The sequence below is a fragment of the Aegilops tauschii genome, chromosome 4 (assembly GCF_002575655.3).
Source record: "Aegilops tauschii subsp. strangulata cultivar AL8/78 chromosome 4, Aet v6.0, whole genome shotgun sequence".
Lineage (NCBI taxonomy): Eukaryota > Viridiplantae > Streptophyta > Magnoliopsida > Poales > Poaceae > Aegilops > Aegilops tauschii.
Genome location: NC_053038.3, coordinates 29182741 through 29253400, shown reverse-complemented (window position 1 = coordinate 29253400; position 70660 = coordinate 29182741). Strand labels below are relative to the sequence as shown.

The 70660-nt window shown below is 46.1% G+C and overlaps 7 protein-coding genes across 8 annotated transcripts; 4 read left to right on the top strand and 3 right to left on the bottom strand.

The window, feature by feature from the left end:
- Positions 1-14023: 14023 nt before the first annotated feature.
- On the bottom strand, positions 14024-14605 carry LOC109780015 (uncharacterized). Its single transcript, XM_020338606.1, has one exon. The coding sequence runs from the start codon at positions 14603-14605 to the stop codon at positions 14024-14026; it is 582 nt and encodes a 193-aa protein (XP_020194195.1).
- Positions 14606-17486: 2881 nt separating this feature from the next.
- Positions 17487-21701, top strand: LOC109780017 (binding partner of ACD11 1). 2 transcript variants are annotated; one of them, XM_073496145.1, is made up of 6 exons: positions 17487-17761; positions 20148-20251; positions 20335-20410; positions 20505-20588; positions 20700-21275; positions 21385-21701. In XM_073496145.1, the coding sequence occupies exons 1-6, from the start codon at positions 17756-17758 to the stop codon at positions 21391-21393; spliced, it is 855 nt and encodes a 284-aa protein (XP_073352246.1). In that variant the 5' UTR covers positions 17487-17755; the 3' UTR covers positions 21394-21701. The 2 variants fall into 2 exon arrangements, with proteins under 2 accessions (XP_073352246.1, XP_040242435.1); XM_040386501.2 differs by having other exon boundaries at positions 20700-21701.
- A 12169-nt stretch (positions 21702-33870) lies between these two features.
- Positions 33871-35313, top strand: LOC109780014 (mitogen-activated protein kinase kinase 9-like). The gene has a single exon (XM_020338605.4). It carries the CDS (start codon positions 34056-34058, stop codon positions 35070-35072), a length of 1017 nt encoding a protein of 338 aa, XP_020194194.1. The 5' UTR covers positions 33871-34055; the 3' UTR covers positions 35073-35313.
- Positions 35314-37221: 1908 nt separating this feature from the next.
- Positions 37222-46488, top strand: LOC123493611 (protein FAR1-RELATED SEQUENCE 5-like). The gene is made up of 5 exons (XM_073497476.1): positions 37222-37299; positions 44157-44279; positions 44507-44599; positions 44679-46323; positions 46454-46488. The coding sequence occupies exons 1-5, from the start codon at positions 37222-37224 to the stop codon at positions 46486-46488; spliced, it is 1974 nt and encodes a 657-aa protein (XP_073353577.1).
- A 2617-nt stretch (positions 46489-49105) lies between these two features.
- Positions 49106-51590, bottom strand: LOC141021630 (uncharacterized). The gene is made up of 8 exons (XM_073497475.1): positions 51411-51590; positions 51128-51193; positions 50887-51042; positions 50586-50807; positions 50022-50514; positions 49744-49937; positions 49267-49404; positions 49106-49174 (listed from the first exon to the last, which is right to left on the bottom strand). The coding sequence occupies exons 1-8, from the start codon at positions 51588-51590 to the stop codon at positions 49106-49108; spliced, it is 1518 nt and encodes a 505-aa protein (XP_073353576.1).
- A 6751-nt stretch (positions 51591-58341) lies between these two features.
- Positions 58342-60408, top strand: LOC123497567 (protein FAR1-RELATED SEQUENCE 5-like). The gene is made up of 4 exons (XM_073497474.1): positions 58342-58350; positions 58427-58519; positions 58599-60243; positions 60374-60408. Exons 1-4 carry the CDS (start codon positions 58342-58344, stop codon positions 60406-60408), a joined length of 1782 nt encoding a protein of 593 aa, XP_073353575.1.
- A 2552-nt stretch (positions 60409-62960) lies between these two features.
- LOC109780000 (uncharacterized) lies at positions 62961-65493 on the bottom strand. The gene is made up of 8 exons (XM_045227497.1): positions 65314-65493; positions 65031-65096; positions 64790-64945; positions 64489-64710; positions 63925-64417; positions 63647-63840; positions 63170-63307; positions 62961-63077 (listed from the first exon to the last, which is right to left on the bottom strand). The coding sequence occupies exons 1-8, from the start codon at positions 65491-65493 to the stop codon at positions 62961-62963; spliced, it is 1566 nt and encodes a 521-aa protein (XP_045083432.1).
- Positions 65494-70660: the final 5167 nt, after the last annotated feature.

Below are 70660 nucleotides of genomic sequence, written 5' to 3'. Positions count from 1 at the left end.
ACCAACAATATGCATATGCAGAAAGGTTAATCATACTACCCTGCCACCGGCTCGTCTCCAATAGCACTTGGATGAGAACAAAACTTCATTTCCAGATAGCAAGGACACAACCTTGGGCCAAATCCAGACCATTTCTAAATATATGTCTTTAATCTATGTAATGTATTACATGTGATGGCTAATCTTCTGTGCAGAGTACTTGGATTTTTGTCAAACACCTTGTGGGCATACATGAAACCGGATCAGCAGTAAGAAAATTATGATGAGGATTAGAGAGAAAGAGAGAGAGAGAGAGGACGAACACGAGGATGACGGTCCGGAGTGCAGCGGTGGACCGGAGGAAGAAGGGACACCACGGCGGCAGAGCTCTCTTTAACGCCACCACGCCTCTCCCTGCCAGAGGGGGTGGGTGATGGTCAAGGACGGGGCAGCCGCGGGCGCCAGCACAGGCGCGTGGGCACCACCGCCGTGGCTCACCTCACCACAAAGTCCTGGTTCCTCTCAGATGCGGCCTAGGAGGACGCTCTCTCGCGTAGTGCGGCGGCTGCTCGTGCTGCCTCTGCCGAGCACCGCGGAGGAGAGGTCACCACGAAAGAGAAGGAGGAGGTCGAGGCGGCGGCCAGCTGGGCGAAGGAGATGGCGGCGGCGTGGGATTGGCTCTCGTCGATCTCGCAGAAGACGGGACGACGGCGCGTCAGCCTCGTCGCCCGCAACCCCCATCTCCTTCTCTCTAGATGAGCGGCCTGAGCTCGAGGATGGGTGCCCGGGCGAGCGGCGGCGGCGGCGGCCGTCGGCGGGGAAGGGAGGCGGGCGCGGGCCTAGGGTTTAGAGGGGGAGAGAGAGGCGAGGCGGGGGGAAGAGGAGAGGGGGTGGCGAGTGGGAGAGGAGGGGGCGAGTGCGGGAGGAGGAAGGCAGCGGCTAGGTCGTCTCCACAGGAGCGGCTGGCTTTTCACTAGTAGAAAACGAAGCTTTATCACCGGTTCGTAAGGGCCTTTAGTGCCGGTTCTGCAACCGGCACTAAAGAGTGGAGACTAAAGGCCCACCACGTGGCGTGAGCTCGTGCTGTGGTATGGGGGACCTTTAGTACCGGTTGGTGTTACCAACCGGTACTAAAGGTTTTTTTAAAAAAAATCTGAAAATTTTGGAAAAAAAATTGCTTGGAGTTCTAGTATGGGTCGTCGGCCCTTTCTCCTCCTCAGTAGGTGCAAACCCTGGTTCTCTTGCTCCAAGACCACCCTCTAGCCCTCATGTAAAATAGATGACAGAATTTTTTTCGATTTTCAGTTTTCTGAATTATTTGATGATTTAGTCCCTAATCACCCCTCTTAACTACTCAAGTGAGGATCACTCATTTCAAATCGTCTAACTTTCCGGCCGGTCACCCATCCTCTCACTCCCGCAGCCTGAGCACGCTTAGTCTGCACTTGTTGTTTTCCTGACAAATGTAAGCTGACAATCCTATTAACCCTCAGCAGTTTAGCTTGAGCATTAGGTCACACGTTTCACCGTTTGAGTTTGAAACTATTATTCTAAAAAACAGTAATTATTTAGTAACACAAATATTTTTTGAATAAGTTTGACCACAGTTTGACCATAGTTTGACCACAGTTTGACCAGATTTGACCAAAATTCAAAAAATTGAAATAATTATTTAGTAACAGTAATATTCTTGAATAATTATGTAGTAACATTAATACTTCTTGAATAAGTAGTTTGACCATAGTTTGACCAGATTTAACCCAAAAAACTGAAATTTGAGCATATCTTTTTTTCCTTTTGGAATTTGAGGATTCTAAAAAATTGCAAACAGGCCGTAGGCGGTCAAAATCGTATGCGGATTTTCATGCTGAATTTTTTGATATATTATACTTTTTTTCTGACATCGTATGCAAAAGTTATAGCCGTTTTACATTTTTTCCTATACTTTTTGCAAAACATGTCCAAATTGAAGTTTTCAAATTCTCCTAACTAGTAGATGTAGTAATATAACTACCTCTCGAAGGATTTTATTTTTTGAAGCTTTTATCAATTTCTTTTGATTTTTTCAAAACTGAAATGGCGATAAGGGGTATAGTTTGAAAATTGCCCCATAGTCCCGGTTTGTGTCTCCAACCGGGACTATAGGTCAGACCCCTTTAGTCCCGGTTCATGGCACGAACCAGTACTAAAGGTTAGCCCTTTAGTACCGGTTTGTGCCACGAACCGGTACTAAAGGTGATCGTGGGGCCCCGGCCTGACGCCAGCCTGCCATCACCCCTTTAGTACCGGTTCGTGGCACGAACCGGTACTAAAGGTTCAACACGAACCGGCATTAATGCATAGCCGTTTGAACCGGTACTAATGGTACTATTAGTACCGGGCCAAAATCAAACCGGGACTAATGTGTCTCATATTAGGTCCTTTTTCTACTAGTGTTTATATCGCTGTGAGTGAAATGATGAAAATGCCCCCGGCGGGGCTGGCTATTTACGCGCGGTGGCATGAACAAGACGGTAAATATTCATTATAGCAGTAACTTTTTTCGATCCAACGGCCAAGGTCTTTCACGAGCGAGATCCGACAGTCCTAAACGCATCAAGAAAACGATCCGACGGCCGACATTCGCTAAGCTCTGAGAACGTTCATGTTCTCCCTATATACTTATTCCTGGATTGGTAAACTGAGGTCGCATGTCGGGCACGCCCATGTTTGACTATGTGCACCCGCACGCTACCACAAAGTATGAGTATAGTACAACTACATGTCATCACAGCTAACGGAGCACCGAGTAGTCAGTACCTGCCAAAATGCACGGCTAGCTGGTATATTCTCGGAAACTGGTGTAGCGTGTGGCTGGAGCAGAGACCGATCGAGAGAGCATCTATCTATAGATGTCTACTCTGTCCTTGCCGCCCAACACGCCGTGCGCTAAAAATTACTTTAGCGCGTGCCCTTCGCCTGGTTTTGCGCGACCGGCAGCGCTGGCTCCAACAGCCGCGCTAAAATGCAGCGCGCGCCGCTCCAGCAGCGCATAAAAAATGCAGCGCACGCGACTCACCGTGGCATTGCATATATTGCATTTTGGACATAAATGGATTTCAAACATTCAAAATGCAATGAACATGACATATAAATTTCACACAAACAAGTTGATGAATAAAAGTTCATGCCCACAAGTTCATCCAACCAAGTTCAAAATGCAACCAAGTTCATGACACAAACGAAAGACACATCAAGCCTCGTTCTCGTCCTCGTCTTCGTCCTCGTCTTCGAAAGATGATTCTTCCTCCTCCGAAGATGATTCTTCCTCCTCCTCATCATCATTGTCGCGCACCGCATCACGTGAAGCTCCGACGGTGTTGGCAAGATCTTCAACGGCATCTTCATGGGAAGGTGTGTGAGGAGGCACACCGGAAGACATTCCGCCCATGGCGGCCGGAGGTGCACCCATGCCTCCCATGAGAGAAGGAAAACTCATGCCTCCCATGGCGGCCATAGCGTCGGGTGGTGCTCCAAAGCCACCCATGCCTCCCATGGTCTCCATGGTAGCTCCAAAGCCACCCATGGCACCTAAGCCGCCCACGGTACCTCCGAAGCCACCTTCCTCTCCTCCAAAGCCACCTTCCTCTCCTCGGCCGCCACCCTCCTCTCCTCGGCCGCCAACCTCCTCTCCTCGGCCGCGGCATCTTGGTTCCTTGCCATTTTTCTCACCTCGTTGGCTTCTTTTCTTGCCTTCACAATAGCTTCCATAGCATTTTTGAGCTCATCATCTCATTTCCTCTTCTTCTTTTCTTTTGCGTCTTTCTTGCACCCATCCGGTCGTTTTGGCTTCGAGTATGAAACCGAGTTCGGTATGGGGCTTCTCTTGCTGTCATCACTTGATGCATCATCCTCCTCCTCATCATCATCATCCAACTCAATTGTTCGCTTGCGTTTGTTGCTCAAATCCAAATCATCCAAATCATCACGCTTCTTTCATTTCTCATCATCCTTCAACACTTCATAGCAATGAGGCAAGGTAAATATCCTTCCTTTCTTGATCTTCCCCTTCTCGGTTCTCTTCTCCTCTCCTTTGAACAAGTTTTGTGCAATGTTGTACTACATGAAAACAAAGCAAGTTAGCACTTCAAACACCAACAACAAGTATGATGAACATGGATGAAATGCCACTTACTCTATCGTCCTCATTGGTGCCACTTGGGTTCAACTTGTCAACCGCCTTTTGTGCGGCCGCCCACTTTTGACAATCCTTATTGATTGTCGACCACCGGGGCCGAAGTGATCTCTCGGAGCGGTCAATTCCACTCATGTTGCGAACATCAAAGTGCTTTTTCATCCGCCCCCAATAAGCATCTCTACTTTGATCACCTCCAACGGATGGATCCCTCGACACTTGCAACCAAGTATTGCATAGTAAGATGTCTTTGGCCTTGGTGTAATTGCCTGCTCTTCCTTTCGGCGCGTCGACAATGCCCTCACCATCCTCGTCCACCTCGAACTCATGGTCTTCGAAATGCATGTCATTGGTTTGAGACCAATGCGAATTGTTGAAGCCAACACCCATAGTTGACATGTATGCATCATCGTTGACACTACAAAATACATAGAACAATGCAAATAAGCTATCTATATGAATGCATTCAAAAAATAACAAGAAAAGAAAAGTTGGAAAGAATTTCTACCTTTGGGGCATATCGTCGAACACGTTGTGCGCGTCGGCCGCCGGCTCAACGAGTGAGCTCGCCGGCGCTTCAGTAGCCGCCGTGCCCGTCGCACGCCCTGCAAGCTTCTTTCTCCTCGCCTTCGAGGTGCCGGAGCCATCCGCCGCCTTGTTCTTCTTCACCGATGTCTTGCCCTTCTTCGGCCGCGCCGCATTGGGGACTTCGAGGGGGGGGGGGGGCGCGACGCCACCCGTCGCCGAGGTCATCCGCGGCGGCATGAAGAGGCCGCGCGCGAGGCCGATGCTCGGAGGAGCTCCGGCGGTGGCGAGGCCAACGCTCCCCGCGCTAGGGTTTCCGGCGGCGGCGGTGGAGGGGTCGCGCCTGTAGGATGGGGTGAGCGGGGTGCCGGCGCGTGCGTCCGTCGAGTCAAGTTTGCCGGCGCCGGCGAGCGCGGGGCGAAGGTGGCGGGGAGGAGAGAGTGCGGCGCGAGCGCTCGTGTGTGCCGCGCGCGGAAGCGGGCACCCCGAATACACAGCGCGAGTTGGCAATTTAGACCGTGCGCCCAACTATATATGCCGCGCGCGGTTATTGCGCGCCCGCTGAAGCTTGTCTACAGGTTGCGCGCATTAAAATGACAAAATTTACGGCGCATCGCTTGTTTAACGCGGCTGTTGGAGATGCTCTTACGCAACCGACCTATGGAAAGGGGGATGCAAAATGGTCAAGATATGCATGCTGAAAGTAGAAGGAAACTACGAGCATGGATGAAAAATGTTATTGTTACGAATGAAGTTAAACTTCAAGGTTACAGACGAACGAAATGTATACGTATACATAGTACGTAATACCTTTCAGAGCAATAATAGGCATGCATGCATGGCGGTGTAACGAGCCCCTCCTGCCGAACGCACGCCGGAAGTGCAAACCGCGGCCGGCCGGTCGCCGCCACCTAGCTGCGTTTTCCACCGGCCATTTGACCCTAAGTGCGCGGAAAATGTCTTCCCTCTTGACTTCCTCCGTATTGTCTTGCCCTGTGTTAGCGCGATCCCTGCGTGCAGTACAGGTCTGCTGGACAAAAGTGAAAAGGGCAGTTATTCTTTTTTTCTCCAAAATGAAACACATATACACAAGAATATTTGCACCGCATAAAACACATTTACTTTCGGGATGGCTAGGGATAAGTCGACTGAAAATTCAATTTGTATTTGTATCAATCGATTCATTTCAGCCGTCCAATGCAAACAAGCGGTTCAGATTGTTTGGTCAACCTCCAGCCTGCAATTGTGTGTTGTGCGGTCGTTGAGATGGGTGTACGTGAGCATTTACGATTGTACTGTGTTGAAAGAAAAAAACTTCAGTTCAGGTATGATGGGATCGAAACCATAGCCTGAAACGTCCTACGAGAGGAAGGACATTTTCGCCCTGTTCACATCCATGCAGGAAGGCACTGGAAATCAAAGACAAGATCAAAGACAGACAGAAGGACATTTAGTCCTCCACGGAGTACTTTCCTAGGCACCATGCCGTCAAACTTGCGGCTCTGTCGGCCGTTTGTTCTTTCAGAATTGCTCCGTGTGTAGGTTTGGACTTTGCCTGGCATGTCCGCCTTCACCTACCCACACGTACGTGTGCGCGCATTCGTGCGACTGGAGTTTTGACTCGGCTGGAGTGGAATTGAAGGTGTGCTGAGATTCATCGCATCACGCCCGCAAGAGGATCGAGCACCTTTGCAAGTTATATATCATCGCTAACGAATGAAGTAGGAGTACATACTAGTATCAGATAACATCACTAACGAAATAAAGGTTCACATTTTTGGAAGAACAAGATCGAAAGAGCTACTGTTAATTTTACAAAGAAGGGACGGAGGAATCAGCTGGAACTAGCTAGCTCCCGGACTACTGCAAGAAGCACCCCGGTCACGGTCAGCGCTGCGCCGGCGGGGCACAGGTGATGTGCGCGTTGTTGGAGTGGCACGACGGCCCGGCCGCCGAGTCCTCCGCCTCCCCTCCCAGGACCCGGCGCGCCAGCTTCGAGCCGAGCGTCCTTCCCAGCGCCTGCTGCAGTACCGGTGCCCCTGAACCCTTCCTCTGCTCCGACGACACAACGCCACCGCCACCCATCGCCAAAGTTGCAAAGGTACCACCGTCATCATCAACAGTGTTTGCTCCAGGATGACCAGTCGGACCCTCCTCCATCGAGAGCCGGACTTCGGTCGTCCCGTCGTCGTGGAGCGGTTCGGCGGCGCTGTGAACCATCGTCGGAGACAGGACCCCGGCCATCTGCGGCTCGCGGGGAGGTGGCCTCGAGCCGTATGAGCTCTGCACAAGGGCACAGCATGCGACAAGAAGCAGCGTGAGCCAAGCGCGCGAGCACCGTGCCATCGGGTCAGGGTTTCAGCGAGGCAGTACGTACGTAGAGTGTGGCTAGGTGAGCTTCCTTTCGAAGATACTGCTGAGTGAGTACCGACTCCTCTCTACCACACGAGTGACAAGACTAGGAATAGAACTGTTACTGCAATGTTTGCAATGCAGAAATGCACAGGCAAACATGACGTGCTTATAGGGGTGTTCGGACGTAGTACGTGGAGAAGGTAGACCGAAATGACTGGTCAATGGCGAGGAAAGGCGCCCCACGCACACAGTTTTCACCGAGCATGTGATGTGATGAGGCCTTGCTAATTACCGTGCGGTGCGCGTGAAGAACACATGAGCGTAGTAGTATCATCTTCTTGAGCATAGAGCAGCAAAGTCTGCCTGGAAACTACGCGCGTCTTGTCCGGCCGGCCGTGTACGTCCGGCATGACAAACATGCATGCACCACCTGTCGGTGCCCGGTTTTGTACGTAGTCTATGCTCGTAACACGTGGACCTTTTTGCGAGGAGTATACAAGTAGTACACTCTACAGTAGTACAGTATAGGAGTATCAAGGATTCGCTGAGCTGCAAAGTAGAGTATATACAATGGGCTGGTGGTCGGGGACTCGGGGGCATTGCATAGGAGCAGAGCATACAAGTTTCTTCAGGTTCACACTGCATGCACGGATGCATGCATGCAGAGTTAATTATACAATCATATGCTAGCTAAACTGAGGTCGCATGTCGCGCACGCCCATGTTTGACTATGCGCATCCGCACGCTACCGCAAACATCGTCACCGCTGACGGAGCCCCGGGTAGTAACTTTCGGGACTGGTAGGATTGTTAGTTTGTTTTTTCATAAGCAGCTACTACTCTGCGTACTACTCCCTCCGTCCGGAAAAAGTTGTCCGGCCGTAGTTCAATTTTATGAGCGCTTCCGGAGCCGGCAAGTCGCGGGCTCTGCAGAAAAGGGGATCCTTCCCTCTAGATCTCCTGGTGCGAACGAAGAGAAGCAGCAAGAGAAGGGGAGGAGGCGGCCGGCGCGTGGCGAGGCGACGCAGCAGGCGCAATGGGCTGTGTGGCTTGTCGGAAGAAAGGGGAGGGGTTTTTCATAAAATGTTGGCGGAGACAACTTTTTCCGGACGAAGGGAGTACTAGCTAGCTGCCAAAATGCACGTCGAGCTGGTATGTTCTCGGAAACTGGTCTGGAGCACAGATCGACCAAGAGAGCATCTGTCTGAATATGCCTGATCGATCCTTTGCACGGAAGCACCTCAGTTAGTGCCGACCTATGAAAAGAGGGACGCAAAATGGTCAAGACATGCATGCTAAAAGTAGAAGGAAACTACGAGCCTGCTAGATGAACGATATATCATTACAGATCAAGTTATACTACAAGGTTACGGCCGAAATGTACGTATACACGCATAACCTTGAGAGCTGTAGAAGAATAATTTGATGCAAGACAAACTTCATAAGGTGCCACAATATAGCACATATAGGGGTAATTTCGTCCATAATTATGACTCCAGTTACAAATTATAGACTTAAAAAACAAACGGAACAACTACAACTAATACACGTACGCCGAGTAATGCTACCCACACGGGCATTTTACGGGGGTTTTACGGGTTAACTAAAAATTAATGGCTGTGATTTAGTAAAGTAGGACAGGCCCCACCATTTAGAATAAGGGAGGCCAATTAAATTAGGCCATGTTCCTCAGTTCGTGAAGTCCGTTGAAACGTCCCCATGAATGTAGTATTATCGCGCGTATGCTCCTCCCCTCTCGAAGCATCGTGCCGGACAATAGTACGGACGAAAAGTAAGTATACATAGTAACTTTCAGAGGAAGAGTACGTAGCCATGGATGCATGGCGGTGCAGCCAGCAAGGAGTGGAGCCCCTCTGAACGCCGGATCAACTGTGGCCGGCCGGTCGCCGCCACCTAGCGTTCAGCATCGTCACAACGCCTGGGATGAGCGATGGAGCGGGCCGGGGGTGCAACGCATCCTCCATGCCATTCCATGATTCCAATTTCTAGTTGATGTCTGATGCATGTCTGTTCGATCGGTGTGAGCTAAGCATTAGATGATTAGGTTTAGTTGCGCATGTGTTTTTGGATTTATTTCACACTTTTCGGTGTTATTACATCGGTAGTATGGCGCGTCCGTCAAGTACGAGGCATCTGTTACGATTTCGTTTATCGCAAGATCCGTGGGCTTGGTCGTTCAAAAATGTGGGTAGGTGTACACGCCTTCATAGGGATGAGTGTGTGTGAACGTATGTGTTAATAATGCATTTGTAGAAGAGGAAAAAACTTAATTTGCTGCCATGAGACGGCACCTAGCTTCGTTTCCACTGCTGATTTGCCCTCGGTTCATGTACGTGGAAAGATTCCTCAGTCTTGACTTCCTTGCCACTACGGTCGGTGCCATCCCTGCGTGCGTGCATGCATTTAAGACAATGCCACGACTCATGAAAGGAGAAAGAAAAAGCACGTGATGTTCGTGGCATTTTCAAGGCCATTTGCGGATTATTATATTAATTACAGCACCAGTGGAGTATATTTACAAGATATATACAGCTGTTTAAACACTTTACAATTCATACACAGTACATGTAGGCATCTATTTTTTGATGAATGATGGCTACTTGGCAAATAACGACCAAACCCTAGCTAGCTAGTTAACTAACCAACATAGTAGGAGCAGTACTCTACTTGTGTTTAGCCACGACGAAGGAAGGTACAGTAGTATCGGCAGAGTGCAGAGTGGCAGGCATATATCTTAGTCTTACGGGGTGCAGCCCTGGCGACCGTTGGAGCCGCACGAATGGCCGGCTCCGTCTACAGCTCCTCCCGGCAGCAACCTGCGAGCCACGGCCGGCTTGGTCTCGGCCGACCAGAGACCGCCAGCAGCATTGCTCGACATGGCAGACGCGGCCGAGCCCGGGCCATGCTGACGATGCCGCGGCGCCGCCGTCCCCAGCGCCGGCGTGCTCCCCGCCATCAGCGTCTGCTCGGCGGCTTCCTCTGGACCCGTCGCTTCCGCGACGGCGAAGCACCCGACTCCATGCAGAAACGGGGAAGCCACCAGCAGGAGGAAGCAGGCCACGAGCACCAGCGTCTTGCCGTTGTTGTTGCCGCAGCCAGAGACCCCCATTTGGACCTAAAGTTATCAACTCTAGTACAGGAGAGGGATACGGTGTAAGCTGGTCTGATTAAAGCTCTGATGAGAGATCAGTTGAGCGAGGTTAGCTGTGTTTTTGCGGTGAGGGAGCAACGGGTTGGAGGCTTGGAGCTGTAGCACCAGAAAGGAGTTATTTTTTATAGGTCGAAGAGGATCCTTCGGACGCAAGAAATCGATCGAGCTGTAATTTCCTTCAAGGGCACACGTACGCGCTTGGAGTACTTGTCTTGGGGAAAAACAAGGTACACATTATAGTTAATTTTATCTTGCCGGAGACGCGTACTACATTAGTTAATTGGCATATTAATTACTTTTTCTGCGTAGAATCGGAAGTTTAGCCTCAGAATATGCGCATCTTATGGACCAAGCTTAGCCGTAAACACTGCACCGCGTCAGTAGGATGGCCAGCCCAGAGGAGCAAGTGCTCAAGTTATCTGCCAAAGGGAATGTGAATGCCGAATCCGTCGGCAATGGGTTAGCAGCACAATAGAAAACTGGCCCCTACGGACAGCACCGCGTCAGTAGGATGCTAGTTCTCGGCCGCAAAGGCAGCCGCCGGCCAGGGCCAGGGCTCCAACTCCAAGCGCGTAGCCCTACGTCCTACGCACCTGCTAGCTACACGACCTGTCTGCCACGCGCCCACGCCTTTTTTCCCGGCCTCCTCAGAGTAAGTATAATAAGATACCGTCGGCAAGCTGTAAGGATTAAAATATTATATGTTTACCAAGTTAGATGAGAGAAGAGGAAAGAGAAGCGGAACGGGCTGTAGATTAAGAGCTGGCTGCAGCACGTGCTCCAAGAAACAATGTGAGATTGTAAAGTGGGTCATCTATTAATGAAGTAGTAGTAGTTTGTAAATTGCTACTATACATGTTGCCTATTAGGTTGGCTATAGATAATGTGGCAACTTCATATAGCCGATTGTTGGCTGAGTGAGGGCTTTTGGTGGGCGACCTCCATGGAGGTGGATATATTAAAAAAAAAATTACATTTTAGAGTTTCAAAAAATTCTGAAAAAAATTCTACACATTCATATGGATGTATTCTACATGTGTATAAAATCTCACAACGAAATACATTATGGTGAGAGCTACACAAAAAAGAGAAAATCGTGCATTTCTAATAGTGAACAGTGTTTGCACTGTTCATCGGTTTGAAAACCGCGAATTGTCTTTTTTGTGTAGCTCTCGTCATAATGTATTTCATCTTCAAAATTTACACATGTGTAGAATACATCCATGTTAACATGTATCTTTTTTTCAGAATTTTTGAAACTTTAAAATATGTTTGTCGATTTTTTCAAAATATCCACCTCCATGGAGGTCGACCGCCGTTGGCATTTTGCGATTGTTGGCTATACTATTAACCATGCTTTCAGCAATCTTCTCTTTTAAGTACTGTTGAACAATGTTCTCTCTTTTCTTTTTGAGATAAATTGCCTCGTAAAAAATGTAGGAAGTGTGTTGTAGCTGGGCCTCTCCGCTCCTGGCCAAGTTACTGCTCTGGCCCATGAAATCGAGGCCTGGTACACCGCACGCATTTACATCAAATCCACACATCGTAGCTAAGCAAGACTTCGTTTTTCTTGTCTGGAGGCGATAAAGCATTGCGGGGCTGTTTGGTTCAGGCCTAGCAATGCCACACATCGTCATACAATGTTGCCAAAGTCGTTCAGGGTTATAGTTTTTGAAAATAAAAGTCATAAATTGGCGCCTAAGGAAATATTGCCATATTTTCTGAGTGTATGTGATGTGAGACCATAGTGTGCCTTGCAAAAAGTGCGGCTTGAACCAAACACCAACCTAAGTTGGTCAAACTTGACCAACCTGAAGGAAATATGCCCTAGAGGCAATAATAAAGTTGTTATTTATATTTCCTTATATCATGATAAATGTTTATTATTCATGCTAGAATTGTATTAACCGAAAACTTAGTACATGTGTGAATACATATACAAACAAAGTGTCACTATTATGCCTCTACTTGACTAGCTTGTTGAATCAAAGATGGTTAAGTTTCCTAACCATAGACATGAGTTGTCATTTGATTAACGGGATCACATCATTAGAGAATGATGTGATTGACGTGACCCCATTCCGTTATCTTAGCACTCGATCGTTTAGTATATTTCTATTGCTTTCTTCATGACTTATACATGTTCCTATGGCTATGAGATTATGCAACTCCCGAATACCGGAGGAACACTTTGTGTGCTACCAAACATCACAACATAACTGGATGATTATAAATGTGCTCTACAGGTGTCTCCGATGCTACTTGTTGAGTTGGCATAGATCAAGATTAGGATTTGTCACTCCGATTGTCGGAGAGGTATCTCTGGGCCCTCTCGGTAATGCACATCACTATAAGCCTTGCAAGCAATGTAACTAATGAGTTAGTTACAGGATGATGCATTACGGAACGAGTAAAGAGACTTGCCGGTAACGAGATTGAACTAGGTATTGAGATACCGACGATCGAATCTCGGGCAAGTAACATACCGATGACAAAGGGAACAACGTATGTTGTTATGCGGTTTGACCGATAAAGATCTTCGTAGAATATGTAGGAACCAATATGAGCATCCAGGTTCCGCTATTGGTTATTGACCGGAGATGAGTCTCGGTCATGTCTACATAGTTCTCGAACCCGTAGGATCCGCACGCTTAACGTTAGGTGATGATCGGTATTATGAGTTTATATGTTTTGATGTACCGAAGGTAGTTCGGAGTCCCGGATATGACCACGTACATGACAAGGAGTCTCGAAATGGTCAAGACATAAAGATCGATATATTGGACGACTATATTTGGACATTGGAATGGTTCCGGGTGAGATCGGGCATATACCGGAGTACCGGAAGGTTACCGGAACCCCCCGGGAGGTATATGGGCCTTATTGGGCCAAAGTGAGAGAGATGAGAAGGGAGCAAAGGAGGGGGCGCCCCCCAAGCCCAATCCGAATTGGAAGGGGGGCCGACCCCCCCCCCTTTCCTTCCTCCTTCCTTCCCCTTCCTTCAACTCTTAGTACAACTAGGGAAGGGGGGAATCCTACTCCCGGTGGGAGTAGGACTCCCCATGGGCGCGCCATAGGAGGGCCGGCCCTCCCCCTCCTCCACTCCTTTATATACAGGGGAGGGGGGCACCCCATAGACACACAAGTTGATCCTTGATCTCTTAGCCGTGTGCGGTGCCCCCCTCCACCATAATTCACCTCGGTCATATTATCGTAGTGCTTAGGCGAAGCCCTGCGCCGGTAGCTTCATCATCACCGTCATCACGCCGTCGTGCTGACGAAGCTCTTCCCCGACACTCTACTGGATCGTGAGTTCGTGGGACGTCACCGAGCCGAACGTGTGCAGATTGCGGAGGTGTCGTACCTTCGGTGCTAGGATCGGTCGACCGTGAAGACGTACGACTACATCAACCGCGTTGTCATAACGCTTCCGCTTACGGTCTACGAGGGTACATAGACAAGACTCTCCCCCTCGTTGCCATGCATCACTATGATCTTGCATGTGTGTAGGAATTTTTTTGAAATTACTACGTTCCCCAACATAACCTTAGAGCATCTCCAATAGCCCCGCAACGTCCCGCGCGCCAAAAGTCAGGATACAGCGCCGGGTGAGCCAGGTTTTGCGCGCGGCGGCGCGCTGGCTCCAGCGGCCGCCGCAAAATAAAGCGCGCCCGAGCCGCTCCAGCAAGCGCGCTATATTTTGTACATAGTTCTCAAGTCTTCTCCTACAATACATAGTCATAGTACATTGTTCTACGATACAACTAAGCGTACATAGTTCTAGTCTTCTCCTACAATACATAGTCTCACATAGAACTACTACTCGTCATTCTCCGACTCGGACTCTGTCTCGGTGATGTCCTCCTCAGACGTTTGAGCATAGGCGTCAAGGAACCGATCGTCGCGGGAGTCCCAGGACGACGCATCTCCTAGCGGCATGTTGTATTTAGCGACCGCCTTCCGCGTTCGCTTGTCCTCGCGATAGGCGGTTCGCTCCTTCCTCTCCGCCCTCCTCTCGGCGAAGAACTGCTCCTCGTTGATGATATCTTGCGGGAAGCGTTGCCTCCACAGCGCCATGGCTTCCTCGTCCATCTCGGCCAGGCTGAGACGGCGCTCCCGCCTCCGGTTTTTGCGCCGATCCTCGTTGGTGATAAGCCGCGGGAAAGGAGCCAACTCCTGTGGCCGCTCTGGCGTCGCCACGTCGGTGAAGTTCATGTCCCAACGGGACCGCCGGAGGCGCCACGCCGCAGCGTCGTACGCGCGGGCGCCGTCCTGGGCGGTGTCGAAGGTTCCGAGGCCGAGGCACACGCCGCCGCCCAACCGGATCGAGGCGGAGTAGGTGCCGGACGGACGCACGCGGACGCCGCGGAAGCCCGAACCTCCCCGGCGGCGAGGCGGCATGGTGGCGCGGTGGTGTCGTGTCGGCGGCGAGGAAAGAATGCGCTAGAGCGAGTGAGAGAGAGCGGCAGAGGCGCTGCAATTTATAGGCGCGCCGGACGCGGTGCGCCAAATCTAGCGCGCGAGCTGCCGCCTTTTCCCGCGCGCGCTAGTTTCCCGCCACCGCTGGAGCGCACGAAAACCTCCCGCGCGCGCTAAAAGCCCAGTTTACCGTGCGCGCGCCTTTTGGCGCGGCTGTTGGAGATGCTCTTAGGTGTGACAACCTTAGACAAACTTAGTCTCAAACCAAACAACCCCACAGTATGTATACACTGTATACGTTACACGGAGGAGGCACCTGACATGTCCGGGAGTGCGGACATGTCCTCAGTTTCTCAAACTTTGTACTTCATTTCGACAAACGCGCAAACAAATTATTAAAATTCATTTAAGATGAGGTTAGAGTTTCTCATCATGTGGCGAGATTTGGTGTCAGGTGTTTCGGATCTATTCAAGGGTTCAACGATTGACACACTGGTACTTAGGGGCGCTTGCACGAAGACTTCCCCGCTGTGATCGACAAGGTCAAGCCGACTCCAGTACAGGACCAACGAGAACAGCACGTCGGTGGCTCGTTCTCGCGACTGTAAATGGTCGTTCGATGGTCTCAAAATTTTAATATAATTTTTATTATATTTGAGGTGCTTTGTACTTTCAGTGAACTTTCGTAATAGACCAAATATCTGATGACTAACCGCTAGAGAGTAGCTCACAGTGATCGTTTCTGATTGGTCGATAGGGGGCAGGCCAGGGCGAACCCCGATTGGCCCAAAAGGCCCACTTAACTCTTTTTATTAAAAAAAAAACGCCATGAACAAAAAACATTCCTTATAAAAATACAAAGAATACCTGAAATTTTGAACTACCATGCTCTGAATTATGAAAAATGCCATACTACTTTATAAATCTGCCATTTCTCTAATTTATAAATTTACAACGAGCATGATAAAAAAGAGTGACTTGTGATCTAGAGAAACTAAATTGCCATGCTAAACTTTAAAACTCGCATCCTCTAGCTAAAAAGTGCCATGAAAAATAATAATATGGAAATTACCATGCTACTTCATAAAACTGTCATTTCTCTAGTTTTGCTATGCTACTTTATAAAACTGTCATTCCTCTAATTTATAAATTTTTCATGATAATAAAACATGTCATGGTAATAATAATATGTCTGCCATCCTCTTAATAATAAAAATACAGTGCTAAAAATATAAATTTATAAATCCCATGCTCTAAAAATACGGAAATTGTCATGATACTTTATAAAACTGACATTTCTCTCGTTTATAAATTTACTATGATAATAAAAAAAATTCCATGCCAATAATAATAAAACTGCCATCTTGTTTATAGTAAAAATGTGATCCTCTTAATAATAAAAGTGTTATGCCAATAATAACAAAAATGCTATGCTCTCAATAAATAAAATTGTCATGCCGTTAATAATAAAACTGCCATCATTTTATTAGTAAAAAGTCATGTTATTAATTATTAAAGTTCACTGCTCTTAATATTTTATTTATAAAAATGCCATGTTATTGATTATTAAAATTCCATTCTCTTAACAATAAATTGTCATATTTCGGAAGAACAAAATATTTCAAGGTTTAAATATGAAAAAGAAATTGCCATGCTACCTATATGTTATAAAAATGCACATGACAAGTTTTGAAAATATCCCCTCTAAAAAAATAGGGATTCTTGTTCTTTCAAAAATTAACTCAAATACATAATGTTGTTTGAGCATCAGTGTTCACAAGCCCCGCTTCGGCCCAAGTGATGAGTGTGCATGGTCCTCGCTTATCCTAAAAAAAAAAGAAAAAAAGAAAGGAAATAAAAAAAGAAACCGTTCGTCACGAGAGCTGAGATAGCGAACCACTCCAGAGAGCTGACACACCCGATTCGCGTGCTAGTACATCGGACGGACGGCGGGAATGGCGTTCGCTAGGACAGGTCCCCTGACGAACGAGCGGTCGTCGGACAGCATCTCCGAAAATGGAACGTGCGTGCAGGTGAGTGCAGCATGGGAATCGCGACCAAAAGATATGCGGCCACGTAACGTGAAGCGCCGTGCCGTGCCACCCGGTCAGTCAGGGCAATCGTCCTGCCGCGATTGCCGCCTGGACCGGAATGGGTCTGGCCCGTTGCCAATCTCTACTACTCCGGCCGGCCACGTAGTACAGTACTAGTACCTTTCTAGCAAAGCAACATTTATTGAAAGCGATTGGTACGAAGAAAAAGGCATGGAATAATGGCGGCCATATTTTTTTTCTATACTACCAGTCGCTGATCAAGGCAACATGTGCATGTACGCTCATTCTAGAAACGATTGGAAGGGCTGCATAAGCCGTGCAAGAACAGGTCGGAGAAACTCTTCGTCTTTTGCGTTTGGCCCCCCCAATGTTTTCTGTCTAGCTCCGCCACCGCATACCTTAAGTTTCTTTAGTACAGAAGAATACAACTTAAGTTGGACCGTAGAATCGTTGTCGCTGCATTTGGGTCCAATTCAGCACGGCACGCGGTAACACTCCAACTCCGTCCAGCCCGTGATTTCCCTGGAAAATGGAGAAAAAAAAATCGATTAGCTTTTCTTTGGACACGTGAGGTTGCGCCAAAAACACAATGTTTGGCAGGACGTCAGATCCAACAACACAAGCATACTACTACGCTACAAACACAACAGATCGGAATAAAACCAAAGGTAAAAAATCCGGTGACAAAGCCCTCACGGATCCACCCGACCCGACCAGATCCCGTCGTGCGTGCGACCGGCCCACCACCACCATCGCCGTGCCGCGCCAGCGCCGACGCGCATCGTTTTTACGTTCTTCTTTTCTTTTTGAACGAACGTAGTAGGAGTAGTACGTTACAACTCGCCACGAAAACCAGAGTTGAAAGCGGCAACCACCCACCCGAGCCCGACTCCTCCTCCCCTCCCGGCCAGAGTCCACCCCTCCTCCCTCCGCTCGCCCGCCGACACACGCGCAACGCGCGGCGCCGAACTCACCACCACCCCTCATCCTCCTCGTCTCCGGCACCCGCCCGCTCTCTCGCCCCGCCAGCCGACAGATTCCCGGCCACGAAGCTCGCTTCCGGCGAGATCCCGCGACAATGGAGGTGCGTCAGCAATCTCTCTCAGACCCCCTAGTCTTATCTTCTTCTTCTTCTTCTTCCTCTCCCCGGAGGTGATGCTCCTCCGTCGTGCTCTGCTCGCGCGGTATGTTGGGTGAATGGGTGGTTGGGCCGGCCGTCTCTCTTGTAGCAAAGCTCCGGGTTGGATGGAGGTCATGGGAGGCGGCCTCTCCGACGATTTTGCTCAGCCCCGCTCCGGGGACGGCGCGGCAATCCACCAACAAGTGCCTCGCCTCGTTGCCGCTTTCTGCCAAGATTCCGCGCGTTCCCCTCCCCCAAAAGGCTAGCGGCCTAGCGCAATGCGGGTCAACGGCTCGACGGTGGGTGCGCCGTCTGCCTGCTCCTCGGTAAGTCCGCCGCAACCGCAATGCTGGCCAACTCTGGATGCAGAGGAAGCCAGGCGATCCAATCGGCGCTTCGTTCCTAATTTCTCGTGCTTGCTGGGCAACCGGTTGGTTTTCCCCCGGATTCTTAGGCTCTGAATCCGAACCGGAGCCTCTGATTTTGTTTCCTAGGAGTACTGACTTTTCAGGGCCGTGGGTTAAAAACTGGTTGGTAGTGGTTCAGATCTTGAAGGAGAGTAGTAGTTTCTTTCAGAGCAACAGATGATTTGGGCTCCTTTTGGTCAATGAATGCACTTTCTTCTTTTTTGCATTTAGGGACATTACCCACTCCTGGTAACAGGGCAGCTGGCATACATTACTTTTGCAGTCCTAATTGTACAACAGCACGATACCATCCCTAATGGCGTGTCGATGACGCTGTCACCATTATCTTATTTATTGTATGGTTCTCATTGATTTACACACTGCTACCTACTGTATTATTTCTGTGTCAGTTACTCCCTCCGTTCCTAAATATAAGCCCTTTTAGAGATTTCAATACGAACTACATATGGATGTATATAGACTTATTTTAGAGTGTAGTAGATTCACTCATTTTACTTCGTATATAGTCCATATTGGAATCTCTAAAAAGACTTATATTTAGGAACGGAGGGAGTATATAAGTACAACCTCATAAACTTCAAATCGTTTAACTGTCCCACACGACCATGATATTGTCAAGTTGAAGCGTATGATACCCTCAGACCTGTGCCTCACGTCATTAATTAATTAACCGACTAACTTGGTTAATGTTTATCACCGGTTCATAATTTCCTACGACTACACATACTAGTACTATATTTTCCACCTGATCTTGGCTGCTACTAATATACACCAATCTGATTGACCTGGTTGAATAAGTTTATCTCTAATATGCCCTAGTATGTGACCTACATACTATTTACTAAAGGTGCAAATGACATCTATTTATATAGTTCCTGGAATCACATTTTTATCTAAAGTTTAGCATGTGCTCTCCTGTTAATAATTGATCATGACACCTCTGGGACTGCATTAGACTGCTCATGTTCATCTATCATACAAAGTTTGTTTAATACTCCCTCCGTTTCTAAATATAAGTCCTTTTAGAGATTCCAATGCCGACTACATACAAAGCAAAATGAGTGAATCTACACTCTAAAATACGTCTATATACATCCCAATGTAGTCCGTATTGAAATCTCTAGAAAGGCTTGTATTTAGAAATTAGAAACGGAGGGAGTATATGCAAATCCAAATAGAAATGTGACTTTTGAGTTAAATTTCTTCTCTGTTAATAATTGATTGTGACACCTGGGAATACATTACACTGCTCATTTTCATTTTATCATACAACGTTTGTTTAGTATATGCCAAATGGAAATGTAACTTTTTTCGAGTTAAATGTCCTCTCTCTTCTGTATAGTTCAAAAAGGATAATTTTATTACCCAGTTGATGTTCCTGGGTCCTGACAGCTATGTTGCTACCTACATTCCCATGTTGGTGTATCTAATCCATTCTGTCTAATGTTGTCCCACAATTCATACTTATGTTGTTGGTTTGAGTAATTTAATTTCTTCAGAATGAGATTGTTCTGTAAATGCTGGAAAGTTTGGGTTTCAGGAATGCTAAAATTTGTCAACTCTTTATCCAAAAATATACAATTACTACAATCGTGCGTCTTATCTCCTCTCCTGTGCTAAAGTAGCACTAGCGTCTCATATACCATTTGTTCATTTTCGGTAGATGCAAAATCACTACAGTCCATCTTATCACCTCCCCTGTGCTAAAGTAGCACTAGCAATTTCCGATTTGTTCATTATCGGTAGATGTAAAATGACTACAGTCCATCTTATCACCTCCCCTGTGCTAAAGTAGCACTAGCAATTTCCGATTTGTTCATTATCGGTAGATGTAAAATGACTACAGTCCATCTTATCACCTCCCCTGTGTTAAAGTAGCACTAGCAATATCCCATTTGATCATCATTGATATTCTGTTGCAGGTGAGGACAGTAAAAGTTGGCAATATTTCGTTGAGTGCCTCAAAAAGGGAGATCACAGAGTTCTTTTCTTTCTCTGGTGATATAGAATATGTTGAAATGCAAAGGTAATTCATCATTTCTTATTGCAGTGTCTGTTTTCATTGGAGCAGAAGAGTGTTTCTTAAATATCTGCTCGTGTTTTCTTCAGCGAAACTGATTGGTCACAACTTGCGTACGTCACATTTAAGGACTCACAAGGAGCAGACACCGCTGTGCTTCTCTCAGTACGTTCGCGCTCCTGAAACTTGTTACCTGGTGATATTTCATCTCACTGCTCTTTGGGGATTTGGCTTATAATCATGGATTGCTAACCTACAGGGAGCAACGATTGTTGATCTTTCTGTCATCATAACTCCAGTTGAGAACTATCAGTTGCCTCCTGAAGCCCGCAAACAATTACCGGTAAGAATGTTTTAATGTTTTAACTGCATGACCATTATTTTAAGTTTTATTAAACAGGAAAGAACTTACTGTAGTCCGTATAATGTTTTGTGCATATCCTTGTGGGTGCAGGGAGAGAATTCTCCCTCTGCTGAATCTGCAGTCAGGAAGGCGGAGGATGTTGTGAGCAGCATGATGGCCAAGGGTTTTGTCCTCAGCAAGGACGCACTCAACATGGCAAGGTCTTTCGACGAGCGTCACAACATCATGTCCACCGCCACCGCCACCGTCGTGTCTCTAGATCACCAGTACGGCCTGAGCGAGAAGATCAGCCTGGGCCGGGCGGTCGTTGGGAGCAAGGTCAAGGAGGTGGACGAGCGGTACCAGGTGTCGGAGCTCACAAGGTCCGCCCTGGCCGCCGCCGAGCAGAAGGCCAGCGTCGCGGGCTCGGCTCTCATGGGCAACCAGTACGTCTCGGCTGGCGCTTCCTGGCTTACCAGTGCGTTTGGCATGGTGAGCAAAGCGGCGGGCGACATGGGCTCCATGGCCAAGGACAAGGTCGACAAGGCCGAGGAGGAGAGGAAGGCGATCATGTGGGAAGAGAGGAACGGGCTGGTGAGCGAGTACGCGAAGATCCATCTTGACGAGCACTCCTCGTGGGAGCCCGCGGTTCTTCCCGTGGAATCTATGGACGAGCAGAAGCTCCAGGCCGTGTGATGAGCTGGTGAGCGAGTACGCGAAGATCCATCTTGACGAGCACTCCTCGTGGGAGCCCGCGGTTCTTCCCGTGGAATCTATGGACGAGCAGAAGCTCCAGGCCGTGTGATGAGCCGGTAGCCGCTACGACTGGTGTGTGTCATTCGTTGATTGTTACTTGTCGGATATATATAGAGATCCTTTTTTTCGCTGGAGCAAAAACAGGTTGTTGTCTGTCTATCGGCGCCTACAGTGTGATGTAAATTTTAGAATGCTGCGCTTGCTTGTGTTCCTGTCAGCTTTGTTATGCTGCTAGAGCCACTGAAAGGGTTTTTTCCTTCTTGTTTTCTGCTACCATAGAATGCAACTCATACTCGTTGGATGTAATTTACCTGATGCTGAGATCAGGTGTGGGAATTGAAGTTACTTTTCTGTTCACCCCTTCTGTAATTTGAGAACATAGTTCCAGTATTAGCTGCTAAAATGCTTGGAAAGGACCGGGACGTGTTGAAGATATGTGTGCTGTGTTAGAGCAACTCTAGCAAAGTCGTCATACACAGAATCACCTTAGCAACTCTAGCAGAGTCGTCATACACAGAATCGCCAAAAGGTTGTCTTCATCTTTTTTTTTTTTGTCATTTCATTCAGTTTCGTAGGGACAATTTAAGCTCAACTTAATCTGACCCTATGCCACCCGCCGCTCGGGGGGCCACCGGATCCATGCGGCCGCCGTCTGTGCCACGAGAAGCGGTGGATCGCCCATGGTCGCCAGATCCGCCGCCACCTGCCGCAACCAGTGTGACGCAAGGGAAGTTCACGCCGGTGTGCGACATCTGAGACAAGAGGTTTCGCTCTGCCGGCAAGTTAAGTCAATCGGGGTTGCATCCTTGCACGGTGGTATTGTCCCGGACGGTGGAGGAAATGGGAGGGGAGAAGGTGGAGGCAACGAATAGGGCTTTGATGATGGGACGCCTCGCCACCAAGCTTTTATAGTTGGGAATGAAGCCGCATGGCCATCCAAACAGCTGCCTTGGGAACCGAAGGCTGCGGTAAAGGCAATTAATGGGAGGATGGTTATTTGCCACCATTGCTTGCCGTGATTATCTATGCATAGTTGTTCGTGTACCTGGCCCGCACAACTTTAAATCTCAACCATGACTTGTGGAGGAAAAAGCTGAAACTTTCCTTCCATGCTAGCGACTGGATGAGCCATTTACGGAGCTACCTGCATACATTATGCCGATTATGAGAGCAGATCCGTAAAAGTGATCAAATCTTGGTATTTACGGTACAACCTGAAAAAAACGCCCGAATAGATCCCGTAAAACAGCATATCCCGCAAAATAAATAAATAAAGCAGACTTCCCTATATTCGAGTCCGCATCCGTTGTATCTTGAGGATTTCACCCGTTTTTGGAGGATCCTGTATCAAGAGGAGCCTGTATCTCGTAAAAAAAAACCTGCCGGAGTAGGGGGCCTCACGATGCCGCGCACAAGCAGCGAGCAGGCGGAGGAGCTTGCCAGCGGCCGGCCGGAGCATCACTAGATCGTCGCCGTAGCAAACAGCAGGCCACATCAAGCGGTAGGCCGGAGGGGCGCCGTTCTGACCGGCTGGAGTTTGAATTCATCCATGCGTGCGTCCCGGAGAAGAAGCGTGAGGAGAAAAAATTGTTTATGGTACAGGTTTACGGCATTTGTTTCGCCGATACCTCGCGGTACCGTAAATTAGTTTTAGGTGAGCCTGTATACTGTTTTTTACAGGTGGTGCTTTACGGCATCTGCTAGAGATACCCGAGTCTTCAAATTTAGAAATTGTGAGCACATTAACGGAGCGACCCGCATACAGTATGCAGATTATGGGCCATATGTCTTATTGTTTACTCCCTCCGTCTTTTAAAGAGTGTACTTCCAAATTTGTTGGATGGTCAAACTATTTTAAAGTTTGACTGAGTTTGTGCAAAAATATATCAATATTTGTAAAACCAAATAAAAGTATAATAAAAATATATTTTATTATTAATCTAATACTACTAATTTGATGACATAAATATTGATGTACCATTATATAAATACAGTCAAACATAAAAAAGTTTGATTTTTCAACAAAGTTGAAAGTACACTTTTTTGAAGACGGAGGGAGTACAACCAAAGTCTGAAACCGTGTGGACGTGGCACCGTGAGAAATACGGGGCGTTGCATTCGAAGCAGCTGTGCTTAGCCGAAGCTTCTGACTTGGTTCCTCTGAAACTTGCTACTGGCTTTCGTTCTTCTTGGATAATGCACGAAGCATAATGTCCTACGTGTGCCGTGGCCTCACGAAGGTACGTACGTCACGTCCCGGCCTTGTGGTTGACGAAGAGAAGGCGTGCCGACATGTATCCGGCTCTCGTAGCACTGGCTGTTCGATGATCATGCAGCAAGAAGATTATGTTGATGTTGCCAATGCCAGTGGCCTATCCTCCTACAGTCCTACTGGCGAGAATGGGATGTGTGGAGGCCGACCATGTGGATTGGCTCAAGGTGAAGATGCCAACCATGTACTGGATTGGCTCAAGGAGAATGCAATCCTGATAAGAACAAAATGTAGCTTGCACAACAAGCTTCACGTGCACACATTGGCATCGTCTATTCCCTCCTTTTTCAAATATAAGTCTTTTTAGAGATTTCAATACAAACTATATACGGATGTATATAGACATATTTTAGAGTGTAGATTTACTCATTTTGCTCCGTATGTCGTCCGCATTGGAATATCTAAAAAGACTTACATTTAAGAACGGAGAGAGTAGAACCTAGGGCCTCTTTGATTCAAAGGATTTTCGAATGTAGGAATAGAAAAACATGGTTGCAATGTCATGTCCATCCGAATCCCACTAAGATTTGGTTGTTTGATTGCCTCACATGTAAAACAAAGAATTATTTCTTAAATGTTTGCGTGGATGCAAAATTTCCTCTGAAATATAGTACAAACAAATCCTTAGGCAAAATTCATATATGATTCAATCATATGAATCAAACGATCGACATAGATTTTTTTTACAAAGTATTGCAATCCTCTAAAACTTCTATGGAAATCCTATAGGTCACAGGGGGCCTAGAGAGTTGTTTTCTTTGTTTCAGTATCAACTATTTCTTCACACAAATTCTTGGATTTTTTTCCGGTGCCACACCGCATATCTGCCACACATTTCTTACTTTTAATTTTGAATGACTCGAAATATCATGGAGACTCTCGAATGAGGAAAATGATTCCTTCGAAAGAATTGACCAAGGAGCCGTATGAGGTGAAAATCTCAGACATGCTAGCAAAAAAAGAATTTTTTTAACATAATACTGTTAGGTTGATCTCTTTTCCGTGTGGGCCCAACGGCCCACCGGGCCCCTGATCCGCGCCCTGATCGGGGGCGCCCAACCGCAATATGGTTGACGGCCCCCTGTCACGCAGCGCTACATAAAGAGGTGGGGGCCGGCGGCACGCAGTACGAGGTTCACCGCGTTGCCAGTCTCCCCACCGAAAACCCCGACCCGATCTAGGTCTAGCGCTGACAGTGACGGGAAGCTCCGCCGCCGCCACTGCCTACACATCGCCGCCACCTCCACCTTGTCCACTCTCCGCCATCGCCGTGCGCCCCAGCACCACGATGGCCTCCAGCTCGAGTTCATCTTCTGCTGCCCAAGGTAGGTGTACCGGAATATCTAGCCTACACGATCCAAGTGGGTCTATCAATGGTATCAGGCCATCTTGGCTAGATGATTTTCGGTAAAAAGATAAAACAGAGAAAGAAAAAGAACTCCCTCCCCCCCAAGAACCCTAGACAGGGCAAAATAAACCACCGGATTTTGGCCTTGGGCCTCACCGGCAAAGAGCGCCGCCGCATCGGCCGCGCCTGTTCCTCTCGATCCCCACACGCATCGGCAAGCTGAGGTGCGGGGACGAAGAACCACCGGAGCTACCAAGCTCGCCGGAAAAGAAAGTCAAAAAGTCAAAAGAAAGGGGGGGGGGGGCAGCACCGCGGCCAAGTCCCTCGACAGCGGCGCGCCCGCCGCAAGGGAGGACGCGCGACCGGCGAGGAGGATGGCAACGGCGCGTCCTGGCCGAGCTTCGCTTCCTCTCGCTGAACCTCTCTATCTCTCTTGTGAAAACGGAAAAGGAAGGGGGAAAGAAAGGGGAGGCACGCCTGGCGCGATGGCTTTCGTCACCGTCGCCGGCGGCCGGAGAGAGCAGGCCGTTGGCTGCGAGAGGAGCCGCCGCCGGCGAAAGAGACGAGAAGAGGCGCGCGGCGCGCGAGAGGAGAAACGCAATGCGCCTAGGGTTCGGGCGGTGAGGCCGGTCGGATCGTTTTGATCCAGCGCAAACGACGCTCCACCGTCGGATCGCGACGGACGGCGGCGATCTAAACCCTAAAGCGGCTGCGGGCCACTGGGCCGAAAGGGAGGCGCGAGCTGGGCCGAGGCCGCCAGCTGCGGGCGCCGCCGCGCGCGCTGGGCCAAGGCCAGCAGCCGCGCGAGCTGGGCCGAGGCCGCCAGCTGCGGGCGCTGCCGCGCGCTGGGCCAAGGCCAGCAGCCGCGCGAGCTGGGCCGAGGCCGGCTGTTTTCCTTTTTTCGTTTTTTAATAGTTCTAGTCCATTTTCTGGGCAGATTTTAAATAGTTTTCCTATGCAATTTTTTCCAACGAAAATTTTGTCTAGAAAATAGAAAAGTGACAGAAAAAGTTTCTGAAAATGCAAATGGAAAATTTTCAGAAAATAAATGTTCATGAATTTTATAAAGAAAATTAAAAAAAGTTCATGATTTCTTATTCGATCAAAGAAAAGTTTCTGTAAAGCTTAAAAAGTTCGTGAATTTTCATTCATGTTTTTCCGCTGTGTAAATAATTAATGCTTTTTTACAAAGAAAATAAAAGTTTACATAGTATTAAGTTTTTAAGAGCATGTTAAAGTGATTATTAAAATGAATATGATTATGTTATTTTTATGACCAACGTTGTTAATAACATGATCATGTTTTATTATTGAAATTTAAAGGTGCATTTATTTCTAATTTTTGCCCAACGGTAATATAGATTTAATTGCATAGACAATTATATGTTTAATTTGACCAACATTAGATTAATACATATGATTGTTATATTGATGTCACTTAAATTGTAATTTCAGGAGGCTTTCACTTGATGAGTTGCCTAAAAGAAGTTCCGACACTCAGAGGTGACAACCACACTGAGTGGAGGAAGAAAGTTGAACTGGCGTTTGTTTGTGCTGATCTTGACTGGGTTGTGGAGAAACCACAGCCGGTCAGACCCACAGAGCCAGTAAGAGAGGCTACTGATCATGATGCTGCATGGGCTAAAAAGAAAGGGGACTATGCTCCTTTGGAGCAGTCCTACCTCATAGATAATAAAAAATGGGTCAATGCAAGCAAAAAATGCATGGCCTTTATAAAGAACACCATTGAGAGCGCCATTGTGGGCTCCATTGCAGAGTGCACTTCCGCAGGGGAGTTGCTCTCAAAGATAAAGAGCCAGTTCATTGGCTCTTCAAAGATATATGCCACCCAGGTGTTAGAGCAACTGGTGACAAAAAAATACACAGGTGGCAGTCATGGCATAAGAGAGCACATCCTCAGGATGAGCAATATGGCAGCAAAGTTCAAACCCATGGATGCGGATCTGGAGATAAAACCAGCGCTCCTGGTCCACCTTGTCATGGCTTCATTGCCGAAGGAGTTTGAGGCTTTTGTTGTGAACTATAATATGTCACCTGGAACATGGGACGTAGAAAAGACAATAGCAATGTGTGTTCAAGAAGAGGAGAGACTAAAAGCCTCACATGGTGGTACACTCAACTATGTGCATGGTCACAAAAGAAAGAATTACAATCTAAACAACAAAAGTTCTCCTTCAAAGCCACAAGGAAAAGTTTCCTATCAGCATCAGCGTCAGCAACAGCCTTTCTCAGTGGACAAAGACACTTGTCTCCACTGTAAGAAGACCGGGCATTACAAGAAAGACTGTCCCGTTTGGCTAAAGTCGATCATGGCAAAAAGAGGGATTCCATTCGACGCGGACTAAGCTAAGAAGCGAAAGACGCATTGAAGTGGCGAACGGAGTTGAAGCAGAAGTTGAAGCTGTCGGTGATATCTCCTTGGAGTTAGCTGATGGATTCAATCTTCCACTTAGAGATGTTTTATTTGTTCCATCATGTAATAGAAACTTAATAAGTGTTTCTTGCTTGGACAAAGATAATTATGAGTGTTATTTTGGACATGGCAAGTGTGCCGTTTGGTTAAATAATGCTTATGTGGGTGATGCTTTACTACATGATGAGCTTTATTTGTTATCACTTCATGAAAAAGTTTATTCCGTTTGCAATGTGAAAGAACATGTTTCTGCGTCGAATAAAGAACAAAAGAAAAGGAAAAGAACATTTGACTCATCGAAATTATGGCACTGTCGCTTGGGCCATATTTCGAAGGGGAGAATAGAAAGATTAGTCAAAAGTGAAATTCTTCCTCCGTTAGAATTTTCAGACTTAGAACAATGCATAGATTGCATTAAAGGAAAGTACGTAAAACAAATCAGAAAAGGTGCAATCCATAGCACAGGCACACTAGAAATCATTCACACTGATATTTGTGGACCATTTCCGGTGAAAAGTGTGGATGGATATGACTCGTTCATAACATTCACAGATGATTACTCTCGCTATGGTTATATTTATCCAATCAAAGAAAGATCGGAAGCGTTGGATAAATTTAAAATATTCAAAGCTGAAGTTGAAAATCAGCACGATAAAAGAATAAAGATAGTAAGGTTCGACCATGGGGGAGAGTACTACGGTCGACACACTCCATATGGCCAAGTCCCTGGACCTTTTGCGAAGTTCTTGCAGGAGACTGGCATAGTAGCCCAGTATTCAATGCCGGGCGAGCCTCAGCAAAATGGAGTAGCTGAAAGGCGCAACCGTACCCTTATGGATATGGTGCGCAGCATGATGAGTTATTCCAACTTGCCATTCGGATTATGGATGGAGGCGCTTAAAACCGCCATTCACATTCTCAATAGAGTACCAAGCAAGTCGGTGCCCAAAACACCGTACGAGCTATGGACAGGAAGGATGCCCTCCCTACAACACTTCAGGGTGTGGGGGTGCCCTGCTGAGGCCAAAATGTTTAATCCAAACATTGCAAAGTTAGATCCCAAAACAGTAAGTTGCCACTTCATTGGCTATCCAGACAGATCAAAAGGTTTTCGTTTCTACTGCCCTGACAGATATACAAAGTTTGTAGAAACGAGACATGCAGTCTTCTTAGAGGACGAAATGATGAGGGGGAGCTTGGTAGCTCGGAAAATTGATCTTGAGGAGAAGAGGGTGCATGCACCTAATCCGATGATTCAGGAGCCATTTTTCTCACTACCAGTTGCAACTCCACCCATGACAGCTATGGGGAAAGACCTGGAACCTGTCCGTCAGGAGCCGACTGAACCCGTTGTTGAGCATGAAAGGGAGGTGCAACAGCAAAATTTAGAAGAAGTGCCAGAAGTTGAGGCACAAAATGTGCCAGAAACTGAGGCCCTTAGAAGGTCTACAAGACCAAGAAAGTCAGCTATTTCTACTGACTTTAAAGTTTATAACACAGAAATGGTTCATATGGAAAAAGATCCCACCTCATATGAAGAAGCCATGAGAAGCCCTCATTCATCGAAGTGGATGAAGGCAATGGAAGACGAGATGAAATCGATGAGTTCCAAAGATGTTTGGGACTTAGAGGAAATTCCCAAAGGAGCCAAAACAGTAGGCTGTAAATGGGTCTACAAAATTAAGTATGACTCTAAAGGGAATATAGAAAAGTATAAAGCACGACTCGCGGCAAAAGGATTTACACAAAGAGAAGGGATAGATTACAATGAGACATTTTCTCCAGTCTCATGTAAGGATTCCTTCAGAATCATAATGGCATTAGTTGCCCATTTTGATTTAGAGTTACATCAAATGGATGTTAAGACGGCATTTCTGAATAGTGATTTAAAAGAAAAGGTCTACATGAAACAACCCAAGGGTTTTATCATGGAAGGCAAGGAAAATATGGGATGCCGCCTGAAGAAATCCATTTATGGATTAAGACAAGCCTCTCGGCAGTGGTATCTAAAGTTTAATCAAACGATTAAAAGTTTTGGATTTAAAGAAAATATTGAGGATAATTGCATTTATGCAATGTTTAAAAATGGGAAATATATTTTCCTAATCTTGTATGTGGATGATATCCTACTTGCTAGTAGTGATGTTAGTCTACTACAAGAAACAAAGAAATACTTATCCTCAAATTTTGACATAACAGATCTTGGTGAAGCATCATATGTTTTGGGCATAGAAATTCACCGAGATAGGAACAATGGAGTCTTAGGACTATCTCAGCAAGCATATTTAGAAAAGGTTCTTAAAAAGTATAATATGCATGCGAGTAAAGCCACACCTGCTCCAATAGTCAAGGGCGATAGTTTTGGGAAATTTCAATGTCCCAAGAACCAGTATGAGATCGATCAAATGAAAGCAGTACCATATGCTTCGGCAGTTGGCAGCTTACAGTATGCACAAGTGTGCACTCGCCCTGACTTAGCTTTTATCACCGGGGTACTCGGTAGATATCAAGAGAATCCAGGCCTAGAGCACTGGAAGATGGTAAAGAAAGCATTGCGTTATGCGCAAGGCACGAAGGACTACATGCTAATATACAGGAGAAGTGATTCCCTAGAGATAAAAGGGTATTCAGACGCAGATTTTGCGGGGTACAGAGATGATAGAAAATCCACGTCAGGATACATATTCACCCTCGCTGGGGGAGCTATTTCATGGAAAAGCTCCAAACAGTCGATAGTTGCATCATCCACGATGTATGCAGAATTCATAGCATGCTTCGAAGCCACGGGGCAGGCGATATGGCTAAAGAAATTTGTACCCGACTTGAAAGTGGTAGATTGTATTCACAAACCACTAAAGATGTACTGCGACAACCAGCCCGCGGTATTTTACGCTCACAACAACAAGTCGAGTAATGCTGCCAAAACAATAGAGATAAGGTATTATGTTGTGAAAGATAAAATCCAGGATCAAACTATAAGTCTCGAGCATATAAGGACAAAAGATATGCTTGCGGATCCGCTAACGAAAGGCTTACCACCCAATGTGTTCAAGGAACACTTAGCCGGCATGGGTTTAAGGGAAAGCCTTATGATTCCTGGATAGGCCCAAAAGGAACAGAATTTGTTTCTGAACATAACGTATGTTGTAGCTGTATGATTCTAACGGCAATTAAGCCGTGACGATGAAACATGCTCTATGTATCAATATGCGATGAAATAAATAAACTAGAAAGTATAAGGTTAAAAGTAAAAGTTGAGATCAAGGGGGAGAATGTTAGGTTGATCTCTTTTTCGTGTGGGCCCAACGGCCCACCGGGCCCCTGATCCGCGCCCTGATCGGGGGCGCCCAACCGCAATATGGTTGACGGGCCCCTGTCACGCAACGCTACATAAAGAGGTGGGGGCCGGCGGCACACAGTACGAGGTTCACCGCGTTGCCAGTCTCCCCACCGAAAACCCCGACCCGATCTAGGTCTAGCGCTGACAGTGACGGGAAGCTCCGCCGCCGCCACTGCCTACACATCGCCGCCACCTCCACCTTGTCCACTCTCCGCCATCGCCGTGCGCCCCAGCACCACGATGGCCTCCAGCTCGAGTTCATCTTCTGCTGCCCAAGGTAGGTGTACCGGAATATCTAGCCTACACGATCCAAGTGGGTCTATCAAATACAACCAGATGTCGACATACGCTCACCCTTATGAATGCACATATGCTCATCTACCCCGATGAGCACCTCTGAGATACTGAGCCGAAAAAGGGTTCATCAGTTATTGGCGATCGGGCCGACAAGCTCACCATCCCCACAATAGAAAGTCACCACACGATCTCCCCCCACAAGGAGCCTCGATGCTGTGCAGCACTACGCCGCCGACCACCAGACGACCTGCTCGGCGAGCAGAGCAGCCTGCCCTGTCAACAATTTGAAGGTAACATTGCAACAAATGTTTCAAAGTTTTAGGAAGCCTTGTATCAGAAATGTCTTCCCTGCAAGAGTGCAACAGCAATTGGCTGCAAATCTGTTGCAAGAACAATGCATGAATGCTGATGTACATACACGTGCAATTAACGAACACGCAGGAACAAATAATATACTAAAGCAATGAAGATGAGAACCATGACCTGACTCCAAAACCAAGCTGATCTCGGGCCAACATGGTGTGCTAAGCGGTCGTGCGTGATGGCCTACGCTGGCATGCACCGCATCCTTTCTTCAAGGTTGTGCTGAACCAGAACCAGATATGATCCGCTGACTCCATGCATGGTCCAACAACACCCGCACCCGTCAGCATCCATCTCACAATCTAGTTTTATCTATCATGCATCTTTTTTATATTTGTGTTGTGTTCATTCTCTCGCTTAGCCAGTCTGCATCTTAGGACTAGTAAATATCTCCTCCCGCTGCCCTGGTAGAATATCTTCTGAATTATGGCTATGTTTTCCCACTAAGCTTGCCAGTTGAGAGGTCTGGACCCACGTCACCTGGAATTAAAGATGACAGTGTTCGTTAGCGACGGCGGTCCTTAAGCCCCCAAATGCGAGGCTTATTGAGTGGATAACTATCTAGCCCCACTTGACACTTGTTTATAAATTAGTCGGGCTCATTTTAAAGTTGGAACGCATGATAGAATTATAAAGGTTTCTAGCTTACATGAACTATAGTTTGGGTTGTCCTCCCACCAACCAGTCCTCTTATGTACTTTCATGCACTTGAACTACTCGTGTGGACGTGGTAAAGCGGACCGAGAACCTAATTTTTGAGAGTACAACACACACATATAACAAAGTGAAACGAATATAAACATACAAAACCAATGTCCACTAAATAGATTATACTTGTGGTAGCTACCATGCTACGTACACACTAGCAAATTTAACTTTCATGTTACCAGAAGAGGGCATCATGTTCTGAATACTAGCTTAATTTACTATTTACATAAGAAATTATGAGATACTAATTGTGAAACTTGACTTTCCTAAATCAATTTATGGACTTGAAAGAAATTACGTAGTTAAAGCATTTTTGGAATTTCTTGACATTATTTGTAGATATATGTATATTACATTATTTGTAGATATATGTATATCTTTTAGAAATTTTGTGCTTCCTCCAATCCAACTTACTTGTCACAGCTCTAGTAACATGGATCAAAGGGAGTAACTCGATTTATGGACTTAAAGTATTCTATTCTAATCTATCATGCATCTTTTGGTTTGTGTTGTGTTCATTCACGCGCTCAACCAGTCTGCATCTTAGGACTAGTAAATATCTCCTCCGCTACCAGAAGAATATCTCCTGAATTAGGCATATGTTTTCACACTAAGCTTACCAATTAAGAGGTACATATCCACATCACCCGAAATTAAAGATAACAATGTTCGTTAGCGACGGCGGTCCTTTCAACCCCCAAGTGTTTGGGATTAATATCAAGATCAGGCTTAGCATAGTGGAGAATTATATAACCCCACTTGACACTTCTTCAAAAATTAGTCAGACTAGTTTAACAGTTTTAACACATGACAAATTAGTCATAATACTTGAATTATAGTAGAACACACACATATAATAAAGGGAAAACAAACATAAACATACAAAGCAAAATGTGTGTGTACTAGTTCAACTGAATAACATCATACAAACCCTAAAAACTAACATAATACAAGACTCGCGGTAGCTACCATGCTACAAACACACTAGCAAATTTGATCTAAGTGATATTGGAAAGGACATCATGTTCTGAATAGTAGCTTACTTACTATTCACATAGGAAATTTTGAGATACTTATGATGGTGAAATTTGACTTTCTTAACTCGATTAGTGGACTTAAATTATGTTTGGAACTTTGTGACACTGTAGATAGATGTACATTATGTTGATGTAGTGTATATATTTTAGCACTTTTTTTAATAACACTTTGCTAGTCTAACAATGTATTGATAGCAGGAGAAGGTGGAGGCGGTGGCAGGAGCTGGAGAATGACGAGGCGGCAGTAGCGGCAATTGCAGTTAGGGTATAGCGTAGTGAAGTGAAGATTGATCTCAAGACATGTGAATGGAGATCTAACGGCTCGGGGGGAAACAAATCAAGTTCCGCTGCCTAGGCCAAATACATACATCAAACTCCTAACTCCTAAAGCATTGGTGTATTATTATAGAGCGGTATTAAGCTTACAAGTGTATCTTACCAGCCACCAACGATTCTCGTCCGGAAACGTAATAGAGGAAAACCGGTGTAAACATTACATGCCCAAAACGGCGACCCAACCCAAGCATCCGGAACAAACCAACTGTCTATTTTTTGCCTACCAATGTTTTAGGGGGTATTTCGAAGGAAACGTTTGGCATAACTCTCCTTAAATTTCAGACTCAATAACATCATGAATATCCATTCTTGCACACAAAGATAATTAAGCATATTTTCACATCGTTTTCAAAAGAAAGGTTTAAAAAGATTCGGAAGTTACACATCAAAATCTCAGCACAGTCAGCCAAATTTAAGGCAGGGGAACTTGCGCCGCCACATCGCAGTATAAAGCAAGCTAACCTCACCTCCACAAAAAAACATCATCCATTACTCGATCATCAATTTCATCATACTTTTGCGAATACAGTTCTTGCAAAACACACACACACACACATACACACGGCGATCAAGATCATGGCGGCTGCCAGAGAAAGACGACTACCGCAGCTTCACCTCACGCTCGACGCCCCCACGTGGGCCTTCCGGTGCCCGGCCCCTGCTCCGGTCACCGCGGCGACGCCGTCCACGTCGGCGGCTCGGCCGGACGGCGAGTTCCGCCAGAGCGACTTCGACAGGCTCTCCGTCCTTGGGCGCGGGAACGGCGGCACCGTCCACAAGGTCTCGCACCGCCGCACGTCGGCGCTGTACGCGCTCAAGATCATTCACCGCGGCCACCCCGGCGTCGACGAGGAGGTAGAAGTTGTACGGCGCGTCGACTCGCCGCACATCGTTCGATGTCACTCGGTCCTCCCGACGGCGTCCGGCGACTCCGCCTTACTCCTCGAGCTGATGGACTGTGGTTCCCTCGACTCGCTCTTCCGCGCCGGCCAGGGAGGCTTCCCGGAGGAGGCGCTGGCGGAGGTGGCGGCGCAGGCGCTGTCCGGCCTGGCGTACCTCCGCGCCCGCCGCGTCGTCCACCGCGACATCAAGCCTGCCAACCTTCTGGTCAACAGTGCCGGGCAGGTCAAGATCGCCGACTTCGGCATCGCCGAGGTCGTCTCCCGCGCCGGCAAATACCGCGCGGCCTACGAGGGCACAGCCGCGTACATGAGCCCCGAGCGCTTCGACACGGAGCGGTCGTTGCAGGGCGACGGCGACGAGGAGGGCCCCGTCGACCCCTACGCCGCCGACGTGTGGGGGCTGGGGGTGACCGTCCTGGAGCTCCTCATGGGGCGGTACCCGCTGCTCCCCGCCGGGCAGAAGCCGAGCTGGGCGGCGCTCATGTGCGCCGTCTGCTTCGGCGAGCTGCCGGCACTTCCCGACGGCGCGGCGTCGCCGGAGCTCCGTAGTTTCGTGGCCGCTTGCCTGCTGAAGGACCACCGGAAGCGAGCGTCCGTCGGGGACCTGCTCGTGCACCCGTTCGTCGCCGGGAGAGACGTAGCGGCGTCGAGACGGGCGCTACGCGAAGTGATCGAGCAGCGGTGTGGATAAGCACGCGCGTGTAAATGTTGAATTGTCACGTTCTCGAATCGTAAATACCTAAGCTAGGCATTTGCACATACAGATAGTGGACCATACTTTGAGCTTGGAAGGGTCTCAATCTCTAAGAGCATCTCTAGCCAATTCTTTTTTTGACGGTACCGTAAAAGTATTATAAGAAAAATCCTTAAACCGGTTTTGCGGTACCATCCGGACAGCAGCGGAACAGATCCTGTAAATGTTTACTGTAAAACAGATCCCGTGGTGGCGGCTTGGGGTTCGACTTCGGGCCTACGGCGGCTGCGGGTGGTGTTCTTCCTTCCCCGTCGCGGGTGCGCGGCGGTGCTCCTCGGGCAGCAGCAGTTCCGGTGGCGCAGCTCTGGATGGTGTGGAGGCGGCGGGCTAGCGCAGCGGCCGGCGGCGGCGCCCTCCCGGCCCAGATCTGGGCCCTTTGGGGCCCCATCTGGGTCTGGGCGGGCCTGGCTCGGCTCGACCTGCGATGGCTCCAGCGGACGGAGGTGCAGCTCCTGCGAGGGGTTGCGGAGACGGCGGCACGCCCACTGCAACACGGTGACAGAAGCTTCACGAGCCATATCGAGCTCGGCCGGGCCTTTGTGCCTGGTTTGCTCCTCTTGTTGCGTCCAGTTGGTGACCGCCGATGGCGGTGGAGGTTGTCCTCTCCCGCGTGGCTGCTGACGCTGCCGCTTCTCGTTCCCGGCTGCTTCCTCTCGGACCCGTCGGTCCCGCTTCGGGCTCCATGGTGAGACGGCGATGGTGGCTCCAAGCCCGTGGTGGCGCATGTTGGTGGGCGGCAAGTGTGGTGGAGCGCGGCGGATCGGTCAGGGTGGTGGGTGTGTGGCAGACGGGAGAAACCCCTGCCGGCTTGGCCGGCACCGACGCGGCGACGCCCGTGGGCGCCATCTTTCCTTCCTGAAGGGCGTCGGGTATCCCCCACCCATGCCTCTCAGTGTACCGGGGGAAACCCTAGGACCTGTCCGGGCAGCAGCGTCGTCATCGCCGCGTTCCTTCCTGAAGGTGTTGCTTGGTATGCGGTGGTCCGAAGTGCTAGGAGTGCGGTGGAAACGGGCGCGGCGGTTGTGGATCATCATCGTTTTCGTCGATCCGACTCTGCTGTCATTATTTTCTTTTTCTTTCTTTTCTATTTTCTTTTGGGCGTGCTTGTGCTGTTTGCCCCAGCAATGGATTCTCATATGTATCGGGTGGTTGCAATATCACTAGTAGAAAAACGACTTTTAGTACCGGTTCGTAAGGACCTTTAGTACCGGTTCTGGAACCGGTACTAAAGAGTGGGGACTAAAGGCCCCCCCCTTTAGTCCCGGTTTAACACGAACCGGGACCAAAGGCCCATCACGTGGCACGAGGCGCGCCGTGGTCTGGGGGACCTTTAGTCCCGGTTGGTAAGGATTTTTTTTATTTTTATTTTTGAAATAAAGCAAAAACAGCCAGCCTACTGGGCCAGCACGGCCTGCATACGACTAGAAACCCAATCTCTAGTTGGGCCAGGATGCAGGCCCGTACGGCCCAGTAGGCCCCACAGGGCAGAAGACTTGCAATAGGCCCACAAAGGCCTGCTTAGAGAGGAGCTCGACACGGTAGCCGCGGCGGGGCTTATAAACCGGTGCGAGCTCCTCTCAACTAGCGAGGTGGGACTAAACATTGTGCACTGCGGATGGCAGCACACCACCTTTAGTACCGGTTGGTGGCTCCAACCGGTACTAAATGGGGGGTCTTTAGTACCGGTTGGAGCCACCAACCCGTACTAAAGGCCACCACCTTTAGTACCGGTTGGTGGCTCCAACCGGTACTAAAGACCCCCCCTTTAATACCGGTTGGAGCCACCAACCCGTACTAAAGGCCACCACCTCTTTAGTACCGGTTCGTGGCACGAACCGGTACTAAAGGTTCGCCACGAACCGGTACTAATGAGCGCCGCCCGCCTGGCCGTTGGAACCGGTATTAATGGTCACATTAGTGCCGGTTCAATACCAAACCGGGACTAATGAGTTTCACATTAGACCCTTTTTCTACTATGTATCTATATAGCGGGGCGAAAGCCTATTTCGAGGAGGTAAAACCGAATATTCCCCGTGGTCATATTTTTCTTCGTTTCACGCGTCTGGCCGGCAAAATCCAGGCAGGCATGGGGTGGTCGGGGAGGGAGTGCGGTGCGGTGCGGTGCGCATACGACGGGAGCACCGGGGAGGCCGGGGCCGTCGAGGTAAGGTGTGATGCGGTCATGCCTTGGTGGCCATGGCGACAAGCGATGGAAGAGGGAGCCCGACGTGGGGAAGGAGGAGGCAACGGGGTTCGAGGGCGGCGTCTGCCAGCGATAGTCGCAGGAGGAGAGGCGGGCGCTCCTGCCCGAATCAGGCCTGTCCGCCTGAAATTTGGCCGAAGGCAGGTGGGTTGGAGTGCGGTGTCGGCCGGCGGCGGTTGGACCTGAAACTTCCCTCCCGTCCCTCTTAGAAAAACCCTCTAGTAGACACATTGTATACTCTAGATTTTTTTAATATTTTCTCAACTAAGATAGGTAATCATGCACTAGATATTTACGAGATACAAAAAATAGATATTTAAGATTCAACAAAATAGGCAAGAACACACATACATAAACACATGATTTAGTGCAAAAGATTTAGTTAAATTTAAAAATAGAATTGTAATTTAGATTATGACTCTCTTTTCAATATTGTTTAAATTTAAGGTAATTATTTAAATAGGTCGTGAAATGTAATGTTATAACTATGATAAGTACATCGGAAAATGTATTTTTAAAATTGTTTGTTGGCAGAACTATGTAAAACTAAGTAAAAGAAGTTAGTATAAATAAGTTAATGCTAGTGTTGTGTTGTTACTCTTTGTACATTCACCAATCTTGTCATCAGTAGTGTGATTAGTGATGTTAGTGTATCATTAGCGTGGTTGCCCTTTACTCAATGCACTGGTGGTGAGTGTATGGTGTAACGGTTCACAATCATTAAGATAAAACTGGTGGTGGACCAAAAAAAAGTGAACAAAGTAAGATATGTATTGTGTTTAATGACTTTTGTTGTTGTTTTAGTCTCATTGTATATTTGGATTCAGACGGATGAGATGTCTAGAGGGAGATGCATCTTGACCTTATTAAATAAATTACGATGCTCAGAGGATTTTCACCTCTGAGTTTTGGGAAGCTTTCCAAAAAAGCTACGAGAAAGTAAACTCCTTTCCAGCACAACTTACCATCCTCGAAAAGATACTTCATTTGGTGGTTCAAAAATAAATCATCCATGTGGTGAGTTGGCTTCAAATTTATTTCCTATGCAACTACAATTGTATTTACAACTTCAAAATGTTCTTGTGAGAGTTGACTTCTTTTTATGCTTGCTAATTAATTGTCTTTTTGTTTAAAGGGAACTTGAAAATTTGCCACAAATCCTGAACATGTGAGGTATTGGATGCTCGTTTTAAGGTTTTCGTCAAAAAAACCAGGCCAACCAATTTTGAGGGATGTAGTCGGGTCAGTTTTTCACTCAAAACTGTAAAACAACGATTATTTTACATTTTTGCTCTTTTAAGTGATCTGATGGGTCTAGAAATATGAAATGGATTTGGTGTCCATATTTGCTTATTTCTGAATCAAACAAATTACACACCGCCAAAGACATAAGTTATACGCAGCTACTTAATAAAATGTTTGGACTTACATTTGTACATAATTTATAAATTAGGGATTTATTTTTCAAAGCAGACACCATATGTCCCCTCCGGGTTACCACAATGCAAGTATCATTGCCATCACCCATCCACGATGATGAACATCCGCAGGTCCCTAAAGTTGTAGACCACATAACTCGCCATTGAGATCATGCAACATACTGAGGCCTTCGAGAAGGGCAACAGGAAACAATGCCATATGCATCACCTTCATCTGACCCCATATGACATTGGTCTAGTGTTTCACCCGAAGCATGGACTGCACAAACAGGAGATAGAGGTGGCACCACAAACGACCCCTCAGATGACGTATAACGATGCCCTTGAGAGTAACCGTCGCCGGTTGTGACCGACTCTCCTTGAATATGCACAAATAGTCAAGTCCCACCGTTAACCAGTAGCCATTGTCATCCATCCAAAGACATAACCCTGCAAGATGTAACCACCCGCACCACGTGGAGAAACATATCCCAGGAGGCCACAAAATGGTGCCCAAGCTCGGTCATTGCATCGATCAGACGCACCGCAAAGTTTAGCTCTGTACCTCTATGACCGCACATGGTTGCTATTGGACACTGGATCTTGACGCCAACAAGACAAAGCACCACATAACCAAAACTCCGCCACCAAACATGATGCTAAACTTCCTCTGCCGGCAAGCCAATGCACCACCACTCCCAAGTTCATCATCCTCTACCAACGAGCCACCAGATCCGACCATATCTAGTCACCATTGTCACCGGTGAGAGCACTCATGCAGTGTTGTATGCGTGGTGCCTGCATTATCCAACATCTTCCTCCACGACACAACACCACATGACCGCACGTGCCCCTTTCGGGAGAACGGCCAATAGTGACAACTATTTGCAGTTGCCCAAGTAAGGGGTTGTGGCACTAGGGTTTGTGTCACCACCCCGAGTCGCCCCTGAGGAGGGAAACGGGGTGCTATTGGGCGTTCTCTTCTTTATTGTTCCGCATTGTTGAGAATCTTTTCAGTTATTGTTAATTACCACATGGTTCTATACTTCACAACAATGACTTAAAATGTTGCTCGACAAAGCCTGACACTCCCGTAAGTAATATTGTACACACTAGGGTATCACTGCATGATAAACCCTTGATCATTCAAGCCATAGTCGTTGTATTCAAATTTTGGATAATACGAGAGTTTGGATCGAAATTTCAGAATTGTGAAATTATTTTGAGGAACGACTTAATTTTAATAGTTGATGACATTGATAATGCACATCAGATTGAAAATAGCAAAACAAACATGAACAACATAAACCCGCGATAAAACTCGTCGCCTCTAGGTCCAGCATCTCTATCTCAACATTCATTCATACCTGTAAAAAAAACCACGGTAGACCTAATCTGCACCAATTGGGCTGACCTCATATGGTTTGAAGAATTATAACAGTTGATTCCTATTGTATGTGCATCATATTCTTCATTAAATAATGCATCTTATCTTTTATAAGAGAATCAATCTATTTCTTTATAGAAATATAAATTTTATATCCCATGGAGCATTTCTTCGAACCTTGAACCCAAGAACGTTCCGAGAAGAATCGTCGGCTGATACTACAATAATCCTAGGAATCTGGGAAGATACCACCGTCCACAAGTAAACTAACCAACCCTCAGACGAATCACACGAGAGCCTCTCCATCCCTACATTGTGTGCATCGTTTCACAGTTGATAGCTGTAATTACGTATGTACGTTCTCTATGGTACATCCTGTCTACATGTCGGTTTCTTGAGATAGCCAGCCTAGGTTTTGACAAGCTGCTCTATAGTACTATATATAGCTATAGGGAGATGAAACTTAGGTGGCGCGAGAGCTTGAGTGCCAAGTATCTTGCGAGATCTCATGTATGTTATGATATGATATGATGATTTTGTTGTACCTGCAGAGGAAAGTACGTTCAAGTATCAACTGAAATCTTTCTTGCGTGCTATCTCACTTGCTAATTACGGTCGATCCAAGGCTCATGCAGCAGTTTCTCCATTGCTTCCCATGCTTGTGTGATGAACGTACGGCACTAAACTTTCAGATTTGTGAGGCAAAACCAAGGCTATTTACATTGTTACACATGGGTCGTCGATGGCGACAGTGTGCGTGCAACGGTGCAAGTACTAACTAGTCCTAGTGACTTCTACTAAGTAAGTAGTAACTGCACTGTACAGTATCTCTACATGTGTACTCAGTACTCCTGGCTAGGTTCTATCAGCAATGTCGCCGTCGAGCGGTAGACGATGCAGTACGGCCGACCGCGAGCGACAAAGCCATCCCTAGCTGCAAGTACCCAAGGGATTATTAGACGTTGATCAATCGACTTAACGTAAGCTAGTACGTAATGACACCGACAGTTAACTTCTCTGACAGAGAGTGCATATTCAGCTACCGTACCAGCAGCCGTCAAATAGTGCTGCAATACTAAGTGTGGCATTGTTTTCTTTTCGTTTCCTTCTTTTCATGGCGTCTTTTTTGGATGATGCACTGGATTATGCAACGAGTTGACGCCAGCAATTACTAACGCAACTCACGTAGAGATACTGCAATGCTCAATGCATTTTGGCCTTGATGATCATAGCAGCAATTCTCTTCCTTATTGATTTCTGGAACTAATGCAGGAACTTCAAGGGAAGGTTTGCAAAGGGTTCCTCAATAATGTATAATTCAAATCCTTCAAAATTCCCACATGATACTTTTGCTGAGCTACGGGTGCTGCTAATGTGTTCTGATAAATATTATGTATTATCCATGTCAAACTCCGATTCTGAAAAAAAATACCCCAATTCGTATCTGCTCGGTTGTCGCCCCTACTCCCGCGCCTCCACCATCCTCCCCGTTCGCTTTATGTTGTCGTTGCTGAGGAAGGACCGAACGCCGATATGGCAGGCGCAATGGTAGCAGTCCAGATTGGCTCCCGGCGCTCCACGTTGTACTATATCTTAATCATGACAATGTGAAAAAAAAATCTAGTATGGCACTCTATTTAACTAGGAAAGAGAGACTTACCATATCTGAATTTGGGCCGTTGCTTTCTCTATAAAACGGGGCGAAGGCCTATTTTGTTAACCAAGACAGTACTTTCTCTCTCCTAAAACAAATTAATCATAAATCTTTGTGATGTAAAAAAATAAGATACAATCATCGCCAAAAAATATAATAAGATACTACAATCATAAATCTAGTATGACATTTTATTTAACTAGGAAAGAAATACTTACCATATCTGAATTTAGATATATAGCTTTTAGCACCCAAACCAAGACAGTACTTTCTCTCTCCTAAAACAAATTAACTCATAGATCTTTTGGATGTAAAACAATAAGATACAATCATCGCCAAAAAATAAAATAAGATACTACAATCCTAAGTTCATATTTAATGCATACGATATAGCTTAAGATGCAATGCATTAAGAGCGCCCTAATACGAAAAAGTACACTACAGTAAACTTTGTAATTACAAATGGCAAAAGGTGTGGCAATCATACAAGACTATTAAAGCAAACAAGATGAAAAGGCATGCCGACATGTATCCGGCTCTCGTAGCACTGGTTGTTCGATGATCAAGCAGGATTAGCTTGATGTTGCCAATGCCAGTGGGCGCATATCCTCCTGCTGGCGAGAATGGGATGTGTGGATGCCGACCATGCATGCGGATTAATTGGCTCAAGGTGAAGATGTCGACGATGTACTGGATTGGCTCAAGGAGAACGTAAGCTCAGGACTAAACACAATGAGGAGTAACTTAGACTCATTTTACTAGTCTATGTTACTACCTCTATAATGTGGAGTAACATATGTCTGGTGTCATGCAACACTTCATTTATTAGATTGTAGGCTCATTTTATCTTGGTATGTGTGATGTTACTCGTACTATGAATAATTAGCTATGTTACCACATGTCTCTTTTTCTTCAGTAATTACTTGCCACATCATCTATTTTGCCTAGATATATGTAATGTTACCATCTATGTTACTCCCACTGTGGGTAGTGTAAGAACGAAATGTAGCTTGCACTACAAGCTTCACGTGCACAAAAAACATTGGAAATAACTATATGGAGTTATTATTATTTTTCGAGGGCACCAGGAGTTCATCCCTCGTTGGGGAGTAGCCTCCCTGCTCGCTTTCCAAAGGGAAGTCTCGTATAAGAAATGCCTTTCTTGCAAGGGTGCAATAGCAAATTGGCAGCAAATCTGCTAGTAACGAATGTTGCAAGAACAGTACATGAATGTCGATGTACTATGCATGTGCAATTAACGAACACACATGATTAATACGTAATATACTAAAGCAATGAAGATGAGAACCATGACCTTACTCCACAACCAAGCTAATCTCGGGCCAAAATGGTGTGCTAAGCGGTCGTGCGTGATGGCCGACGTTGGCACCGCATTCTTTCTTCAAGGTTGTGCTGAACCGGATATGATCTGCTGACCCCATGGTCCAACAACACCCGCACCCATCAGCATCTATCTCACTGTCTGGTCTTATCTATCAATACAGAGAAGTCCCGGCTGTATTGATAGATAAGACCAGACTTCTCTGTATTGATAGATAAGACCAGACAGTGAGATAGATGCTGATGGGATAGTATTGTCCATACTAAATTATGTATTTGTGTATCCGCCGTCCGTCGTAGGGCCGGCCGCCCGTGTACGTCCCGGCCCGTACGCCCGCGTCGTACACATACCGTGCAGTTCGGTAGTGCGATCGGGAAAGGAAAAAAACGACGCCCCACCCCGACACCCCATCCCCGCGTACGAAACCCTAGCGGCATCAACGGCGCCGTGGTCCACCGCCGTCACGACGTCGGGCGCCGTCCGTACTCACCCACGCGCCGTGTCATCGGTGTCGCGTGAAACCGACACCCCATCCCCGCCTAGGAAACCCTAGCGGCATCAACGCCGCCGTGGTCCACCGCTGTCACGACGTCGACCCCGACGTGCCCGTCTAGTCGCGAGCACCGACGGCGTCCGTATTCACGCACACGCCGTGTCGCCGGTGAAACGCCCAGCGCTCCCGCGTCAACGTTCTGTCCTGGTACGCGCCCTCCACGACGTGGGTGGCAGCAGTGCATCGGCGTCGACCCCAGGCGAGGACCCCTCGACGGCGCACAGTAGGTTCTCTGGCTCTTTTTTTCTTTTTGATTTGTCCATTGCATTTTTTATGCAAAATGATTCCCTACTTAGCTAAATTAGAGAGGAGAGTAGTGACCTCTTAATGACCTCATAATGATTTTGTATGTTCAAATTTGTATGCATGCCACATAGTCATGTCACTATTGACGAATTTACTGTATTCGCGATGATGTTGTGGAATGTTGGCATTGATCTCACACCTTATTTGTATGTGCATAGATGGAGCAAGTAACCGGATACGCCAGTGATGATTCCGGTAGCGATAATGGATCCTCGTCATTGAATGCGAACCAACCTTCCGGAGACAACTATATGAGTCAGGATGAATCGTACAGTGGTAATGTAAGTGCCTTCAATGTTGACCAAAACATATTGAATACAAACTAGTTATTTGACACTTACATGTCCTTTTAAATTTGTACAACTACATGGCAATGATGACGATGAGGAATATGATATAGATGAACAATTTTATGCAGATAGTATGAGCCAGGTATGTTGAAAAAATTGTAGGGCAATGATTGACATTAAAATTGTATGGCCACTTATTTTACTTTACATGTGCACAGATAAATGCTAATGGTGACAATGAGCGTAATAATATAGATGATGACAATGCCGAGAGCGAGGTCGATGCATCTCGTAGTGGGAGCAGTTGCCAAGTAAGTTCTTTACATTATTTATGGTTAGTAACAATACAAGAACAGATTGACATGCAAGGTTATATGTCATATTTTGCAGGGAGGTGTTGATGGTCCTAGCGGGAACGATGAGCACAGCGATGATGATCAGTTTGACCTTGACATGTGCTATGATGAATATCAGCAAGAGTCACTTGATAGGCATTGGTCAGTGATGGTAAAGACATTCAGGTCATTAGACGAGGTGTACATGTTCTACAACAAGCACGCGAGAGAACGTGGGTTCAGCATCAGGAAGGACTCGCTAAAACGTTCAAAGGATCGTGCAAGGACTGTGCGCTTGAGGAGGTATCTCTGTTCCGCCGCAGGAAAACGACAGGCCAAGTTCTGTACCATGGAAGGTCGGACCCGCAGGCTTAGACCGGAGAGTCGATTCTTCTACGAAGCCCATTTGAAAGTTAAGCTTGATAAAAAGCTTAATCTTTGGTATGTCAGCAGTTTCTTCGATGATCACAGCCACACTCTTGCACGACCGGACGAAGTCCCTTTCCTCCGATCTCATAATCAGATCAAAGCATTTGAGAGAGCTGAGATCTTAGCTATGGCTGGAGCTGGGATAAGAAAACATATCATTTTTGACAACGTCGTTAGCAGGTATGGGTCCTATGCAAAGTCACCGTTTCAGAGGACAAAGCTGTATAACATGTGCTATAGGGAGAAGATGAAATTGCTTGCACAAGGTGATGCTGATACTGCCATAGGAATCATGTTGACCAGAAAGGACAGAGATCCAGACTTCTTCTTTGAGCACACAGTTGACGCTGAAGGCAGGCTCCAAAACCTGTTCTGGTGTGATTCGCAGTCACGCCGGGATTATCTAGACTATGGTGATGTTGTCGTCTTCGACAGCACAGACAAGATGAACATGTATGGAATGCCGTTCATCCCTTTTGTGGGTCTGAACAACCACCGTTGCACTACGGTATTCGCATGCGCCATTGTTTCAGACGAGACTGAGGCTACATATGTTTGGTTGCTTAACACGTTCTTGAAAGCTAACTGTCAGAAGAGGCCCAAATCTGTAATTACCGATGGAGATGCAGCGATGATAAGGGCTATCAGGAAGGTGCTTTCTGATCTGTGGCATCGTCTATGTTCATGGCATATTGAAAAGAATATGCAGAAACACCTCAACCACAAGTCATTGAAGGAGTTCAGGGCATTATTGTACTATGCCACTACACATAAGGTTTTTGAGGAGAGATGGGCCGCGTTTGTGCGCAAATGGCAGACGGAGAGAATGAAAACATGGCTCCATAGGATGTACAGGAAGAGGACGCTTTGGGCTGCATCATATTTGTCTGGTGGGTTTTTCCTTGGTATGCGCAGTAATCAGAGGAGTGAGAGTCTGAACTCCAGCCTGCACCTTCATCTTGACTATGGTATGACGATCGTTGACATGATTGTACACTACGAGAATTGTATTGTTCGCCTCCGTGAGAATGAAGCTTATGATGACTACACGGCCTCACAGACTCTTCCAGTAACAGTGACTGAGTGTCAGGCCATTGAGTCGTATGCTGCGAAAGCATTCACGCAGGCAAACTTTTATATGTTGCAACAAGATATGAAGAAGGTACAGGAGCTTGAGGTAATTGATAGACTGACAGGGACCGATAGTCAGAGATTTGTGGTTGCGTGGAAGAATAACAGGGATCACAGATTTAATGTGGACTATACGCCAGGTAACTCGGCAGAAACTATAAAGTGTAGTTGCCGAAGTATGACTCGCAAAGGGCTTCCTTGCAAGCATATTCTTCATGTTTTGAATGCACTGAACTTACCTGTGATACCCAAGTGTTGTGTCCTGCGAAGATTCTCAAAAAAAGCACGAGCTGGACTGCCCGTGAAGCGCACCAGCGATCTGTTTGCGTGGGGTTGGTCGAGTGGTGAGGACAGAGCTAGATATAGTGAGTTGACCATCAAATCTTCAGAAGCATGTCATGTCGCATGCAGTAATCCTTTCTTATTCGACAAGTTGACGGCAGCTCTGGATGATATTATAGCGAATAAGGACATTCAGGGAAATGAAGATGATAGTCAGCGATGGTTCGTGAACAATAATCCATTTGAGCCTAAACGAGATCATATTCTGGTTCGTGATCCAGTAAAGGTTTCGACGAAGGGCGCACCTAAGCAGAACAGTAGAGGTCGCGGTAAGGGTGGCCCAGATGTGACAAAAAATAAGAGGCCTAAAGCATTTGACGAGAAATCTGGACGAAAATGTAGCATATGCAGCGGCTCAGGTCATAACAGGAGCACATGCAGCAAAAATGAAGAGTATGTCTATTCTTTGTTTATGTTAGTTTTGTTGTTTCATTTACGGTACATTGATTCTCATAGTTTATTCTATGCAGCAACTGGGCTTGAAGACAGAAGTGAGGACGGTGCATCTGTTTTACTGCATCCATTTATATGTAACTGTATGTCTTTTTACTTTGTTTATGTTAGTTTCGTTGATTCATCTATCGTACATTGATTCTCACAATTTTTTTTATTTATTCTATGCAACAACTGGGCTTGAAGACTCAAGTGAAGACGATGCAAGTGTTTTACCTATTCCATTTATATGAAAAACATTTGTTAAATTTATGTTCGTGTTGAGTATTTTATATGTGTGAAACAAGATTATTGCCTACAGACCGTTGTTATTTGAGACTTGTTATTTTCTGTCCACTATAATAAAATTACTGTGGTGACAATTGTTATGTTGAGACATCATTATTGTTGATATAAATATTCACTATTCATTGTTTATATTATGAATTCTGCATGTATTTACTACAGTTCCGTCGGCTGTCAAATATATTAAAATAAGAGAAGTACTCTGCGAATTATTGTTGAAAAAGAAAATAAAGGGAAAAAAATGCCCGCCCGTCTCCACAGCGTGTCTTACTAAGCCCATCATTATCAAGCCCACCAGGCGACTACAACAGACGTTTCAGAGCACGCCGTGGAAAGCAGGCCCAACAGGGCAGCATCGACGGGGTACATCGACGGGGTAGTAGACCAGAGGAGTTCAATGTGCCGACGGGAGCTGGGTATATAAACTGGTCGTCGTCGCCTTCGGCCGGCGAGGTGGGACTAAACTAGCGTTAGTTTCCCTGGCGCGTCGTCTCAGCAGGGGTTAACTGGGCCGGCCCACGGCGCGTCGAGCCGTCGAGAAGTCCGCGCCGTCCATGGCCTTTTTGGGCCGGCCCATGTCGCGTCTGGCTGTCTCCACGTCGCCCCGCGGCCGACGCAAGTTTAGTCCCACCTCGCCGGCCGAATGGGACGACGACCAGCTTATATACTCAGCTCCCGTCGGCACATTGAACTCCTCTGGTTACTACCCCGTCGATGTACCCCGTCGATGCTGCCCTGTTGGGCCTAGTTTACACGGCGTGTTCTGAAACGCCTGTCGTAGTCGCCCGGTGGGCTTGATAACGACGGGCTTACTAAGACACGTTGTGGATGGGCGGGCAATTTTTTTACCTAAAATATTTTTTTTAGCTTTTCTAAACTAAACTAACACCTAGTGTGCTGTAAACCAACTTTTTGCTAACAAAATAACACGCAGTGTGCTGCCATAGTTTACTGTACAAAAACTTAACGACGACACGATTACATATATGTAAATGTAAACATTATTGTTGTTTTTGTAAACTATTTTTTTTTTCTAAACAAAATCGCCGCGTTTTTTTAATAATGCGCTACCATAGTTTAGTGTACAAAAAATAAACGAGATTGTATTACATATATGTAATCGTAACATTAGTGTCAAAAAAATAGTTAGTATTAAATATTTCTTCAACAAAATATCGTGTACACATACAAACGGTAAGTACGCATATAACTATTTGGAAACAAAAAATCATGTAAACAAAAAAAAAGACTGATTATATAATATTTATGAAACAAAATATCATGTGGACATAAAAAATGTAATTAAGTGTATAATCTTTTCGGAACAAAATAGTGGCAAAATCAATAAATATGTCTATTACATAAAATTTATAAGCAAGTGCGCAAAGCGTTTGAAAAATGTAGTCCTCCAGTACCACCCAATCACATGCAAAACTCCTCCGTGGCGCATCTATTTCTTCTTCTTTGATATCCGAATAACTTTGTTTTTCACTTCATCAAGCTTGTTTCTTTCCGAAAAGATAAGTTGCGCTATCATTACCTCTCTCGAATCATCAATTGACCTCTGAAAAAAAAGTGGTGTTAGCACAACGTTCATTGTACATCGTAGTACAAACATTACTTGCGTACCTGTGAAAATAAGCCTGTCCATTTGTCACCATCCCAATATTGAAAGCATCGAAGGAGAAATATTCCACACGAATTCCTAGTGCATACAATTTACGAAGATTAAATATTTACTGTATATACAGGACCAACATTCTGTCAAAGTAAGAACTCACCCATCATGTTGTTTTGGCATGTCATACGTTTGAATAGGCCAATTGGAAACATCTGGATAATTCACAATTCCGGTTGCATTTGCTTCTTGGTTGCATTTGCTTCTTGGATATCTTCTGCTAGTTGTTTTCTCTAAAGATATAATTAACATGGTGGAAAGAATGTCATTCAGTGTACTAAAGAAAATGAATGTTACCAAATGCACATTTGAAAGTTAAACCTACCAGGTCCTCAACGAGTTCTCTAGTAACACTGTCAAGTTTTCCGGTCATCAACGAGTCAAGAACCTGGAACTCTCTCTTCCCGCTATGCATGACAACAGTAACCCAGTGAGTGTTTTCCTTGTTTAGAGGAATATAAGTCTGCATCACAAGGACCATAAAACACAATCAGCACATACTATCATATGTATGTACCGTGTAACCAATCAAACTTACCTTTGATTTTTGAAATACTCGTCCTCACATCTATTCACGGGTCCATTACTATGCGACTCTGCTTCATAATCGTTACCGGCGGTCTTCTTTCCGGGTCTAATGTGAAGCAACCAATGTATCCTCCAAGTTGTCAACATGAAACGATCATCATTAACTTTGTCGACCAAATATGATGAGTATGCATTAATTACCTATAAATAATGTGTCAGATTTAACAATGGTATTTTTGAATCAATTGTAAAACAATATATGAAATTAACTTACGTCGCCACTTAGCCACTCATGGTTAATAATCTGACAAGCTCTCCGCACAGTGAGACCTTCTTCCATGCCATCATTGAAAATTTCTGTTTTGGCATGTTTTTGTGAATACTCATGCGCGCGCACGTACTTGATGGACGCTTTCACCACATCATACTCATCACTAGATTTGTTAACACCACCATTTTGGAAAAATTCTGTAACACACAACTCAAATATTTATAAACGCAAATATATAAATAATTATTACGCAAGAACAATTAGAAACACAAAAAACTTACTTCCTTTCGCAGAACGTTTTGCTCGCTTGTTCGGTTTAGGGACCACATAAGGAGACTTGACATGTTGTGATCCTCTGCGCTTGCGCCTGCCAGTAACCTCCTCCACTTCCTCTTGTACTCCTTGAGAACCAAGCGATGCATGCGATGCGATCTCGTCCGTCCCTAAAGATGTGGCGGCTTTTTCATCTGATACTTCTGGTACTTGGGTAGGATCATCCATATCACCCTTGAAACTATCCCAGTACTCAGGTGTGCAGTAAAAAGGTGTGTTTCCACGAGAAGTTACATCAACGCCGTCATCATCCTTTTGCAAATTCATTTTGGAAGGTGTGCGGAACCGGTCTGAATCATCTTTTTGATATACAAACTCTTTTTTCGGAAGTCCACCATCGTTTGAAGACTCATTAATGCCTCCGTACAGATTCTCTTCGTCTTCTTCCAGGTTACTGGGTTTGTAGAAGACGCCGGTTTTGTTCAGTTTCTCAATCATCCTCTGCAAGAAAACATTTCATCTTAGTTCTTCAATTCAGTGATGGACATTAAAGTGATGTGCTCAAGTGTTACCTGTGCGCATAACTCTGGCAAACGAAGCATTTCCTTCCGAAGCTCATTCATCTCACTCAAAATCCGGTCCATAGTAGGCTTCTGGCTCGAAGCCTCCGAGGTACTGCCCTCTTTCCTCATTCCAGTAATGTTAGATTTTTTGCTACTAGCTTTCTTGGTTTTTTGAGCTTCTTCTTCTGCAATTTTTTTTAGCCTGTACTCCTCTATAATGTTGTCATCGATCTACAAATGCAACAAGAGAATTATACATACCATATGCACACTTAATTTTATTTCATAAATGTAAAAAAAACATGATTACTCGGATTATCATCCCAACACCACGACCATATTCATAGTCGTATTTGTCTCTTCTCACAGCCATATCTTCCGTCCAGTTCCTCATCAGCGGGCTCAACAATGCCAACGGATCATATTTTGGACCGGTGATTGGTTGCACCTTCTCCCAATATAGGTACTGCAAAATACATAAACTAATTAAATTACATGTTCTTCCGTGACATTTTATAACAAAAGTGTTGAAATTAATAAATACAACGTACTTGCAAAAGGGCGAGGTTCCCCTGGGGCCACTGCCTAACATGGCCGTCCTGCAGAAGCTTACCAATCTCCGACAAACATAATCGCGAAGTGAATGCATTCCAGTTGAACTCCTTATCAACTTAATATTTTGCACTAAGGCATAGTATTTCTTCGGAACGTATTCATGAGACACTGGTGCAATTATAGTTCCTAAGAGAACTAGAAATGTCATCCGAATAAAGTCATCGTCAGTGCTCTTATTCTTCACAATCTTTTCTATGAGATCATCAATCATGATCTTACCATTTTTCTTGCTAACAAAACTAACTGGTATTTTTTGGTTGCTTTTTCTCCTTCAGTACTAAGAAACCCAAAAACATCCACTCCATTGTTTTTCCAACCAAATATGGAGTACACATCATCAGGCCTTAGTGAAATAAGGACTTTACTTCCAGCAGTACTTTTAGAACTCTCTTTGACCATGAATTTTTTGCTACTTGGATTGTAACCTTGGAGTAAAAAGTGAAGCAAAAAATCACGCATCTGTATCGATGGTATTCTAAACATGCCCTGCATATCCGTTTCATAAAACCGGAATTTCTGACTTGGTGACAGTTTATCAACTAGGCTAACCCACTTTTGAACAGAACATGGAATCACATCGTCGATATTCATACTGCATCAAATAGTTTTCTGTCACATAGCATCATACTGCTATGAGCCTCGTCGTATAAAAAACAGACAAAAAAAAACTTACACGACGGCGACGGTGGGAGAGGCACCGGCGGCGTATAGTGGGCGACGGGTCAGGGTACGCAGGCCGGCGCGGGCGCACTGACGGCGTTTGGACGGTGGAGCGACGGTGGAGAGGCACCGACAGCGTATAGAGGGCGACAGGTCAGGCCAGGGCAGGCCGGCGCGGGCGCCGTTTGGAGTGTGGGGCGACGGGCGGCGTACGTCGGCAGCACGTGCAGATCGCGGCGGCGGCAAGACGGGCTGGACGTACAAGGAAAATTTGCATGCGCGTCGGCTAACGACGTCGCCCGAGCGCTGATTGCGGCGTCGTTGTTAGTGGGACGGCCCCATGCACGCATGCGCGTCGGTTAGCGAGATGGCCGGCGTTTTTTTTTCATAGAGGGCCTCATTTTTTTAACTAAATAAAATAGGCTCATTTTTTTAAACTGTATCAAAAAAATTTACCTTAACCAATTTTTGTTAACTTAGCCAAACGTGCACATTTTTTTACTTAATCAAGTATGCTCATTTTTTTAACTTAGCCAAATGTGCCCAATTTTTTTCCACGTGCTACAGTGCCCTTGCAGGGCACGCACACAAAAAATTGTCGCGTTTTGAGTCCGTATGGATTTTCTACGATTTTCCGGGCCGAAAACCCCTAAAATACTGCCCGGACGTGACGCAACGTGCGTTCGTTGTCGGATTTCGTTCATTTTGGCTGTGGGGTGCCTGGGTGGGGCCCCACACGCGCTAGCAAAAGTTGGGTGCATTCCATGAAACCGCTCAGGTACTTGTTGTGGAAGGGGTTGGGTTCGGTATGGGGCGGAGGGGACCCTCGGTCGCACGTCTCCGCTTCACATCCGCCAAACGTGCCCATTTTTTCCACGTGCTACAGTGCCCTTGCAGGGCACACACGCAAAAATTTGTCGCGTTTCGAGTCCGTATGGATTTTCTATGATTTTCTGGGCCGAAAACCCCTCAAATACTGCCCGGACGTGACGCAACGTGCGTTCGTTGTCGGATTTCGTTCATTTTGGCCGTGGGGTGCCCGGGTGGGGCCCCACACGCATTGGCAAAAGTTGGGTGCATTCCGTGAAACCACTCAAGTACTTGCTGTGGAAGGGGGTGGTTTCGGTATGGGCGGAGGGGACCCTCGGTCGCACGTCTCCGCTTCGCATCCGCCAAACGTGCCCATTTTTTTCCACGTGCTACAGTGCCCTTGCAGGGCACGCACGCAAAAATTTGTCGCGTTTCGAGTCCGTATGGATTTTCTACGATTTTCCGGGCCAAAAACCCCTAAAATACTGCCCGGACGTGACGCAACGTGCGTTCGTTGTCGGATTTTGTTCATTTTGGCCGTGGGGTGCCCGGGTGGGGCCCACACGCGCTGGCAAAAGTTGGGTGCATTCCGTGAAACCGCTTAGGTACTTGCTGTGGAAGGGGGTGGTTTCGGTATGGGCGGAGGGGACCCTCGGTCGCACGTCTCCGCTTCGCATCCGCCAAACGTGCCCATTTTTTTCCACGTGCTACGGTGCCCTTGCAGGGCACGCACGCAAAAAGTTGTCGCGTTTCGAGTCCGTATGGATTTTCTACGATATTCCGGAAAATATTTAAAAAGTTGGGTTTACAAATATTTAAAAATATTCCAGAAAATTCATAAATGTTAATGAATTTAAAACTATTTCTGATAATGTTAATGAATTAAAAAATTCTTGGATTCATAAATATTAATGAATTATAAATATTCTCTATTTAAAAATATTTCGGAAAATGTTAATGAATTTATAAATTCTCGTATTCATATATGTTAATGAATTTAAAAATATTTCAGAAAATGTTAATGAATTTATAAATTCTCGTATTCATATATGTTAATGAATTTAAAAATATTCTCTAATTCATAAATGTTAATGAATTTAAAAATATTTCAGAAAATGTTAATGAATTAAAATATCTCACCTGTTTAATTTTATTTTTGTTTTTATTTGTTATATTTTTTATTTCAAAATTTCAATTTTTTCATCCACCGGGCTTTATTATATGCACATATTTTAACAAAATCTGAACATTTCTAAAACCAGTTTATAAACATTTAGATACACTTTTGATTTTTTATTCAGTTTTTTTTATTTTATGTGTTTTCACGATTTTTTTGTGCTACAATTTTTCGATAATTGCATACCTTATTCTGTGCTATGTATATTCGATGGAATTTTTTTTAATATATTGTGAACATTTTTATGCATGGGTCGGAAAATTTTCAAATTTTTTCAAAATAACCGTTCATTATTTTGCTAATCTTTTGAACAAACTTTGAAGACAAATTAAAACAAGATTCGAACAAACTAGATTGAACATAGAGATATTTTACATAGTCCATTCAACACTACCGAAACGAAACGAGTTTATCCGAACCTAAACGATACATAGTTCATACTTATAACATTTTTTTAAAATAAACAACTACTCCTACTCGTCGTCGCTAGCCGCGAGATCGATGAACTCCGCCGCGCCGTCACCGCCGCCGCCGTCGTCGTCGTCGTCGTCGCTGACCTGGGCTAACCGCTCCCAGTCGATGACGTCTTCGTCCGACGACTCCGACGCCTCCGCCTCCGCCTGCGGGACCACCGGCGGAATCGCCGCCGCCGCCTGCTCGGCGGCCTCCCTCGCAGCCGCCGCCGCATCTGCAGCTACCGACGCCCGCAGGGCGACGAGGTAACCCGGCGTATCGTCGGGATCGCCGTCCTCCCGAAGAACCACCTGCTCCGGCGGCAGTTCCACCTCCGGCGGGGCGGGGGGATCGGCGGGCGCCGGCGCAGGTGGTGGAGGGGCCCGACGGCCGCACGCTTCTGGACGGGGGCGCGGGACAAGAAGGCGGCGGCGGTCGCCGATGAGGTCTGGTGTGACGCCGGACTCCGCCAGCCGGTACGCGCCGATGACGGCGGCGTACTCTTTGCCGTCCCAGAACGCGTGACGGCCGGCGATGTTGTTGCGGCCGCCGGTCCGCTTCTCCTCTGCGGTGGCGCCGGGCCCGCGCCTCGGGTAGCCGTCCTTGTCGAGTTTCCAGTTGTGCGGAAGACGGCAACCCAGCGGCACGAGGAGCCCAAACCGGTACAACTCCTCTATCTCCGGCGTGCTCAGGCTCGATGGCCACGCGCTCGGTCCGTCGTCGCCGCCGGTGCCGGAGCTGCTGCCGCGGTAGAACGACATGTCGCCAGCGGGCGGACGGGGATGGAATGCGACGGGCGGGTGGGTGGGCAGATAATGTGACGGGCGGACGGGCCGGCAGTCGAGGGCGGCGGCGCGGCAGACGAGGGGACGGGGCGGCAGACGAGGGGATGGACGGGACGGGGCGGCGGGCCGCGGTTCACGCGCCACGACGCGCTTTCACCGGGGGCCGCGTGGATTGACCAACTGATGCGCGGATTGACCACCGACGCTCTTTGACCACCGACGCGGTTAGACGTACGTACGTCGCCACAGTAAAAAAATGCCGTCGGACGTGCGTACACGTACGTACGTCGACGGCCACGCGGGTACGTCGTGTGGGCGGGGCTGGGGGAGGGGAAGGGGCAATGACCATCCTACCCTTTTTTAAGTTTTCAGGTGAAGGGGTATAGGACGATCTGGACCGTTGATGTTTCCAGGGGTTGTACCGAAGAAGAAGCGATCAATACATCCCGCTTAACCATTCTGCATCCTAGGAGTGGTAAATATCTCCCCCGCTGCCCTGGGAGAAAAATATCTCCTGAATTAGGCATATGCTTTCCCACTAAGCTTACCAATTAAGAGGTACGGATCAGCGTCACCTGGAATTAAAGATGACATCGTTCGTTAGCGACGGCGGTCCTCTCGAGTGTCATGGATTAATATCAAAATCAAGCTTCTTAGCGGAGCGGATAACTATCTAGCCCCGCTTGACACTTCAAAAATCAGTCACATTTGTTCAAAAGTTGGAGCACATAACAAAACTAGTCAGAGTACATGAGTTATAGTAGAACACACACAGATAGCAAAGAGAAATGAGCATAAACGTACAAAGCAAAAAGTGTGTGTAAAAGAAATCATACAAACCCTTGAAAAATAATAAAAACATTCTGACACCGTAGATAGATGTACATTATGTTGACGTAGTGTATATATTTTAATATTTTTCTTGTCTAACACTTTGCTAGTCTAACAATGTACTCCCTCCGTTTTTATTTAGTCCGCATATTAGCTTTGGTCAAAGTCAAACTTTGTAAAATTTGACTTTGACCAAGTATATATACAAAAATATTAACATATACAATAACGAATCAATACCATTAGATTTATTATTGAATATACTTTAACATCATATAGCTTTGTAAATTAAGGAGTATTAATAGCACGGTCACAAAAGAAAATGGGGAAGATGAAGGCGGTGGCAGGAGCTATAGAGAACTAGATGATGCCCCGCGCGTTGCTGCAGAACATTGGTGTGGGATATCATTACTTTTTTCTAAGCATGTTAGCATGAAATGTCAGATGAAACACAAATTAACAGATGGTAATTGTTAGTAACTAAAATTATTATTATATAACAACAAACCCCGTAGTTTTTTTCATGTCTGGCAAACATGGCGAAACAACAGAAATAGGAGGGGAAAACTTAGGGTCAACTCGCTTAGTAGTGTAATCAGAAGGTAGCACATGGAAAAAATGATTCTTTTGCAAGAAGTTTACGTTCTCCTTTAACAGGGTAACAAATGACAGAATTGTGTATTAAGCCTAATAGGCAAGAATTTTCATGAGATAATATCAGTAACAAATTGACAGAGAATGGAAATCATATTATCTTGGCACAAACCTCAAGACCGTAGTTGGTCCAACAACACATTATTGGACATTGTCGTTGCTTAAAACATCAAGAATGTTTATCCTACAGAAATTCATTACGTACCTTCTTGTGTAAGCTGTCATATCGAGCAGTTCCTAGACGTTCCAGTAATCTACATATCAAACATAGAGTATTTGCCGCAAGATAAAAAAAATTCTATAAATTATGCACTGACAATAATATATCAAGAAAAACATATGCAAAAGCAACCTAAAAAAATATAATAGTAGTCGAGATCAGGCACGGACCTACCGGATCGTACCATGACCATTGGGCATTTAGTCATGTCATGCTTGGCAACCACGCTGCTTGGTGGGCTGGGAGTCATTCAGATCGCTGCCACTCAATTTTTTTATTTTTTAGAAAAGGAGGATGACCCTCTGCCTCTGCATCTGGGAGATGCATACAACGATCAAGGCCCACGCTTGGACATAGATCCGGCCGCGCCGCCACGACCCGATCCGGTCACGCCGCCGCCGTCCCTGGCGACCGCGACGCACCAGATCGCGAGGCCTCCTGCCGCGGGGGTGCGAAGTCGCCGAGGCGCCGCCACCACCCGCCGTGGTGTCCGGCCCGCCAGACAGTGAGATAGATGCTGATGGGATAGTATTGTCCATACTAAATTATGTATTTGTGTATCCGCCGTCCGTCGTAGGGCCGGCCGCCCGTGTACGTCCCGGCCCGTACGCCCGCGTCGTACACATACCGTGCAGTTCGGTAGTGCGATCGGGAAAGGAAAAAAACGACGCCCCACCCCGACACCCCATCCCCGCGTACGAAACCCTAGCGGCATCAACGGCGCCGTGGTCCACCGCCGTCACGACGTCGGGCGCCGTCCGTACTCACCCACGCGCCGTGTCATCGGTGTCGCGTGAAACCGACACCCCATCCCCGCCTAGGAAACCCTAGCGGCATCAACGCCGCCGTGGTCCACCGCTGTCACGACGTCGACCCCGACGTGCCCGTCTAGTCGCGAGCACCGACGGCGTCCGTATTCACGCACACGCCGTGTCGCCGGTGAAACGCCCAGCGCTCCCGCGTCAACGTTCTGTCCTGGTACGCGCCCTCCACGACGTGGGTGGCAGCAGTGCATCGGCGTCGACCCCAGGCGAGGACCCCTCGACGGCGCACAGTAGGTTCTCTGGCTCTTTTTTTCTTTTTGATTTGTCCATTGCATTTTTTATGCAAAATGATTCCCTACTTAGCTAAATTAGAGAGGAGAGTAGTGACCTCTTAATGACCTCATAATGATTTTGTATGTTCAAATTTGTATGCATGCCACATAGTCATGTCACTATTGACGAATTTACTGTATTCGCGATGATGTTGTGGAATGTTGGCATTGATCTCACACCTTATTTGTATGTGCATAGATGGAGCAAGTAACCGGATACGCCAGTGATGATTCCGGTAGCGATAATGGATCCTCGTCATTGAATGCGAACCAACCTTCCGGAGACAACTATATGAGTCAGGATGAATCGTACAGTGGTAATGTAAGTGCCTTCAATGTTGACCAAAACATATTGAATACAAACTAGTTATTTGACACTTACATGTCCTTTTAAATTTGTACAACTACATGGCAATGATGACGATGAGGAATATGATATAGATGAACAATTTTATGCAGATAGTATGAGCCAGGTATGTTGAAAAAATTGTAGGGCAATGATTGACATTAAAATTGTATGGCCACTTATTTTACTTTACATGTGCACAGATAAATGCTAATGGTGACAATGAGCGTAATAATATAGATGATGACAATGCCGAGAGCGAGGTCGATGCATCTCGTAGTGGGAGCAGTTGCCAAGTAAGTTCTTTACATTATTTATGGTTAGTAACAATACAAGAACAGATTGACATGCAAGGTTATATGTCATATTTTGCAGGGAGGTGTTGATGGTCCTAGCGGGAACGATGAGCACAGCGATGATGATCAGTTTGACCTTGACATGTGCTATGATGAATATCAGCAAGAGTCACTTGATAGGCATTGGTCAGTGATGGTAAAGACATTCAGGTCATTAGACGAGGTGTACATGTTCTACAACAAGCACGCGAGAGAACGTGGGTTCAGCATCAGGAAGGACTCGCTAAAACGTTCAAAGGATCGTGCAAGGACTGTGCGCTTGAGGAGGTATCTCTGTTCCGCCGCAGGAAAACGACAGGCCAAGTTCTGTACCATGGAAGGTCGGACCCGCAGGCTTAGACCGGAGAGTCGATTCTTCTACGAAGCCCATTTGAAAGTTAAGCTTGATAAAAAGCTTAATCTTTGGTATGTCAGCAGTTTCTTCGATGATCACAGCCACACTCTTGCACGACCGGACGAAGTCCCTTTCCTCCGATCTCATAATCAGATCAAAGCATTTGAGAGAGCTGAGATCTTAGCTATGGCTGGAGCTGGGATAAGAAAACATATCATTTTTGACAACGTCGTTAGCAGGTATGGGTCCTATGCAAAGTCACCGTTTCAGAGGACAAAGCTGTATAACATGTGCTATAGGGAGAAGATGAAATTGCTTGCACAAGGTGATGCTGATACTGCCATAGGAATCATGTTGACCAGAAAGGACAGAGATCCAGACTTCTTCTTTGAGCACACAGTTGACGCTGAAGGCAGGCTCCAAAACCTGTTCTGGTGTGATTCGCAGTCACGCCGGGATTATCTAGACTATGGTGATGTTGTCGTCTTCGACAGCACAGACAAGATGAACATGTATGGAATGCCGTTCATCCCTTTTGTGGGTCTGAACAACCACCGTTGCACTACGGTATTCGCATGCGCCATTGTTTCAGACGAGACTGAGGCTACATATGTTTGGTTGCTTAACACGTTCTTGAAAGCTAACTGTCAGAAGAGGCCCAAATCTGTAATTACCGATGGAGATGCAGCGATGATAAGGGCTATCAGGAAGGTGCTTTCTGATCTGTGGCATCGTCTATGTTCATGGCATATTGAAAAGAATATGCAGAAACACCTCAACCACAAGTCATTGAAGGAGTTCAGGGCATTATTGTACTATGCCACTACACATAAGGTTTTTGAGGAGAGATGGGCCGCGTTTGTGCGCAAATGGCAGACGGAGAGAATGAAAACATGGCTCCATAGGATGTACAGGAAGAGGACGCTTTGGGCTGCATCATATTTGTCTGGTGGGTTTTTCCTTGGTATGCGCAGTAATCAGAGGAGTGAGAGTCTGAACTCCAGCCTGCACCTTCATCTTGACTATGGTATGACGATCGTTGACATGATTGTACACTACGAGAATTGTATTGTTCGCCTCCGTGAGAATGAAGCTTATGATGACTACACGGCCTCACAGACTCTTCCAGTAACAGTGACTGAGTGTCAGGCCATTGAGTCGTATGCTGCGAAAGCATTCACGCAGGCAAACTTTTATATGTTGCAACAAGATATGAAGAAGGTACAGGAGCTTGAGGTAATTGATAGACTGACAGGGACCGATAGTCAGAGATTTGTGGTTGCGTGGAAGAATAACAGGGATCACAGATTTAATGTGGACTATACGCCAGGTAACTCGGCAGAAACTATAAAGTGTAGTTGCCGAAGTATGACTCGCAAAGGGCTTCCTTGCAAGCATATTCTTCATGTTTTGAATGCACTGAACTTACCTGTGATACCCAAGTGTTGTGTCCTGCGAAGATTCTCAAAAAAAGCACGAGCTGGACTGCCCGTGAAGCGCACCAGCGATCTGTTTGCGTGGGGTTGGTCGAGTGGTGAGGACAGAGCTAGATATAGTGAGTTGACCATCAAATCTTCAGAAGCATGTCATGTCGCATGCAGTAATCCTTTCTTATTCGACAAGTTGACGGCAGCTCTGGATGATATTATAGCGAATAAGGACATTCAGGGAAATGAAGATGATAGTCAGCGATGGTTCGTGAACAATAATCCATTTGAGCCTAAACGAGATCATATTCTGGTTCGTGATCCAGTAAAGGTTTCGACGAAGGGCGCACCTAAGCAGAACAGTAGAGGTCGCGGTAAGGGTGGCCCAGATGTGACAAAAAATAAGAGGCCTAAAGCATTTGACGAGAAATCTGGACGAAAATGTAGCATATGCAGCGGCTCAGGTCATAACAGGAGCACATGCAGCAAAAATGAAGAGTATGTCTATTCTTTGTTTATGTTAGTTTTGTTGTTTCATTTACGGTACATTGATTCTCATAGTTTATTCTATGCAGCAACTGGGCTTGAAGACAGAAGTGAGGACGGTGCATCTGTTTTACTGCATCCATTTATATGTAACTGTATGTCTTTTTACTTTGTTTATGTTAGTTTCGTTGATTCATCTATCGTACATTGATTCTCACAATTTTTTTTATTTATTCTATGCAACAACTGGGCTTGAAGACTCAAGTGAAGACGATGCAAGTGTTTTACCTATTCCATTTATATGAAAAACATTTGTTAAATTTATGTTCGTGTTGAGTATTTTATATGTGTGAAACAAGATTATTGCCTACAGACCGTTGTTATTTGAGACTTGTTATTTTCTGTCCACTATAATAAAATTACTGTGGTGACAATTGTTATGTTGAGACATCATTATTGTTGATATAAATATTCACTATTCATTGTTTATATTATGAATTCTGCATGTATTTACTACAGTTCCGTCGGCTGTCAAATATATTAAAATAAGAGAAGTACTCTGCGAATTATTGTTGAAAAAGAAAATAAAGGGAAAAAAATGCCCGCCCGTCTCCACAGCGTGTCTTACTAAGCCCATCATTATCAAGCCCACCAGGCGACTACAACAGACGTTTCAGAGCACGCCGTGGAAAGCAGGCCCAACAGGGCAGCATCGACGGGGTACATCGACGGGGTAGTAGACCAGAGGAGTTCAATGTGCCGACGGGAGCTGGGTATATAAACTGGTCGTCGTCGCCTTCGGCCGGCGAGGTGGGACTAAACTAGCGTTAGTTTCCCTGGCGCGTCGTCTCAGCAGGGGTTAACTGGGCCGGCCCACGGCGCGTCGAGCCGTCGAGAAGTCCGCGCCGTCCATGGCCTTTTTGGGCCGGCCCATGTCGCGTCTGGCTGTCTCCACGTCGCCCCGCGGCCGACGCAAGTTTAGTCCCACCTCGCCGGCCGAATGGGACGACGACCAGCTTATATACTCAGCTCCCGTCGGCACATTGAACTCCTCTGGTTACTACCCCGTCGATGTACCCCGTCGATGCTGCCCTGTTGGGCCTAGTTTACACGGCGTGTTCTGAAACGCCTGTCGTAGTCGCCCGGTGGGCTTGATAACGACGGGCTTACTAAGACACGTTGTGGATGGGCGGGCAATTTTTTTACCTAAAATATTTTTTTTAGCTTTTCTAAACTAAACTAACACCTAGTGTGCTGTAAACCAACTTTTTGCTAACAAAATAACACGCAGTGTGCTGCCATAGTTTACTGTACAAAAACTTAACGACGACACGATTACATATATGTAAATGTAAACATTATTGTTGTTTTTGTAAACTATTTTTTTTTTCTAAACAAAATCGCCGCGTTTTTTTAATAATGCGCTACCATAGTTTAGTGTACAAAAAATAAACGAGATTGTATTACATATATGTAATCGTAACATTAGTGTCAAAAAAATAGTTAGTATTAAATATTTCTTCAACAAAATATCGTGTACACATACAAACGGTAAGTACGCATATAACTATTTGGAAACAAAAAATCATGTAAACAAAAAAAAAGACTGATTATATAATATTTATGAAACAAAATATCATGTGGACATAAAAAATGTAATTAAGTGTATAATCTTTTCGGAACAAAATAGTGGCAAAATCAATAAATATGTCTATTACATAAAATTTATAAGCAAGTGCGCAAAGCGTTTGAAAAATGTAGTCCTCCAGTACCACCCAATCACATGCAAAACTCCTCCGTGGCGCATCTATTTCTTCTTCTTTGATATCCGAATAACTTTGTTTTTCACTTCATCAAGCTTGTTTCTTTCCGAAAAGATAAGTTGCGCTATCATTACCTCTCTCGAATCATCAATTGACCTCTGAAAAAAAAGTGGTGTTAGCACAACGTTCATTGTACATCGTAGTACAAACATTACTTGCGTACCTGTGAAAATAAGCCTGTCCATTTGTCACCATCCCAATATTGAAAGCATCGAAGGAGAAATATTCCACACGAATTCCTAGTGCATACAATTTACGAAGATTAAATATTTACTGTATATACAGGACCAACATTCTGTCAAAGTAAGAACTCACCCATCATGTTGTTTTGGCATGTCATACGTTTGAATAGGCCAATTGGAAACATCTGGATAATTCACAATTCCGGTTGCATTTGCTTCTTGGATATCTTCTGCTAGTTGTTTTCTCTAAAGATATAATTAACATGGTGGAAAGAATGTCATTCAGTGTACTAAAGAAAATGAATGTTACCAAATGCACATTTGAAAGTTAAACCTACCAGGTCCTCAACGAGTTCTCTAGTAACACTGTCAAGTTTTCCGGTCATCAACGAGTCAAGAACCTGGAACTCTCTCTTCCCGCTATGCATGACAACAGTAACCCAGTGAGTGTTTTCCTTGTTTAGAGGAATATAAGTCTGCATCACAAGGACCATAAAACACAATCAGCACATACTATCATATGTATGTACCGTGTAACCAATCAAACTTACCTTTGATTTTTGAAATACTCGTCCTCACATCTATTCACGGGTCCATTACTATGCGACTCTGCTTCATAATCGTTACCGGCGGTCTTCTTTCCGGGTCTAATGTGAAGCAACCAATGTATCCTCCAAGTTGTCAACATGAAACGATCATCATTAACTTTGTCGACCAAATATGATGAGTATGCATTAATTACCTATAAATAATGTGTCAGATTTAACAATGGTATTTTTGAATCAATTGTAAAACAATATATGAAATTAACTTACGTCGCCACTTAGCCACTCATGGTTAATAATCTGACAAGCTCTCCGCACAGTGAGACCTTCTTCCATGCCATCATTGAAAATTTCTGTTTTGGCATGTTTTTGTGAATACTCATGCGCGCGCACGTACTTGATGGACGCTTTCACCACATCATACTCATCACTAGATTTGTTAACACCACCATTTTGGAAAAATTCTGTAACACACAACTCAAATATTTATAAACGCAAATATATAAATAATTATTACGCAAGAACAATTAGAAACACAAAAAACTTACTTCCTTTCGCAGAACGTTTTGCTCGCTTGTTCGGTTTAGGGACCACATAAGGAGACTTGACATGTTGTGATCCTCTGCGCTTGCGCCTGCCAGTAACCTCCTCCACTTCCTCTTGTACTCCTTGAGAACCAAGCGATGCATGCGATGCGATCTCGTCCGTCCCTAAAGATGTGGCGGCTTTTTCATCTGATACTTCTGGTACTTGGGTAGGATCATCCATATCACCCTTGAAACTATCCCAGTACTCAGGTGTGCAGTAAAAAGGTGTGTTTCCACGAGAAGTTACATCAACGCCGTCATCATCCTTTTGCAAATTCATTTTGGAAGGTGTGCGGAACCGGTCTGAATCATCTTTTTGATATACAAACTCTTTTTTCGGAAGTCCACCATCGTTTGAAGACTCATTAATGCCTCCGTACAGATTCTCTTCGTCTTCTTCCAGGTTACTGGGTTTGTAGAAGACGCCGGTTTTGTTCAGTTTCTCAATCATCCTCTGCAAGAAAACATTTCATCTTAGTTCTTCAATTCAGTGATGGACATTAAAGTGATGTGCTCAAGTGTTACCTGTGCGCATAACTCTGGCAAACGAAGCATTTCCTTCCGAAGCTCATTCATCTCACTCAAAATCCGGTCCATAGTAGGCTTCTGGCTCGAAGCCTCCGAGGTACTGCCCTCTTTCCTCATTCCAGTAATGTTAGATTTTTTGCTACTAGCTTTCTTGGTTTTTTGAGCTTCTTCTTCTGCAATTTTTTTTAGCCTGTACTCCTCTATAATGTTGTCATCGATCTACAAATGCAACAAGAGAATTATACATACCATATGCACACTTAATTTTATTTCATAAATGTAAAAAAAACATGATTACTCGGATTATCATCCCAACACCACGACCATATTCATAGTCGTATTTGTCTCTTCTCACAGCCATATCTTCCGTCCAGTTCCTCATCAGCGGGCTCAACAATGCCAACGGATCATATTTTGGACCGGTGATTGGTTGCACCTTCTCCCAATATAGGTACTGCAAAATACATAAACTAATTAAATTACATGTTCTTCCGTGACATTTTATAACAAAAGTGTTGAAATTAATAAATACAACGTACTTGCAAAAGGGCGAGGTTCCCCTGGGGCCACTGCCTAACATGGCCGTCCTGCAGAAGCTTACCAATCTCCGACAAACATAATCGCGAAGTGAATGCATTCCAGTTGAACTCCTTATCAACTTAATATTTTGCACTAAGGCATAGTATTTCTTCGGAACGTATTCATGAGACACTGGTGCAATTATAGTTCCTAAGAGAACTAGAAATGTCATCCGAATAAAGTCATCGTCAGTGCTCTTATTCTTCACAATCTTTTCTATGAGATCATCAATCATGATCTTACCATTTTTCTTGCTAACAAAACTAACTGGTATTTTTTGGTTGCTTTTTCTCCTTCAGTACTAAGAAACCCAAAAACATCCACTCCATTGTTTTTCCAACCAAATATGGAGTACACATCATCAGGCCTTAGTGAAATAAGGACTTTACTTCCAGCAGTACTTTTAGAACTCTCTTTGACCATGAATTTTTTGCTACTTGGATTGTAACCTTGGAGTAAAAAGTGAAGCAAAAAATCACGCATCTGTATCGATGGTATTCTAAACATGCCCTGCATATCCGTTTCATAAAACCGGAATTTCTGACTTGGTGACAGTTTATCAACTAGGCTAACCCACTTTTGAACAGAACATGGAATCACATCGTCGATATTCATACTGCATCAAATAGTTTTCTGTCACATAGCATCATACTGCTATGAGCCTCGTCGTATAAAAAACAGACAAAAAAAAACTTACACGACGGCGACGGTGGGAGAGGCACCGGCGGCGTATAGTGGGCGACGGGTCAGGGTACGCAGGCCGGCGCGGGCGCACTGACGGCGTTTGGACGGTGGAGCGACGGTGGAGAGGCACCGACAGCGTATAGAGGGCGACAGGTCAGGCCAGGGCAGGCCGGCGCGGGCGCCGTTTGGAGTGTGGGGCGACGGGCGGCGTACGTCGGCAGCACGTGCAGATCGCGGCGGCGGCAAGACGGGCTGGACGTACAAGGAAAATTTGCATGCGCGTCGGCTAACGACGTCGCCCGAGCGCTGATTGCGGCGTCGTTGTTAGTGGGACGGCCCCATGCACGCATGCGCGTCGGTTAGCGAGATGGCCGGCGTTTTTTTTTCATAGAGGGCCTCATTTTTTTAACTAAATAAAATAGGCTCATTTTTTTAAACTGTATCAAAAAAATTTACCTTAACCAATTTTTGTTAACTTAGCCAAACGTGCACATTTTTTTACTTAATCAAGTATGCTCATTTTTTTAACTTAGCCAAATGTGCCCAATTTTTTTCCACGTGCTACAGTGCCCTTGCAGGGCACGCACACAAAAAATTGTCGCGTTTTGAGTCCGTATGGATTTTCTACGATTTTCCGGGCCGAAAACCCCTAAAATACTGCCCGGACGTGACGCAACGTGCGTTCGTTGTCGGATTTCGTTCATTTTGGCTGTGGGGTGCCTGGGTGGGGCCCCACACGCGCTAGCAAAAGTTGGGTGCATTCCATGAAACCGCTCAGGTACTTGTTGTGGAAGGGGTTGGGTTCGGTATGGGGCGGAGGGGACCCTCGGTCGCACGTCTCCGCTTCACATCCGCCAAACGTGCCCATTTTTTCCACGTGCTACAGTGCCCTTGCAGGGCACACACGCAAAAATTTGTCGCGTTTCGAGTCCGTATGGATTTTCTATGATTTTCTGGGCCGAAAACCCCTCAAATACTGCCCGGACGTGACGCAACGTGCGTTCGTTGTCGGATTTCGTTCATTTTGGCCGTGGGGTGCCCGGGTGGGGCCCCACACGCATTGGCAAAAGTTGGGTGCATTCCGTGAAACCACTCAAGTACTTGCTGTGGAAGGGGGTGGTTTCGGTATGGGCGGAGGGGACCCTCGGTCGCACGTCTCCGCTTCGCATCCGCCAAACGTGCCCATTTTTTTCCACGTGCTACAGTGCCCTTGCAGGGCACGCACGCAAAAATTTGTCGCGTTTCGAGTCCGTATGGATTTTCTACGATTTTCCGGGCCAAAAACCCCTAAAATACTGCCCGGACGTGACGCAACGTGCGTTCGTTGTCGGATTTTGTTCATTTTGGCCGTGGGGTGCCCGGGTGGGGCCCACACGCGCTGGCAAAAGTTGGGTGCATTCCGTGAAACCGCTTAGGTACTTGCTGTGGAAGGGGGTGGTTTCGGTATGGGCGGAGGGGACCCTCGGTCGCACGTCTCCGCTTCACATCCGCCAAACGTGCCCATTTTTTTCCACGTGCTACGGTGCCCTTGCAGGGCACGCACGCAAAAAGTTGTCGCGTTTCGAGTCCGTATGGATTTTCTACGATATTCCGGAAAATATTTAAAAAGTTGGGTTTACAAATATTTAAAAATATTCCAGAAAATTCATAAATGTTAATGAATTTAAAACTATTTCTGATAATGTTAATGAATTAAAAAATTCTTGGATTCATAAATATTAATGAATTATAAATATTCTCTATTTAAAAATATTTCGGAAAATGTTAATGAATTTATAAATTCTCGTATTCATATATGTTAATGAATTTAAAAATATTTCAGAAAATGTTAATGAATTTATAAATTCTCGTATTCATATATGTTAATGAATTTAAAAATATTCTCTAATTCATAAATGTTAATGAATTTAAAAATATTTCAGAAAATGTTAATGAATTAAAATATCTCACCTGTTTAATTTTATTTTTGTTTTTATTTGTTATATTTTTTATTTCAAAATTTCAATTTTTTCATCCACCGGGCTTTATTATATGCACATATTTTAACAAAATCTGAACATTTCTAAAACCAGTTTATAAACATTTAGATACACTTTTGATTTTTTATTCAGTTTTTTTTATTTTATGTGTTTTCACGATTTTTTTGTGCTACAATTTTTCGATAATTGCATACCTTATTCTGTGCTATGTATATTCGATGGAATTTTTTTTAATATATTGTGAACATTTTTATGCATGGGTCGGAAAATTTTCAAATTTTTTCAAAATAACCGTTCATTATTTTGCTAATCTTTTGAACAAACTTTGAAGACAAATTAAAACAAGATTCGAACAAACTAGATTGAACATAGAGATATTTTACATAGTCCATTCAACACTACCGAAACGAAACGAGTTTATCCGAACCTAAACGATACATAGTTCATACTTATAACATTTTTTTAAAATAAACAACTACTCCTACTCGTCGTCGCTAGCCGCGAGATCGATGAACTCCGCCGCGCCGTCACCGCCGCCGCCGTCGTCGTCGTCGTCGTCGCTGACCTGGGCTAACCGCTCCCAGTCGATGACGTCTTCGTCCGACGACTCCGACGCCTCCGCCTCCGCCTGCGGGACCACCGGCGGAATCGCCGCCGCCGCCTGCTCGGCGGCCTCCCTCGCAGCCGCCGCCGCATCTGCAGCTACCGACGCCCGCAGGGCGACGAGGTAACCCGGCGTATCGTCGGGATCGCCGTCCTCCCGAAGAACCACCTGCTCCGGCGGCAGTTCCACCTCCGGCGGGGCGGGGGGATCGGCGGGCGCCGGCGCAGGTGGTGGAGGGGCCCGACGGCCGCACGCTTCTGGACGGGGGCGCGGGACAAGAAGGCGGCGGCGGTCGCCGATGAGGTCTGGTGTGACGCCGGACTCCGCCAGCCGGTACGCGCCGATGACGGCGGCGTACTCTTTGCCGTCCCAGAACGCGTGACGGCCGGCGATGTTGTTGCGGCCGCCGGTCCGCTTCTCCTCTGCGGTGGCGCCGGGCCCGCGCCTCGGGTAGCCGTCCTTGTCGAGTTTCCAGTTGTGCGGAAGACGGCAACCCAGCGGCACGAGGAGCCCAAACCGGTACAACTCCTCTATCTCCGGCGTGCTCAGGCTCGATGGCCACGCGCTCGGTCCGTCGTCGCCGCCGGTGCCGGAGCTGCTGCCGCGGTAGAACGACATGTCGCCAGCGGGCGGACGGGGATGGAATGCGACGGGCGGGTGGGTGGGCAGATAATGTGACGGGCGGACGGGCCGGCAGTCGAGGGCGGCGGCGCGGCAGACGAGGGGACGGGGCGGCAGACGAGGGGATGGACGGGACGGGGCGGCGGGCCGCGGTTCACGCGCCACGACGCGCTTTCACCGGGGGCCGCGCGGATTGACCAACTGATGCGCGGATTGACCACCGACGCTCTTTGACCACCGACGCGGTTAGACGTACGTACGTCGCCACAGTAAAAAAATGCCGTCGGACGCGCGTACACGTACGTACGTCGACGGCCACGCGGGTACGTCGTGTGGGCGGGGCTGGGGGAGGGGAAGGGGCAATGACCATCCTACCCTTTTTTAAGTTTTCAGGTGAAGGGGTATAGGACGATCTGGACCGTTGATGTTTCCAGGGGTTGTACCGAAGAAGAAGCGATCAATACATCCCGCTTAACCATTCTGCATCCTAGGAGTGGTAAATATCTCCCCCGCTGCCCTGGGAGAAAAATATCTCCTGAATTAGGCATATGCTTTCCCACTAAGCTTACCAATTAAGAGGTACGGATCAGCGTCACCTGGAATTAAAGATGACATCGTTCGTTAGCGACGGCGGTCCTCTCGAGTGTCATGGATTAATATCAAAATCAAGCTTCTTAGCGGAGCGGATAACTATCTAGCCCCGCTTGACACTTCAAAAATCAGTCACATTTGTTCAAAAGTTGGAGCACATAACAAAACTAGTCAGAGTACATGAGTTATAGTAGAACACACACAGATAGCAAAGAGAAATGAGCATAAACGTACAAAGCAAAAAGTGTGTGTAAAAGAAATCATACAAACCCTTGAAAAATAATAAAAACATTCTGACACCGTAGATAGATGTACATTATGTTGACGTAGTGTATATATTTTAATATTTTTCTTGTCTAACACTTTGCTAGTCTAACAATGTACTCCCTCCGTTTTTATTTAGTCCGCATATTAGCTTTGGTCAAAGTCAAACTTTGTAAAATTTGACTTTGACCAAGTATATATACAAAAATATTAACATATACAATAACGAATCAATACCATTAGATTTATTATTGAATATACTTTAACATCATATAGCTTTGTAAATTAAGGAGTATTAATAGCACGGTCACAAAAGAAAATGGGGAAGATGAAGGCGGTGGCAGGAGCTATAGAGAACTAGATGATGCCCCGCGCGTTGCTGCAGAACATTGGTGTGGGATATCATTACTTTTTTCTAAGCATGTTAGCATGAAATGTCAGATGAAACACAAATTAACAGATGGTAATTGTTAGTAACTAAAATTATTATTATATAACAACAAACCCCGTAGTTTTTTTCATGTCTGGCAAACATGGCGAAACAACAGAAATAGGAGGGGAAAACTTAGGGTCAACTCGCTTAGTAGTGTAATCAGAAGGTAGCACATGGAAAAAATGATTCTTTTGCAAGAAGTTTACGTTCTCCTTTAACAGGGTAACAAATGACAGAATTGTGTATTAAGCCTAATAGGCAAGAATTTTCATGAGATAATATCAGTAACAAATTGACAGAGAATGGAAATCATATTATCTTGGCACAAACCTCAAGACCGTAGTTGGTCCAACAACACATTATTGGACATTGTCGTTGCTTAAAACATCAAGAATGTTTATCCTACAGAAATTC

Bases quoted from the DNA above. Each gene is read 5' to 3' on its own strand.
- LOC109780015 (XM_020338606.1), bottom strand. From the start codon at position 14,605: ATGCCGCCTCGCCGCCGGGGAGGTTCGGGCTTCCGCGGCGTCCGCGTG.
- LOC109780017 (XM_073496145.1), top strand. The intron at 20,252-20,334 runs GTAATTCATCAT...TGTTTTCTTCAG, and splicing joins GAATATGTTGAAATGCAAAG to CGAAACTGATTGGTCACAAC. The intron at 20,589-20,699 runs GTAAGAATGTTT...TTGTGGGTGCAG, and splicing joins AAGCCCGCAAACAATTACCG to GGAGAGAATTCTCCCTCTGC.
- LOC109780014 (XM_020338605.4), top strand. From the start codon at position 34,056: ATGGCGGCTGCCAGAGAAAGACGACTACCGCAGCTTCACCTCACGCTC.
- LOC123493611 (XM_073497476.1), top strand. From the start codon at position 37,222: ATGGGGTGGTCGGGGAGGGAGTGCGGTGCGGTGCGGTGCGCATACGAC. The intron at 37,300-44,156 runs GTAAGGTGTGAT...GTATGTGCATAG, and splicing joins GGGAGGCCGGGGCCGTCGAG to ATGGAGCAAGTAACCGGATA. The intron at 44,280-44,506 runs GTAAGTGCCTTC...ACATGTGCACAG, and splicing joins ATGAATCGTACAGTGGTAAT to ATAAATGCTAATGGTGACAA.
- LOC141021630 (XM_073497475.1), bottom strand. From the start codon at position 51,590: ATGGTCAAAGAGAGTTCTAAAAGTACTGCTGGAAGTAAAGTCCTTATT. The intron at 51,194-51,410 runs GTAAGATCATGA...TGTTTGTCGGAG, and splicing joins TTTTGTTAGCAAGAAAAATG to ATTGGTAAGCTTCTGCAGGA. The intron at 50,808-50,886 runs GTAATCATGTTT...TTGCATTTGTAG, and splicing joins GTGTTGGGATGATAATCCGA to ATCGATGACAACATTATAGA.
- LOC123497567 (XM_073497474.1), top strand. The intron at 58,520-58,598 runs GTAAGTTCTTTA...CATATTTTGCAG, and splicing joins GTAGTGGGAGCAGTTGCCAA to GGAGGTGTTGATGGTCCTAG. The intron at 60,244-60,373 runs GTAACTCGGCAG...TGTCCTGCGAAG, and splicing joins TAATGTGGACTATACGCCAG to ATTCTCAAAAAAAGCACGAG.
- LOC109780000 (XM_045227497.1), bottom strand. From the start codon at position 65,493: ATGGTCAAAGAGAGTTCTAAAAGTACTGCTGGAAGTAAAGTCCTTATT. The intron at 64,946-65,030 runs GTACGTTGTATT...TGTATTTTGCAG, and splicing joins GGAACCTCGCCCTTTTGCAA to TACCTATATTGGGAGAAGGT. The intron at 63,078-63,169 runs GTAGGTTTAACT...TTATATCTTTAG, and splicing joins GAGAACTCGTTGAGGACCTG to AGAAAACAACTAGCAGAAGA.